The sequence below is a fragment of the Camelus bactrianus genome, chromosome 25, assembly GCF_048773025.1.
Source record: "Camelus bactrianus isolate YW-2024 breed Bactrian camel chromosome 25, ASM4877302v1, whole genome shotgun sequence".
Lineage (NCBI taxonomy): Eukaryota > Metazoa > Chordata > Mammalia > Artiodactyla > Camelidae > Camelus > Camelus bactrianus.
Genome location: NC_133563.1, coordinates 4,933,365 through 5,005,453, shown reverse-complemented (window position 1 = coordinate 5,005,453; position 72,089 = coordinate 4,933,365). Strand labels below are relative to the sequence as shown.

At 43.8% G+C, this 72,089-nt stretch overlaps 1 long non-coding RNA gene across 1 annotated transcript; it reads right to left on the bottom strand.

The window, feature by feature from the left end:
* Positions 1–27,244: 27,244 nt before the first annotated feature.
* LOC141575055 (uncharacterized) lies at positions 27,245–41,937 on the bottom strand. Its single transcript, XR_012502334.1, has 3 exons — positions 41,794–41,937; positions 32,094–32,322; positions 27,245–28,533 (listed from the first exon to the last, which is right to left on the bottom strand). It is a non-coding gene; the product is annotated as an uncharacterized LOC141575055 (long non-coding RNA).
* Between the last annotated feature and the right edge of the window lie 30,152 nt (positions 41,938–72,089).

Below are 72,089 nucleotides of genomic sequence, written 5' to 3'. Positions count from 1 at the left end.
CTGCACACAGGGCACTATTCTGGCCTGGAATACAACCCCTGGAACGAATCCCTGCAGAGGACAGGTGTGGGGAATATGAAGGCCACAGGATCTCTCGGCATTACAGCTGTGTATCTGGGTAGAAGACAAAATTCACAATTCTACCCCCAACCCCTGAGGATGCAAAGGTTTCCCCCAACCCCAGGCATTAAAGAGGGTTATTTCCAGCAGGTTTCAAGGTTTTTAACTTATGCTGTCTTAACGAAGAGGGCTTAAGACCTCCACTGCCACCTGTCCCTCCCTGACCCACAGACAAGACCCCCAGGAGGCTGACAGCTCCGCAGGGTTCCAGGACTTCGCTCCAAGCCCTGGTACTTTCAAGAACACCTTCCACTCTGGTTTATTTGTATTTGGAAAATGTGGCGGCATCAACCCATCACCCCCGCAAAAGAAAACACTTATAAAAGGAGAAGCTGGCCCCGAGGAGGACAGTGGAGGTGAGATTCAACTTGCACAGGGCGTGAACGGAAGAGTCACAATCGGCAGGAAGCAGACCGAAATAAAAAGGGATTCACACCTCCCACTCACCCAAGTTCAACTTGAAAGGAGATGGAAGTGGCCACAGCTGGGCTGGCACAGCTCTGCCCTGGCGCTGCCCTTGGCCCTGGCACCTACCCGGTTTGCTCTGTGTCTTGCTCAGGGTTTGGCTGGGTAGAGGGTGCCCCTGCACCACAGTCAACAAGGCACAAAACTGTTTTGTTCCCACCATGTATACTTTGAACCTGACTCCTCTGCTTGGAAAGAAAGAGAAAATGAGAGTACTGAAAGGGATCAGAGATGATCAAACTGAAAAACACACCCTTGCCAGGAGGCCATCCTAGACCACAGCCCCAGGCAAGCTGCCTGCCGACCTGTAGCTGCATGAGTGAGCCCCAGCAAGACCAGACTGCCCAGCTGATGGCCACACCACAGCATCATGGCTAGTTAAAATGTTACTGTCGTAAGTCATTACATTTGGGAGTGATTTGTTGAGCAGCACAAGGTAACTGACAGACTCTAATATGTCAGGAGAGTCTAATATGTCACTTTCCACCTGAAATATACACACACACACACACAAAATTACGCTTTGAAAAGCTCACCCGGAATTCTTGCTGCTATAAGCCCCTTACAACATGTTAGGTTGAAATTGTTCACTGAACCCTTAGACAAGTGTTAGATTATCTTGGTTCATTATGTAGGATAGGCTAAATGCTAAAATCAATACCCCCAATGCAAAGGTTCAACCCTACTGCTAATTTTTCATTCACATAATAATCCTGGGTGGTTCAAGATTTGGAACAGGAAGGTCGGCTCCATGCAGTTACTCAGGGACCCAAGCCGATGGCAGCTCTGTCGTCTCTGACATGACGCCTCCAAGGTCATCGTGGGCTTGCTGTTCCAGCTGGGCAGAAGGGGGAAAGCATGAAGGAGCAGACATGGAAGGTCACGGCTGGCTGGAAGTGGCTGACAGATTCACTCACATTCCATTGGCTGGAAGCCAGTCGCTTGGACACACATCACCGTGAGTCTGAGAAGGGAGAGAGAAGGACTCTCGGTGGCCAGCAGCAGTCTCTGCCATGCTTGCGTGGCAGGCAGCGTTTAGAAATTATGACCTTAGAGTTCGGGCTCTCAGACTGAACCAGGAATTCTGGGTTGATGGCATTCACAAGGGAGGGGAGAAAAGTTAGAAAACTAGGCAGGTTCACCACGGGCCCAGGGATCACAGTACCTCACACCTTGTCTTTTCCGGGGGAGGTGGGGCCAGGGAGGGGTGGTCAGACTTAGTTCCATACATGGGGTGACTCGAGAAGGAGGCTGGGGAGGAGCCTCTGAGAATCTGCTGACTGATCTGCAGGAAAGAAAGGCCACTGAGGCCAGGGCTGACTGTCATCGGGCTTCCATTCCGGCTAGGATCCTGGCCTGAACAGAGGGAAGGAAGTCCTCCAAACACTTGTGAACAGACCATTTCGGTTCTCTTTCCCAATGACTCAAGTTCAAAATGACTGGAAAGAGGAAACATGCCCTTAAGAGCAGCATATCCAGGATCTCGCCCAGTGGAGAGGACATTTTTAATATTAAGGGCCACTACCCTCAGGAACATAATCAGTTATGTTAAGAGACTTCCTCATAATTTGGGGTGTTTTTAAAAAGCTAATATATAATGTTGTATTTATTCAATTTTTAGATTAAGAACAAAAATACAAGTGGTTTATAATGAATATAGTTAGTAAAATATGTACTACAGCTTGACTTTAACACTAGATGAGATAAAGATACAGAGTAAATGTTTAGAAAGACATAAAATCAAAAGACAGAGACAAAAACAGGGACAAGGAGTAACGGAGGGAAACCAAATAAGAGAAACTTAGAAATATACTCAGAAAGCCCCCATGGACACACAAACACACTCACGTGGGCATACCCACTCTCAAGAATGGTGTAACAGATTCATTTTCTGACCTTGTAAGATAATGCCACCAAAGATGTTTAAAGTTCTTTTGTATTTTCCCAACTATAGGCATAAATGAAATTCTCGCTTTGTATCAGCCGAATAAGACTGATAGAATTAAATCATGGCAGGAAAAAAAAAAATGTAACACTGAAGTTAAATACCCTTTTTCTAGGTAGCACAGTAATTACTGCAAAGTGAAGGATTAATGTAGGAAGCACCAAGTATCCTGGAAAGGACATAGAAAGGAAAGATAAACACAGTGCAACTCGAAGAAAAAAAGAAACCATGAATTCAAAAGAAACAATTGTTCCTTCCTCTAGAATCCTCTTTGCTGGTTCGTTCAAAAGTGCACTCTTTCCTCCCTATTCCTTAATAAGACAGGCTAGCACTTCATTTAGGGTGGAGGTTTTTTTTCTCTTTTTGGTGCTGTTTTTTTAAATAAACGTATCTTGATTAACCTCTAAGTAGTAAACACTGTGTTAGGCACTGGAGCCATAGAATGACTGAAATATGGCTCCTTCTGTAAGGAACTTGTATTCCAGTGGGAGAGACAGGCATAGAAACAAGTCACATTGTAATGATTAGTGCAAAATAGAAGCATGCACAAGACACAGTGCTGCAATCCTGCAAGAGAATGGAAGCAGCCACAGCCCCATTAGAGTGTCGCCAGCCCCAAGGGTTCCCATAATACTTCCCTTCATCTGACCTGCCTAAGTGTCGTGTGACTCACAGGACACATTGCCCACCATGTTTGTTAAAGTCATCTAGTGCTGTGTAACAAATCATCCCAAACTTAGTGACAAAACCGCCACCACTGACTGGCTTACAATTCTGTAATCTGGGCTGGGCTCAGACATGTAGCATGTCTCTGTTCCATGAGTTCTTCAGGCTTAGTCATGCCTTTTCAGTCAGTCAGCAGATGGACTGAGGCTGGAGACCCCAAGATGGCTCCACTTACAGGCCTGGCAGCTCAGCTGAGACAGCTTGTGGTCCTTCGTCCACCACGGCTTCTCTCTCCACGTGGCCTCTCAGCCTCAAGGAGGCTCGCCTGAGCTTCTTTACACGACAGCAAAAGGAAAGTGAAAGCAGACACTGTCCCAGAGCTTGTGTGGTGTTACTTCCACTGAATTGTTTTGACCCAAGCAAGTCCGTAGGCTCAGATTTAACCATTTAAGACAATGTTTTTGTGACTAGAAGTTTTCATTATAATACAGCATACAAAATATTCTAACCCCCACTTCTAACATGTCAAAGTATTCTCTTAAACAGGCAAATATCCACCCCCTTAGATTTCTCACCCTTGGGTTAGGAAACATCTCTGATGATGGAATATTTTGAAAAATGTTCAAAAACCCTACTAAACAGCCTTTCTGCATAAAAGCATCACTGGCAGAAATTTAAAATAGAAAATGGCTAATCAAGATTTTGAAGATTCCTGTTCTAAGACTCTATCAGATACCACCTAGAGAGTACCTCCAGCCTCTCTAGCTCCACTTTCTGAGAAGTCATTTTGGGGACAGAAGAAGGTGGAATGTTTCCTCTTGCTCACAAATCACCTGTCTTTCTGCAGGGGCAGGAGGCGTCAAGATTTATTAAATAACAGGAAATGCCTATTAGGAAATCAGATTTCTGCCCCAATCCCATTCAGATTCACAGTGTTTATGGTGAGGCCCAGGTATTTAAATATTTAACAAGGACGGACACACACACACACACACACACACACACACACCAGGCAACTTGGTACAAATGGTTTGCAGGCCACCCTCTGAAAACCTTGCATTACAGCCACAGGGGTGCTACTGGCATTTAGGACACAATTCTCCTGTTGACTGTCCTATAAAGCTGTCAGTTTCAGGACTGAACAGAACACATTCTCTAGCTTCTTTTTTCGCAATAAGCAGAGAACATGGGATGCACCACCGGAAAGATTTACGAAGCCAGTTTGTGTGAATTACCAGTTCTTTCCAACTTTAATTCTCAACCACTCACAGTAGTATCTCTCTGCCTCCTTGAGGCAGATGTTGAAACTGAAGACATAATTCAATAGACTGAAATCACTAAATCACCTCTTAAGCACAGAATTCATGGGTCGTAACTTCCCCCCCAAAGAAAAATGCCCTCCAGATATAAAATTCATCTGAGTCCAGGGAGCTCTACCGTGAGCACTGTATGTCTAAGCACTTAACGGTGATGCCCAGGCAGGTAGCAAATTCAACCCTAACATCTGTTTCTGTGGTGCCTGATGAGCCCAGCCACTCAGGGAATGTCCTTGTCACAGAGAGCCAGCATCCGCTGGCCACTGAGGTGCACCACCACGCTACACACGGTGAGGGCTCTGCTCCGCAGACCGTCGTAAATACCTCCGTGGAAGAAATGGGAATTCTGTCAACTGTTGGGAAATCATTCCAAAATGCAGTGGACTTCGTTACATAAAATGTGGAAATAAGTACATTTAAGAGAAAAATAGACAAAAATTCTTTTTTATGCTCCATTAAGGGGAAAATGTTCCTTTTCTCCATTTTCTTGACTAATATCAATGACTCACTTGTCACAAGGCTGAAGCTGATGCCTTCCTTCCCTTGAGATTTTCAAGAGAAAAGTTAAAGAGGCAATAAAACCAACTTGGAAAGCGTATGAATGAAGTGCCAGGTAACCCCGGGGCAGAGTGACAAATCATACATGTTCCCTTTCAAACCTTTGATTCTAGGATTTTTCTGGATGTTCCAAAAAGACAGGCCCAAAGCTTGAAATAATATTCCTAAAAAAGAACAGCCTGAAAGTTTCTTCTTACTCCCTGACTATTCTGAAGGCAGCAGGAGTGAAATGACCATTCGTTCAAGGAGCATTTTTGAGCACCTTAATGGGGATGGGGTGATTAATAAGAATCGAACTAAAGGCTATCCATTTCTAAAGCATCCAGCTAGAACTATTGCAGTCTTGGGTCTGTCTTGGTTTCTCTTGTAAGTGTCCTAGTAATATGCTGCTTAATAAAAACCACCCAAAACTGCAGTGGCTTAAAACAAAAACAATCACTTATTTTGCTTATGAACCTGCTGTAATTGGGGGTCCAGCCTAGAGGAGAGGGCTCATCTCTGCTCCATGAGGCTTCAGCTGGGGAGGGTCACCAAGATCTACTTCCAAGAAGGTGCACCCACGTGCCTGGCAAGTTGATGACGGCTGTCAGCTGGGAGCTCAGCCCAGGCTGTCCTCTAGAGACCTCAGTTCTTCTCCACAGGGCACTCTCCATGGGCGACTCAGAGGTCTTCACAACGTGGCGGCTCTATTTCAAGAGTAAATGAATATTCCAAGAGGTCTGGGAGAAAGCTGCAGGATTTCTTGTGATCTAGCCTCAGAAGCCCAGAACTTCATCGTTACTGTATTCTGTCAGTCAGGTAAACCTGTCTAGACTATCCCAACTCAGCGAGTGGCCATTAGACTCCATCTCTCCAAGACAGCAGTGTCGAAGAATCCGGACTTCTCTGTGTTCTACCACAGAAAGATTAGGTCCCACAAATTTTTGCTCTATTTTTTTCTCATGGTTTTAATGAGAGCGTCTTTTTTGTTGTTGTTGTAGTCAGTTTACAACGTTTTGTCAATTTCTGGTGTACAGCATGATGTTTCAGTCATACATATACATACATATATTCCTTTTCATATTCTTTTTCATTATAGGTGACTACGAGGTACTGAATATAGTTCCCTGTGCTGTACAGTAGAAACTTGTTGTTTATCTATTTATATATAGTAGACTCTTTAGGGTCCTTACCGTAAGGTGGCCCACACTTGGCCAGGAGAAGGCCCTGTGTTTCTGGTTGAAGTTTCCTTCTCCAAAAAGCCAGACTTCTCAAATGATTTGTTCCCACTTAATGTCTCCCTCTTCCTCACTTTTTCAGCTGGGTTCAACCTCCACCAAGCCACCTAAAACCTACAAAAGCTTTCAGTGGCCTGCGCCATCAGCTGGACACTTTTCTGCCTTAGCGTTCAGACACTCTTAGCAGCCCTTGACACTGCAGAAGACTTCCACCTCCTCCTCACAGCACCCTCTTCTCTCTGCTTCTGAACTCCTCTCTCTCTCCATCCCACCTGGTCTCGGGCACCTGGGCTCGCTCAGTCCTCAGTCCACTCTTGGACTCCCGAGACCTGGAGGTCGGCCCTCTTCCTTCCTCACTTGGTGTGCCCTCCCCAGACAGCCCTACCCTCACAGGTAGCATTCATGAAGAAATCCCAGATTTACAGAAGCAGCCCAGACCTCTCTGAGCTGTGGACCTGTATGTAAATTATAGCAGTGACTAACACTTCCATGGCACTCACGCTGCGCCAGCCACCACTCTGAGTGTTTTACATATGCTACACTTATTTGGGCCTCACAGGAACCTCATAAGGTGGGTACCATTGTTTTGATGCCCATTTTACAGATGAAGAAACTTGCGTGGGGGGGGACACAGGAATGTTAAAAACCTTTCCCGAGGTCACATGGCTGCTAAGACACAGTCTGAGACCATGCTTTGACTCACCACACAATACTGCCTTTCAACTGATTTGCTTACTTGAAAAAAAAATCCCTATTTGAATGTCTTATAAAAATCTGGTCTTTCTCCAGTATTCTCTATTTTGGAGTATGTCACCACCACCCCAGCAGCCACTCTGCTGCTCCCTTACCGAGTGTCAAACAACCTCCAAATCCTCTCCTGTCCACCTCAAGGATGTCTCTGAAATCTGACTTCTCCTCTGCGCTGCTGCCACCTTAGACCAAGAGACAGTCATGTCTTGCCTGGGCTTTTGCAAGAGCTTTTAGGAAGTCCACCTGTGTGTACTGAGGCCTGTCTCCAGACTCTCCCACTGCAGACAGTGACTTTTTAGCACTCGATCTGGTCCTGTCACATCCTACTCACAGCTGCGCACTGTCCAAAACCTTTCCCAGGCCTACTCCCCAGGTCCACTCCAGCTCTCTCCTGCCCCGCACCTCCTCATTCGCTGCAGGGCGTGCTCCTAATCCTGCACAGGTCAACCTTCTTCCTCCCCTCAAGGCTGTTCCCTCCACCTGATTCTCACCTTCACTTACTTGCTCCCACTCCCTCCAACCTCACTCCATCCGATTCATTTTTGTTCACACTTGGGAACATCTTCCAGAGATCAGCTGAGCCTTCCTCTTCCTGTAACACACTTCCCAGGCACACAGCGCTTCTCCTTTGGAACTCTTTGCAGAACTGTCAGTAAATAGTTGATTTTGTTATAAACTCTTTAACATCTGTCTCCCTCACTAGACTATAAGCTCTGTGATGACAGAGGCACTTTCTGTCCTGATGGTCACTGTGGCCCCGGAACCCATCAGTGCAGGAGGAAGGCTCCAGTATGTTTTTCCAATGGATGGGGGAGCAGCTTAAATGCTTGATTAAGAAGTTGGCACCTGTTCAGTAGGTAATAAGGATCCATGACAGTACTTTAAGCAGAGGCATGGTGAGAGAAAAGTGCCACATTAGGAAATTAATCTGACAGCACTGTGGACAGTGAACTGCATTATACAGATGTGAAGTTAGCAGTGTGGACTGGGGCCTGGACTGGCAGAGCCATGTTGGAAACCAATCAGAATCAAGAAATGCTGCCAGGTAAACATCTGCTGGATGTGGTAACTCAAGTTACTGACCAGTTGGAAACAGGTCACTTTGATCCTGATCGTCAGCAGAGGGTGGCTCTCAGTTGGATGTCTCCAAGATGTCATCAGTGCCAATGGAAGAGTGGAATTTAGGGCCTAGAGGGAAGGAAAGGATTGTAGGAAAGGTGCTCAAATTCCTCTTTGCACCCTGAGAAAATGCAAGTAATAACAGTTACATTCTCTGTAAGTATGCAGGTAAATTAGGACAAGGGCAGACAAGTAAAATAATCATGTTTCCATCATTTATATGAAGAATCTAAAAAATGGTAACAATAATAATAAGGACACAAATGAACTAATTATTATTTTGATTTCTTGAATATGTGTAAGCACATCTGACTGTCCTTTATGATTGGATTACTGCATTCTGTTGTTTCTTATTTTACAGTTGGCTTTATTCCTTTGATAACCATGTAAGTTTAAAAAGCTAAAGATCTAATCTGTTCTTAGAACCAATAATTAGTACATATAGGAAAACTAAAAAAAAGTGCAGTATACTGTGTATATGTATTTACATGCCATATAATGTGTATGTGCAGTTGAACTGTAATAATTCCACATAATAAAACTGGAAAAAAAAATAAAAAATAATAATTACGTTTCAACAGAGGACACGTGCTCTCCCTACCTGGTGGCAACAGGACTCATCTGCTGCTGCTTAAAGCAGGTCGACCTAGAAAACCTTTCTGCTTTGGGCACGCTCTGTCCTCATCAACAGACAACCATTCCTTACATCTGACACTGAAGTTTTATAAACTTACATCTACCTCCTCTTATGACACAAAACTTCATAAAATAGGAGAAAAGTATTCCAAGTGTTCCCTGATAATAGACAAAGATAGGCATTATCAAATCATCTGGCTGTAGCTACAAATACATAATAATGTGTAAACTCACTAATTTCAGTGCTTATACCCTAAAGGCCCCTTATTTACTTTGAACACTATAAAGATTTCCATTATGCACACACAATAAGTGAATGGAAAGTCTGAACAGCCCCACAAATGCGATGCCTCCACACCTCCTAGGCTTTGAGGGCTACCCTCCCCCGGTGAGTACATTTGGAAGATTTACACTTCAATTTTCAGGAGTGGCTCAGCCCTAAGTGAGATAGATGTAAGGACCTAAAACGTCAGACTACATTTCTCAGTCCTGGCCTCTTGTACGGAACTTATCGACCATGGGAATAAAATGGCACTCAACACCACACTCTGCAAAAGTATTCTGGGTGCATCATATAATTTCTCAGCCAACAAAGTTTGCCTCAATCAAAATGCATTGAAAACCTCTTAAAAATGTAACACTCCGTGCAAATCTGCAAGTAAACTCTCGGCCCCTCCCCACTTCCCAGTGAGGCTGCAAATGAATGGAGAAGGCAAATCAGAACTGCACGTTAAAATGTGCCCCTATTACCCAATTGTAGAGCATTTACTTATCCAAGCCTCCATGTGGCGACCATCTTTCTATGTTTGTGTTAGTGTCCCTCTTATCTTAAAAATCATGATTTATCTGGACAAACTTTCAATAAGGTCACTGGTTATATCAACAAAAGAACAGTATCTGGTCTTGAAATAGAAGGGGAAAAACTCTGAGCAAAGTTCAATTAATGACACAGCAATGATCCACTCAACCCAAGAGGAAATGGCTTGAATGAAAACAAATGACTTGAATTTATAAAAAATAAACCATTTTTAAATTACACAAATGCAATTTCCCACTTTTATTTACTTTGGTCGTATTAGTTTTCTACTTACATATAAGCCAACCAGAGCCTGATGGCTGCTTTCATCATGGAAAGAGCAGCAGAAGAGGGCCAAGTTTCTTGGTACCTGTCACAACAGACAGCCATGTTTCTTGGATTCAGCCTGAGCAACCACTGGAGATGGCCATTTTACGTGACTTCTTACCTTGAAATGGCACTAATTTCACCTTGGCAACAAGCCTGTGAAAGCAGCACTACTGTGCCCACTTTACAGATAAGGAAACTGAGACTGGGAACGATCAAGTGGTCAGAAGGACTAAGTAATCAGCTAGCACAGGGGTGAGTCATCACATAAACTCAGGTCATTTGACTTTAGGTCCATTCCCCATATGCTGCTATCTAATAAGCATAGATCAAAGTGTCTGAAATTCCTGATACATGTCCAGGGATAAACCAAGACTCTTCAGATCCCATTTCAGTCTGACAATGGGACCTCTTCCAACCCAATGAGTAAAATCAAGCCTGAAATAGACAGCTCCACCCATACACCTTTAAAGAAGACACAAAAAGAAAGTATTTCAATTTCCTTCCATCAACCACTGAACACAGGCACCAAGTATTTTAATACTTGTAATTTTTTTTGAAAAAGTGTCATTTCCTCTCTTGACTTGCCTGCCATGGGTGACCACCTGCCCAACTAGCTATGGCCAGAACTAAGGGAATCAGTGGGTCCAGGGTCAGGTTGATACACCTGAGCTGCCTCACCTTGGTGACCATTCCCAGCACCCCACTGTTTGGCAGCACCACATTGGGCTCATAAAAATCCTACATCCAAACTTGTCCTGCCACACCATAGAGCCTCGTCCCTCAGTCATCACAGGTCTGGAACAAATGCTATCTACTGTTTATTTATTTACTTCTTTCATTCTACAAATATTGAGCAGGGGAGAACCAACTATGGCCAGGCACTGCAACAGGTTTGGGGAATAAGAGTTTACTTAGAGTGTGGAATTTAGAAAACAAGTGCTTTGAAATGTGTTAAGGGGCATGGTGGGGAAGAATGGTGTCTATGGAAGGGATGCCTAACACAGATTTAGGAGGTCAGAGAAGGTTTTCTGAAAGAAGGAAGGATGTTTAAACAAAAAGATTAAGGACAAGCGAGGGTTAGTCAAAGAAAGAGCTCACCATGTGCTGAGCATTTTCTATATTATTAAACCTTCTAAGGTTGTTATCTCTCTCTGATACATGGTGAAACTGAGGCTCCGAGGGATATCAGGAGACACAAGAGCCAGCTAGTCTCAGAATTCAAATCCAGCTCTGAGAACCCTGAAGCCCATGTTTCATTACTCTTTCACTTCTCTGCAAGCGAAACATCTTCCCCCAGGAGTACTACAGGAGCCCAGGAATACGCATCGGTACCAACCCAAGACCACCGCGCAGCATGCTGGCCTTCTTAGAGATGCGCAGCAACGGTCTCGGGGCCGCTGCCACTTGGGCTGCTATCTAAGGCGCCACAACGGTGGTGCTGGAGCAGAGCTGGGGCAGGATCTGGGGAGGCTCTGTTCAGAATGTGCCCTTCCTGAACCATGGAGGAGCCCTGGGTTTTGTAGCACACTGTACCATCAACCACTTGTGAGCATCTCCACGACTTTGTCTTTCAAAGCCATATATCCTTCTGTATCAGAATTGACGTCAGCTGTCTTCTTCCCTAAACTTGACACCCAGAGACACTGGGATGTTTTCACAAATCCCAACCACTCAACAGACGAGGATTTGAATCTAGTAGAGATACCCAGAAGAAAGTACCACAAGCGCTGATGGGTCATGGTAAGACCATGAAGAGTACGTGGATAAAACTGTAGTTCGGATTCCTACATTGGCTATACTGACTTAGTGAACACAGCCATCCGTGTGTGCAAATTCTGATGCATTTGTTCAAAGAACAGTCTTATCATCTACCCCTACACTTTCACCAGAGAATCTACCTTTGATGAAGGAAAATCTGGCAAGACTCCAGAGTTCTCATTCTGAAAATCAGTTTTCACTAGTAAGATGTAGACATTGCAGGCAATTTGCTAGACCTAAACGCTGATCCCAGTATCAGCCCCTATAAATCCTCAACGCCATCTTGCTCTGTCTTGCTGCTTTCTCTTTAATTGCAGATTATCCCAATATATCAGTGATTTGGGATTTCTGGTGAGTTACGTTCCAGGTAGTTGAGGAGCCTTTGACTATAGGTTATTTTATGTTCACTGTGACTTCCTAGGTGCTGGGTGCCACTTATGTCCTGCAGAAAACCTCCTCCCCAAAGCAACTGAACACAGTCACAAACACTGTCATTTCTCTGACAAGCCTTGCTTTGACCCAGGCATCAGCCATGGGATGGGAATCTTCCCCTGCAAGGTTGTCCTCACCATCAGAGGGATGACACAGTTCTCCAGTTTCCTCTCTCCTCTTTCCTTTCTCTTCTTTCACTCCACAGCTCCCCATAACCTCTGTATCGAGGTGTTCATCACAGAGAGAAGAGGTGTCCCTACAGTGGTGCCTTCTCTACAGGACTTCCCCGCCCTCCAAGTCAGTCCCCGTCCCATCCCTGTTCTGTTTTCCTCTAAGAGATCACCTCAGGTCTGCTGAAAGCAACTAAAAATGATTGAAATAGCAATAACTAATATGAGTAAAATGAATGTCAGTGAAGCATCAGTAGATTTAACCCCTCTAGAAGGTGCTTCTATTTTAAGAAAGACTTTATCACCCTAAAGGAATTGCTACCTGGGGAGACACGGTTGCATGGGGAGAGTCTGTCAGCACTCCTCTCTGTGCCAAAACTGCAGAAGAACCTTGATCAGCAATGTACCCTGAAACTTCTGGCCCACCCTTGGCTTTTGTCTTAACGATAACATTCACAGGACTGAATTTTCTCCCAGGTTTAGGCGAGAATTAGCTGTGTGCTCTCCCGAAACACAGAAGGAGTGATTAGAAGTTTGTCCTCTCATCATTCATTTATTCAACCTTTATTGAACATTTCTCATGCCAGGCAAAGAGGCCTTAAGCCTCCATAAAATGCATGACTTTGTATTCCATATAAAGAGGAAGGCATCTGTATAAATAAGGACAGTGCAGCAGGAAAGATGCTCTCCTTACCAGACAGACACACACGGGGGGGCCCGTGGGAGCAGATCTGCATGAGACTACTGTTCTCCCCATGCTGGCGGCAGGGAAGGAAATTCAGGCCGAGTGGACAGTGTGTGCAGACAGCTGGAGCGGGGAAGGGAAGGGCCAGGAGTTCTGTCTGAGTGGAGGGCACCCAACCCTTACCAACAAGCGTGCTCCTGATTCTCCTGCGGTTGGAAAAGGGGTCCTGGGAGCATGGCCAGATGGTCTGCCCGGCAGAGGCCAGTGAAGAATGAAACCAGTTGCCCAGACAACTGACAGAGCTGATGGACTGAATGTGGTATCAAAGTCAGGAGCAAAAGATGGCCTGGCTATGCAGGTTGGCTCTGACACTATTAGCTGTGGTTACTACAGACAATTTATTTAAATTCTCAGAACTCCAATTGCCTTAAATGGTGAGAAAATACACATCTCATAAAGTTGCCTTAAATATGCAATTATAGTGGTCATGTACGTGAAGCCTCCAGCACCCCAGGCAATCATCTCGCAGCACCCCAGGCAATCATCTCGCAGCACCCCCGAGTCCCCGGTTTCCTCTCCAGTCTCATCTCTCTCTCTCTCTCTCTTTCTCTCTCTCTCTCTCTCTCTCTCTCTCTCTCTCTCTCTCTCTGGAGAATCTAAGTAGAAATGGCTGTTTCCAATCGCAGTGGAATGAAGCAACTCCCAGCATTCAGGTTGGAGGGCTCAGAGAAGCAGTGGAGAAGTGGACACAGGGTGCATCTTATTTGAGAGACTAGGTCTATGTGTGCCCTAAATATATCCCAAGGCCACAGGCACATTTTTGGACTAATTTGTAATGATCCTGAACCTGGACTTTAGCCCCCATATCCACCCTTTTGCTGGTCTTCCAACTTTTTTTCTGTTAGCAATTTCTCGAGCCTTTATTAGCTAACATTCTTTTCTGCAGTGACACCTTGAGGGACAGCCAGCCAGCTAAAGGCAAAACCCAAGGATATGGCATAGTCACGGCTGGGGGCTGCAGTCAGGAAGTGAAGTGAGTGAGAAAGAGGAGGCTGCCGGGTGGGAGGACGCGGGTGGGCACAAGACAAGCTTCGCCCACACCTCATCCTTGCTGGGGATCGGCTCGGACCATTGTGCCAAGGTCCCCCAGACATGGAGGTGTTGCTTTAGTGAAGTCCCAGAACTGAAAAAGGACTTTCAAAATCCTCAGGTTCATCTTCTGCCCCCAGACCCAAGACTCCCTAAAAACTAGAGCAAAGATGGAAATACGTCTGGTTTTTGAAAAGACCTTCATTTCTTATGAGCCACCAAATGGATTTCTTTTTTTCATACTCTTTACTGCCTCCCTAAACTCAGGAAACACATGCATATTGACCTCAACCTGCTCTGAGTGACAAGCAGAGAAAACAAAGCAGAAAAGAGAAGGGGGGAAGTGGGTCCAATTAAATCAGTCAGATTTAATTGCCCACGTGGAGTGAAGCCGGACAAGGGCGATAGCAGAGGACAGCTGGAGCTGGGAAGATCTGCAGGCAGCAAGGGCTGAGTCTGGGGCCTGGGAATGCCCTGAGGATATTTAACCCATTTGTTTAATCCTTGGGCTTTGCTAACGTTAACACCAGTTTAACTCCCATGTTGAATACCAGCTGGACTGCTCTCACAGGAGACCAGAAACAAAGCAGGAGCCTCCATTCAGCCATTCATCCATCGGGCACCGACCGAGAGCCCCAGGTGTGTCCAGACCTTTGCCATGTTGACCTCCTCAGGAAATCAGTTGGACGCGTGGGGTTCATCGCCCTTGATAAGAGCAACCCTCCTACTCTGAGACGCCCCGTCCAGCCTGAGTGGGCACCCTATAGACTTGAGAAGTCACAACATTTTCCACGGCCTCTCCTTTCACTACTGCCATCAACACGGGGCTGGGCACCTGGGAGGTGCTTGATCAACTCTCTCCATTCGATCCATAATCTAGAAGAAGTTCCCTGACTTCAGGATTGCATTCAATCCACTAAAAGGAAACTTATTCAGAAAGGCCTATTTTATAGAGTAAATTTCAAAAGAACTGCCCACGTTCTCAGGGTAAGTAATCTGACATGACAAAGGCCACGTTCGGAGTGTCCTAAAACGCGTGCACTGTGGTACAGGACGTGAACAGGCTCCAAGCTCGCAATTGTTTTGTTTTAACCTTGGCAGCACTGGAGCTTGGCTCCCACATTCAAAGGGATGATGTATTTTCCCATATTTATTATTTGCACTGGACTACTGAGGAAAAAAGCGGGGCAGCAGGCCGGTGCGTCTCAGTGCTCCTGCCAGGAATAACAGAGAGGCCTTGCACCAGCGCCTCATTAGCTTATGGAAAACAGTTCCCTAAGGAAACTGCAGGGTGTAAATAAATTTAAAACATTTCAGCCTTTTGAGGCCTGCAGATGCCAAATTTGTAAAACAGTGGTGGCTCAAGAACGCTGTAACTTTCTGTTGCACATCTCATAAATTTAGCAGAAGTTCTATACTCTGTTAATAAGCAAAATAACATGATATCACAGACATGCTTTTTTTTTTACCGAAATATGCATTAGTTTGTTATTTAGAAGAAGCAAAAATTTAGTTGGTAGGTTAGATTCAGTCTAAAAGAACAGGAGAATTCTAGAGATACTCATGCACATACCTTCCAAACCCAGGGCCCTGTTTAAGGAAATGTCCTCTGCTGATGCTACACATGCCCAAGTACACGGCCGAAACTTGCTGAGTTTCACATATTATCCACGCTTCAAACACAGTATTCGAGAGCAATATAAACGAGGGAAATAGATGAGGTTTAAACCTAAACCTCTGACCGAGTATTTCTCTGTTAACTGTTAACAAGACACTCAAAGAAAGTGGTAGCTTGGAAGTCAAAGGCAACCTTTAGTCTAATCCCCAGGCTTTGTAAACAAGAACCCTGAGACCCAGAGAAACAAAGCAACTTGCCAGAGTCACACTGCAGGAGAGCGGCAGAGCTGGGAGCACCTGGGATCCTGTCTGTCCACTGCCCACAAGACCAAAAGGATCAGGGCTGCACCGCACTTAGCATCCTGCCTGGTACACTGGGAACACGACACACGTGGGCTCTGACGGGCACTGCTACCGTTGCCATCACCTCTGCTACCCCAGTGTGCTAAGTTGTACAGCTTGTTTTCAGCTCTTTGTCAACAACAATGACTTGAGAAGCTCAAACTAGGGTTAATTTCATCTCTCCTATCAGAATATTTTATTTTTTAATTAAAGTCTAGTTGATTTACACTGTTGTGTTAATTTCTGGCATACAGCACAGTGATTCAGTTATACATATACATATTCTTCTTCATATTCTAGAATGTTTTAAAGTATTAACTCAATGTCATTCATTAGGTGATCCTCCCCAATATTAATTCCTAGGTCCAAGAAACCCCATACACTCTTAGTTTCCCTTAATAATACATAACATAGTGTTTCCCACTGAATCATGATTTATTTATTCACAGAGTAGCAACAGACTAAATTTTATGAAGGCAGGAACCACATCTATTTTCCCATCATTGTAACCTCAAGTCCTATGTACAGCAGGTGCTCAATAAACATTTGATAGGCATGATGTTGGATGATGGGGACACAAAAGCAAATAAGGTCCCGGCTCCCTCTCCTTTCGAGGTTCACAGTCTGATGAGGCTAATTCTTCTTGAAGCTGTTTCACTTTTCAGCCCACACCATCCCTGTGTGTTACTGAGCGCATACATTTACCTCTTCACAATATAATCCAAATTCCTAACAATCCACAAAAAGTCCTCAAGCAAGATTTCATCCAAGATTTGTCATAAACAATAATGCACCACAAATACATCAGAGAAAGGTGATCCTTACAAGACAAGAAGACAACTGAGCCATAGAATAAAAGGAAGCTATGTAGCCAGGCTAACTCATAAAAAGGCTATATAATTTTTTAAAGAAGCAAGAGGAAATTAACCTAAATTTAATTCAAGTCAGGTAAAATGAGCCTCTCTAAAGAACTGAGTTCTGAAAAGCTACCTGATCTACACCAGAGTTGGATGGCACATGACTTAGAAGAGCAAAGGGCTCAGCACAGGGTTATGAACCAGAATATGCAAACTAATGCCAACAAATGACACTTCACAGGCCAGGGCCAGCCCCAAGGAGGGAGCAGCGGGCCAGCCTGAGGTCCACAATCAAGGTCCCAATTCTTGAGGGACTCTCGTGGGGTTTTAACAGTGCTTGTCAAATGTTAATGTAGATCAGAGTCCCCTGGAGGGCCTGTAAAACACAGGTACCTGGCCCCCCTCAGAGATTCTGGGGGAGAGCACGAGAGCCTGCATATCTAACAAGTTTCCAGGGGATGCTGAGGCTGCTGGTCCAGGAACCCCGAGTTCAGAGAACGCACCAAACACGTCCCCAGACACACGGACAGCAAGGAGTCAGTGTCAGTGACCTGCAGGGTGTGTACTACGTTTGCCTTTTTTTAATTCCCTGAGCCAGTCACAACCACATGTGCTTTACATCTGAGTGACTCGAGCCGAAAGAGAAGATGAAAGCGTTAAGAAGCCATTCTGGTTAATGGGACAGGAAAAAAAAAGCTCCTGAAATAAAGAAGAATCAGAACCAGAGTCTCATGGGTGGTGAGTAGAAGAACTTGACAAGAAAGGGGAAAGTCAAGAGGAGAAATTGCAGCACTGGAGCAGTGCCAGGAACTGGCGCTCCCACAGACTGTGACTTCAGACCCTGCAACAGCCCCGTTTATTGAGCACTTACTGTTGTTCCCGTCCCTGACCAAGGGGCTACACGTGTCCCGCTGTACCCGCACAACATCCCCTGAGCTAGTTACTGTCTCTCTTTTACAAACATGAAAACAAAGGCTCAGCAAGATGAAGTGCTATCACCCCGGCAGCGCTGGGGTCAGGACTCAAACTCAAGTCTGTCTGGCTCCCAGACTCAACTCTTCTCACCCTCCCAGTCTGCTTTCCTATTCTCCTTCTCTAAAGATGAAGCCTAAAGGAAGACGTATTGATAGAAACCACAAGTAGCAGCTAGAAAGAAGGAAGAGTGAGAATGAGAGGGAGTATGTACAGCGGCTCCGGCTTCAGCTTTGAGACTGGACAGACCTGCATTCAGCTGTGTGCTTCTCCACTAAGGAGCCATGTGGTCTCGGGCAAATCACATAACCTGATTTCAGCTTACTTATCTGTAGAATGGGGATATTAATATTTACCTTCCGGAGTTATTAGAAATAGTATAGATGCTTTTACATTAGAACTTCTAATTTTTATATCAGAACTTTAGATATTTTTCCTGTAGAACTAGTATATTTTTAGGACATTTCCTAGCAAATCGTAGTTGTTCAAAAATGAAGGTGGCAGCAGTGATGACGGTAGAGAAAAGACGACACCCTAGTAGCTGAGGAGCTAGAAAGAGACATTTAACAGCTTTAAATAAGTTTCTAGTCCCCAGGTTTGAATCAAGCCTACACCCAATACAAAGAGAGTCTGCCACTATCACTAACCACCATAGGTTGTGGAAAATGGAGAGGTATCTGAAGATTGGAAGTGAACCATTTCTGACCGTTAATTTTCAAAACTAGTATAAAATATATACTCCAGAAATTCTAGACTTTCAAGCTTAGGGTTGAACTTGTACTTACCCAGTACTGGGGCACAATGGAACATTCCTCCACTAATTTAGAGATAAAATAAACAAGGCTGCCCTCTGAGAGTTATCCAATAAAATCAAAATAAAATGCCAGAGCTGAAACCAGAATTAGTCAAAGTCACCTGGAAGAGACAGAGTGGCTCAAGGGCTCCCACAGATTTCACTGGAAACTAATGGAAAATATTTACAGGACTAAAGGAAGAACATAAAGGGAAGGTTGAATGAAATAAGACAGAAGAAAAAGGAACAGTGGGCAGTAGCTCTTCCTTACTAAGAAGAATTTGCTGTGGTCCAAGTACCTGAACCAAAAACTCCTTAGAGACGGGAACTGTTCTTATTCACCTTTGCATCTCCGGGAACCAGTACAGTGCCTGGCACAACCTCTCAACTCAGTATTTGAAAGCCCCACTGTATGTGTTCTGGGAAGCCAGCGCCATGATGACCGCCTTCACAAAGGATGTGCTGTTCCCTGTACTCTGCTTTGACGTGTCATGCAAAAACGTTCCCCTGGTTCTCCATGACCCATACCCTGAAGTCCCGAGTCCTTCTTAACCTGATATTCCAGCCCAATTCTATTTTCCTTTCCAGTTTGGTTTTCCATCCCTTTTCCTAAATCAGCTCTCTCCTCCTGCCAAACTGATCTACTCATGCCCCCCAACCACACAGCCTTTTATTCTCTGGACTCTGCATTTCCCTACATTATTTGCCCCAACCATAAATGCTCCCTCTGCTTTTCTGCACCTTCTGAGACCCTATCCCTAGAAACCTCCCCGAGCATCTCAGAAGAACTTTCCATCTCCTACTTTCAAACTCTTTGAGCTCTTGTTTCTCTACCCCTCATTCAGCATTCACCAAATACCACCCTGTGTTGCCGTTTGTGTTTTTTCAAATGACCGTGTCTTACCTACAAACCTCACATCTTATTCATCGCTGCATCCTGCCTTGGGCCTTGCACAGAGTTAGCACTTAATAAATATTTGTTGCTGCTGTTAATGATGAAAAACAAATGCTTTGGGAATTCTGAGGCATCTGACATGCCCACACCACCCACACTCTGTGTCATTTCTTCCACTGTAGGTAAACAATGTCCCTTCCGCCAGCAGTTTCCACCGGTCCCTCCCTGTGCCCTGAGTAAGTGGGGACAAAGGGAAGCACTTGTTATTTGTCTCAGACTGGTTGGGAATCTCCAGACTGTCAGAGGTTCACGGGCTTTTACATCCCAGTAGCTGTCTCTCTCAACCTGCTTCTGGTTGTCAATCAGCTATAAGATCTTAGTTCTAAAAAGTATTTAACATCCCTGGGCTTCTGGCTCTAAATGTCTCTGCCCTTTCAACATAGAACTGCCATTAAGAAAAATGAGATAACAGATCTCAAAATGCTCTGAAAAGTCTAAAGGTCTGTGCAACAAGGAAGTGTTCTGAGAAACCAACTTAGTCCTTTTAGACTTCCAGGCTCTCACTTACCTTGGAAGCTTGGTAACATAGCCCCTTAAAGAACTGTCCCCTTTTCTTAGAACCTAGGTTTTTTTGGGTTTTTTTTTTTTGTTTGTTTGTTTGTTTCATTTTAATCAGAGAAAGACTGAAGTGTCAGAGAGAAACTGGCTCAGAGGAACAGCTGGGCCTGAAGGTATTTTAAGAGTTCACTGGATGGTGTTCATTTTCTTCCGTGGCCTAATTCTGAGTTTAGACATGCTGAAAGGTGTTTCTTTTCTTCCAAATGCTTCAGAGAACAGCCCTGAGAAGACAACAGGGGTTGCTTAAACATGCAAGACATCTGAGAACAAAAAGCCAGGCAGACTTGGGAAACCTCAGTGCCTCCAGGTCCCTCCAGCTCCGCAGGCCAGGGTCAGGTGTGTGATCACACAGCGCCCATCAACTGGCTCAGAGGAGGCAAGAGAAAGGCCACCTCCTTAGAATCCCTGGCTGTTGTTTCTTCTACTAAGAGGTCGCTTCCACTCAGAGATGAGAACGCCCCAAAGACATAGTCCCTCTCCTCTGCAGGATCCTCCAGTTGAGGCACTGATGAACAGGCATGGACACGCTCAGCAACGTCACCCTCAGATACCCCTTGAGTGCTTACTGTGTGCCCAGCAGGGCCACACGTCTGGTCAAGGTCTGGGATTCCTATATACATCTGGGAGGGCCTGATGCTTGGCATACCACAGGTGACAATACTTCGGCCAAAATCTTAGAGCCTGATCTAGAGCAAGTCCCCTTGACAGAGGTTCTTCTTTAATATCTGTCTGTCCGTCCCTACTGTCACACACTGTTGACTGAATCAGGCCTTTCTTGAGAACAGAGATTGACAGGTGAACAGAAGACCATAAAAGCACATGATAAGTGGACAAGAAGGTACAGGAAACATAATAAGGCCTTTCCCTGAACATCATTGCAGGAAGCCTAAACAGCTGAATTTTCTTTTCTCATAGTTCTGGAGGCTGGAAGTCCAAGACCAAGGTGGCAGCATAGCTATTTTCTAGTGAGAGCTCTTTCCTGGGCTTGAGGAGAACAGGAGAGAAAGCAAACCCTCTGGTGTCTCTTCTTATAAGGACACTAATCTCACTGGGAGAGCCCCACCTTTGTGACCTCATCTAAACCTCCCAAAGGCCATCTCCAAACTGAAGATTCAGGGGGATGGTTAGGGCTTCAACATATGAATTTGGAGGAAATGCAAGCAATCTATAACAGAGCCCCAGAGAATGTCCAGCACAACCCTCCACACCACTAGAATAACCAGCAAGCCTGACTCTGCTACCTCCTCAAAAATAAAAGCCTTGGGTCTCCATGCAACCTGCGATTCCGTTGGTTTCCAAACCTTTAAGTGGCTCAAGAGTCGTGGACCCCAAATACGGGTCCTGAATCCCTGCCCTCAGCCTATTCCTTCATTTGTTTTATAGTCTTAGAGATTATAAGTATTATATGCAAACGTAAGGAAAACCATAAACTTTATTTTTACACAAACACCCAGAAATTACGTTAGATGAAAAGTAAAAGACTAAGGGGACAAAACCCGTTTCTGCCCCAGGGACTCAATCTGAATCTCTCCCCAGAGTGTGCTCTGACGCACAATCGTGATATTCAAAATCCTTACCAACCAACCAACCAGATGGCACTCAGCAAAGGACTGGGGAGGGTCCTCGAGACCTCCTACTGTGCCCAGACCATTTATCAACCAGGACAGAAGTCTTCCCACATTTAGCAGCTAACACAGCCGCACACCTGTGTACTGAGAACTTGCCCTGCTGCTACACAGTCTTAGCACTGAAAATCTCTCCCCCAGGACTCATGCTTGAGTTCAGAGGCTCCCACTCAGCACTTAACCCCTCAGCAGCAGCCCACCCTATTTGCCTCCTTGTCTTTTTTGAATGTTATGTGCTTATCACATTAAATGGGAAACTGCTTTGAGAACTCCACCCCACTGTTTCATCCATGACCCAGAGGGCACAATCTCGTGCTTTTGCACACAGTGGGTCACCAAGCAAAACGAAATAAAACCTACCCCAAGTTTTTGGAACCACCCGGATGATCTGGATATCTCTGCCTGACAGACATGTTATGGACTAAATGTTTGTGTCCCCCCAAAATTCATATGCTGAAGACCTAACCCTCAGTGTCGCTATATTTGGAGATGGGGCCTCTAAGAAGTAATTAAATGTAAATGAGGTTGTTAGGGTAGGGCCTGATCAGACAAGATTAGTATCCCCGTAGGAAGAGAAGCTTGATCCCTCAGTCTCTCTCCCCTCTTCTCTCTGCTACACAAACAGAGGCCACATGAGCACACAGCAAGATGCAGCCACCTGCAAGACGAAAGAAGAGGCCTCAGAATGAAACCTACTTGCCAACACCTTGACCTTGGACGTCCAGCCTCCAGAACTGTGAGAAATGAATTTCCGTTGTTCAAGCCACCCAGACTCTGGCACTTTGCTACGGCAGCTCAAGATGGCGATACAGCATGACATGCCCGTTGCTTCCATTAAGACAACCCTCTGAGGTTGGCATTATCATCTCCATGTAAAAGGTCTGAACATCGAGGCTTAGAGAGACCACTAATGTGTCTGCGATCACAGAGGCAGCAAGTCCAGCATCAGGCTCAGGTCTCCATTCAACAGACGGCAAAGCCCATGTTCTGAACCGCCAGGCGAGACTGCCAGGTAGAAGTGCCTCACCACAGAAATCCTCATCATCGTTGCCACAGTAACAGTAGCTAACGTACACGGAGAGCTTACATGCTGAGGTATCACGGTAAGCACTTCTCGTTTAAACTCAGTTCATTCTCGCAGCAGCCCTTTGAGGCAGATGCAAAACCATCCCTGGTTAAATAGCACCTAATAAAGAAGCCGAGGACATCCTGACTCCCTTCACGTCAGACTCCTATCAGTGTTCTGCTCTCCCTCATTTCTCCCTGCAGCCGCCTTCACCAAACATTCATGGTGAGTCATGTGCCATTTTGTTGGTCGGGTGTGACTTTCCAAATGGCCTTAAATTCCTTCTGGAACAGGGCAGAGTGCGCCCTGACTTTTCTTCTTCTAATCCACGAAACAGCAGGATGTCGGAGCCCCACTGGGCTCACAAGGACGATGTCTGGAAAAGAGCCAGACAAGATGCCTTCTGCTGGTGGTTTCTTATTTTCTGTCTATTCACACACAGCCCACGGTCTGGTACTGAGGGAAGCAAATCACATCCAGGCACACGCCGAGGAACAGGTCCAACCCCACGTCGCTGGCAGAGATGCAGCCCCCACCCTGCCCTCCTCACAGCTCTCAGCAGCCTGAGCCAGCACCCCGCTTCTCAGGCTCTGCTGAGTGGTGGACCGGTGAGCCACCATCCATCGTCCCTGGCCTCCTCCAGGATGTTAACAGAAGGTGCTGGGTTCTCTTCCACGAGGGGTCAGAAATGCAAGCCCTGCCTTCAAGGCTGACTCTCCCCCAAAGCTCCTCGAGCGGACCGCGTCTCCCCTGGACTCCCAGGCTTCCCGGGGAGGCTGCCTGCATCCCTCTGCGAGGCTCCAGGGGAAGAGTCTGACATCACAGCATGCCCCAAGTGTGAAGTAATGAGCGGGCCACGATCCAAGAAAATGTCCTTCTTCCCACTGGACCCCCCAGAGCAGCTACGTACCCTCTGAGAGAGGGTTTGTGAAGCTGAGAGCAGCGTATCCAGCCCCCTCACTGATCCCCGCTTGGGCACCCAGCAGGGTAAGACGGCCGCTCGGAACAGCAGCTCCACACCCGGGCGCTGTGGCTGCCGGGAGTGCGGGCGACGGGTCGGGGAAGTTCATGGATTTTTTTTAGAAAAGAGGATACTCTGGTTTCAGTGCTTGTTGTACCAACATAACCCATGGTGGTTTTCTTCACATGTGCAAAACTGAAATAATGGTATTGCTTCCCTTCTGACTAGTTACTTGTAAGCACCTGTGTGACTCCTCCGCAGTCCCCAAAGCATCTTCTGATAATGGATGGTCAGCCCCGTCCATGCCCAGGGGAGTCAGGACTCACCTGGTTTCAGAGGGGTCTGGAAAGACTCAGCTGACCCAGCTCTCTCCTCCCACAGGAGATGCCCACCATGCAGTCAGTCCTTTAGGTGGGAAGCCAACCAGAACAAATTTAGGAGCCAGAATTGGTCACCGATATCAAAAAAAGGCCTCAATAATTTTTTCTAACTGGTAACAACACCTGTATCAAGGATCTGAAGTTCACAGCCTGCCATTCTAATGTGCAGAACTGTTGCTTGTCTTATTTTTCTGTGTTTGAACTAAGTCTGCTCAAAAGCTCCCACTCCTGGGCCGAGTAGAAAAGAAATCCAGCTGCTAGTTCAGGCTACCCAGTCTCTTCCCATTAAAACAGTTTCACTGGGGTAGTCTCTCAAGTGCGAAGTCACTTTCGGGGCTGTTTCCTTCCTCCAGGGGGCACCCCTGCGACGCCTCCATCCTAGCGCGGCGAGTGAGTGTGAGGTGATGTGTTGCACCCTCGAAGCACAGAGAGAAGGCGTCCCCGTTACCCTCTGTTGAGCACTGTGATGTCTCCTGGTTCCTGGGCGTTGGCCTCTGTCAACTGCAAGCTCCTCTGAAGTTCAGCAACTGGGGACATAGGTGCTCTTTTCCCGGGGCCGAAACAGGGCCCAAGGACCCCCCACTGGCTGAATCAGCCCCACCTTGGCTCTTGGGTGACTCAGAGTGTCATCCACACCCTTCCTCTGATATAGGGACTGTCCACCTCAAAGCCCCTGAGCATGTTCACCTTGTCCCTTACCGTGATGACCCCAGGGGGACAGACTCACTGGTTCTCCATTGTCAGTTGTTTTCGGAGTGCCCACTAAAGGCACAGAATCCAACCACTTCTCACGGGTCCAGCCACATGGTCTACTGCCTGGATAACCGCTGTGGCTACTCAACAAGTCTCCTCCCGGCCTCCACTCTTGCCACCCACAGTCCAGTCTCAACACAGTAGCAGACTGACCCTTTCAAAACCAAATGCAGGTCCTATCACTCCTTTGCTCAAAACCCTCCAGGGGCTCTCATTTCAATCAGAATAAAAGCCAAAATGTGAGGCTGCACTCAGCTGACACCCGCTCCCTTTCTGACGTCACCCCTCCAGCTCTGGCCCTCGACATCCCTCCTCCTCCACTCATCACGCTGGCCACCTGGCTGAGTGCAGCTTAGGGCCGGAGGGAGAACGATGGAGACGGAAACAGCAGGTGGACTCAGAAAGGAAAAGGGTGTGGCCGGAAGGGTCACAAGGTGGGGGAAGGCAAGCTTTGACAAACACGGGGAGAGAGAACACCTCTGAGCTGGTCCCTCTGCCTCTGCCCCGCTTCCCCACATCCACCTGGCCAAATTCCTGTTCCCTCCATGCCTTTGTTCACCCTCCCCCTCTCCATGGGGCCTCTTCTGCGCATTTGATACCGCAAGCTGCTTCCTGCCACCTCAGCAGCATTTCCAGTTTTCCGTAGCAGCTCTTAGCTAACATGGTCTATGAGCTACTTATTTATCACGTCTGTGCGTCTCCTTACCTGACATCCCGAAGACCTAGATTCTATGCCTACCCCCAGACCCAGTGAATCAGAATCTTGGCGGGAGGCGGGGGGGTGCAAAACAGGCATATTTTAAAATCTCCCCAGGTGATTTTACTATGTAGCCAGGTTTAGAAAACATTGAGAAATAAAGAGCACATTTCCAAATAGTTAATCTAAAAAAAAAAAAAAACTCAAAATGTCTCAACAGCCTTATTCTCTCACCACAATGAAATGAACCTAAAAAATATTTTTTAAATCAACAGTAATACCCAGAGGGGGGAAAAAACCTTTGAAAGGTCTGTAAGAGAAAATATATACAATATATTTATAGAATCATCTAAATTGCGATGAAAATCTAAAAGGTAAATTAATACCATAAACTCCAGGTTCTGGTCCCTCTAGGGAGAGGACAGGGCTGTGACTAGGAAGGAATCCCAGGTCTGAGGGTCCCAGAGTGTTCTTTTTCTTGATCTGAGTTACACATTGGGTTTTCTTTATAACTAATTGTTAAACTAGACATGTACGTTTTAGGTACAATAAAAATCTTTTAAGAACATAATTTCAGGAGAAAGCTGTCCTCAAAAGTAAATGCATATTTTTCAATACATTTATCACCATGCTAGGGCGTGGGTTTGGGAGTTACATGGATCTGGGTGTGAGCTCCAGCTCTGACACTCCCAGCTGCACTCCCTCGGGCAAGTTACACAACCTGTCTGTCAAGTGGAGCGAATGCACGTATCCATCTCAGACGGTTGTTCAGAAGATGAAATGACAGTGACATCAGCAAAATGGCAGCATAGGGATTTCTAGCATTTGTCCCCCTGTTCCCAGAATCATCCATCTGAACAACTATCCACACACAAAAATATCAAAGATTCCAGGTGAGGATTATAGCACCTGGGTAGAGAACAGAAATGAAACAAAACACATTAAGGATGGTAGGGATGATAGATTCATGTTATCCCCATCCCCGTCCCCCAAGCCTGGGCTGCCTGGTGTGGAGAGAGACACCCTCTCCTTGGAGGAGAGTGAAGTGAGTTCCCAGCCCCAGGCCAACGCCTGCAGCCCCAGCTGGCTTTCTGCAGGCTCCTGCAGACCCAGGTCCCCCACTCACCCCAACTCCTGTGGCTCCAGCAGCCCCAGGCAACTCTAAGAAGCTTCCTTGGCTCCAGGCTCCCAGCCCACCCGGAGGCAGCCAACTCCCATGGCACCAGACTCCCAGCAGGCTCCTGCAGAGCCAGGGTCCTGGTACATTCCAGCATCATACAGCTCCTGCAGCCCTGGACAGCTCCTTTGTCCCCAAGCTCCCACTCAGCTCCCAACCAACCAAACAAGATAAAGAAGAGGGGAATTGAGGAACTGAAACATCTGGGAGGTCACAAGGGAGAGGAAAGGCAGTGAATGGGAGGGACCCAAGAAAAAGAGAAATAAGACCGACTATTCCCTTGGACACCTGTTGAATGAAAGGCACTATGGTAAATGATTTTATGCAAACTTATTTCATTTAATCCTTTCCCTCTGAGACACATATCATTAACTCCATTTTCAAAAGAGAAACTGATTGGTTCCAATAGGGTTGAGTGAACTTTCAGAAGGTCCACTCAGTCAACAAAACTTTAAAGTACCCGAGGAAAAGGCACAATGGAAAATATTAAGGTGCAGCACCCATACTGAATAGACACAGCTAATAACATCTGAGTTAGCAGATGAAATAATCAACATCTAATATCTGGTGCCAGGTATGCTCCTTCACACCAAGTTGCCTACCCCAGTTGCTGGTTTTCCTGGAACCAGCCCTAGCAAACATGACCCCATCGTGTGCATCTGCGTGGTTCCTCTGAAGAACAGCATTTAGCATTTAGCTGGTTTTCTCCCTTTACACCAGCCAGGTGGGAAACCAAAGGAGACCCAGCATGAGCAATGCCTTCTCTTGCTCTCTATCATTCCATCATGCACACAGCAAGATGAGTCCATCATCCCATCAGGCATATAGCAAGATGAGACAAAGTGGGGGGCGGAGGAGATTGGGGAGGACCACCTGGCAAAGGTGATGCTTCCTGCTTCCCTCCTCCAAATCCCTCTACACCCAGATCTGCCCAAAAGCCTCTAAGAACCATTTACCAGAAAACCCCACAAATAATGACCAACGTGATTCAAGTAAATTATTGGCTCTTTGAACTGACACTTACCATACTAAAGAAAACATTCAAAGACAACAGTGGATGTGTGCTTCCATGTTGCCCACCCACATGGAGGCTGGGAACAGGCCAATAGATAGAGAGGTCATTGTCATCAAGATTTACACTTACCCAGCAGGAGTGGAAGGGCTGCAAGAGTTATGTGACTCACTGAAGTTTGGGGTTAACTGATACATCATAGGAACATAAACCAGTGGTTTCTGCAGGTGACCGTTAAACACAGCATTCAATCTTCCTGGGTCTGGAAGCCATTCTTCAGATTGTCCATTAAATTCCTTTTTATTATCAGCAACTGGCCTTCTTTAAAAGATCCATGTGGCTAGTAGCCTTCTACTGTCAAGACAGGGAAAGTGGACTTTTTTCCTTTAAAAAAAGTTATGTTGAAGTCACTTATTTTAATACAAAAAAAAAAAAAAAAAACACAAAACCAAGTAAAGGAAATTCTTACTTGGAAGCCAGGACACAACATGCAATCACAAAATCAAGTTCTTTAAAATTGGGCCATGCTAACCATAGACTCCCACTGACTCAGCACTGATCTGTGCTCTGAAACGTGCACTGTGTCTCTTGCAGTTAGTTAGTGATGTATATGCCATGGGGAGAAAAGTGAAGATGACTGAGGAGTTTTTCTTAAGTTCAATCACTTTGCAAGGACCAGGATACAAATAAATGTCTTCCAAAACTTCCGAGGTATCCTACAAAGGAAGTAGACATTGGAAAATGAGAAAACAAAAACCCATTCTTATGAAAAATGCAGAGGAAATTTTTTGAATACCTACCTTTGTGAAACCCTCTTCCCTGGGGACTTACAGTGCCTGCAAATATCTGCACACACAGCCCACAACAGTGGCTGGCCAATCATCATTCCCAGTCACCTTTCTCTCTTGCTCACTCCCACTATAGAGGCTGAGAAAAACCAGATACTTGCTTTCCAAGCCTCTCTTGCAGCTAGAGTGGTCATGTGACCCACTTCTGTCTAGTGAGGAGCATAGGAATATCTGCTGGGAGGCATCTGAGAAGAAAGGGGCTCATTTTGCTCTCAAGTTGAGGGCTTGGTCATCTTGCAACCATAAGGTCAGAGCAAGAGAATTCCAGAGATTTTGTGCCAGGATCAGAATACTAGAAGTGCTCAACCAGTCTTGGAACTACCTGCCTCCAAATTTCTTATTAAGTAAACAATAAAGTATCTCCTGGTTAGGTCGCCACTTGTTGGCTTTCCTCTTACTTGCAGCCAAAAGCATCCTACAGAAAACAATGAGCAGCCTCTGTTCTCACTCCAAGCAGGATTTGGCACTTCAAAGCAGCCCCTAAAAGCAAATCCTGTTCTGCCCAGCATTAGCAATTAATGAATATTTTTGCTGAAAAATCTTAAGGAAATATGAAGAAGGAGGTTCAATCACACATTTACTCAGTGAAATTTAATAAAAATCCAGGATAAATCAATTTGTTTCCCTCCAAAGTCCCAGTTTACATCCCGTTGCCTTATTCCTCTCAACATTTGTCCCATGCAGATTTCACAGCCTGGCTATTTTCAGTCTTCCCAGCCTCCTGGAAATAACCAATTCCCAGCCCCCCTTTTCCATCTCTGGCAATTTAGCTCTCTTCTGGAATCTCCGATCATGAATTCCTACACCTAGAACTACTTGGTAAGCAAAAGGCGTAACTTAGGATCTGTCCTCTTTAGAAGACAGAGTCTACAGATAGTAAATAGCACGTAATCTTTCTTTTTCACAAATAGTTTGTTTCTTACTACATACATTCTCTGTCGCTGTCAGTTTGATTGAGTAACTGAGAAGGAAGGAGAGAAATGAAAGGAAAGGAAGAGAAAGGGGGAAGAAAAGAGAAGGAACAAGAAATAAAGGTAAGGCTTCCCCTCATTACTCACTTTTCTACCATTAACCCCCACCTTCCCCCGACCCCAAAAAGGCACTTCCTTCTATTTCTCCTTCTATCTTCTGCCTTTTGGATCTCCTTCCATCAGCTGCAGAAACTTCTGAAAGAACAACCTATACTCCCCATCTCCCTTTTCTTGCTTCCCATTCACATCCTCACCTGGTCTACAGTTTCAGCCCCCTGGCACGGCATTAGAACTGCTTGGGCAGAGTCTACAACATTTTGGTGCCAAGATGACCCATCCAAATAAAATCACGGTGCTGCCATGACAGGCTGGTGCTCTTTTGCTTTGATGTAGGTTCCCATTACAAGCTAGCATCATAAGGTATCTTTAGGCCACGGCTCAAATTAAAAGCCCACAGACTGAAGGACCAAAAATATTACCTTTTAATCCCCCATCACTGCCAAGGCACACACACTCTCCAGAGTCACTGCATCCACACAAGAAACTCTACCCAATTGTGATAATATCAGCTCAGGTCCAGAAGCCGGGTCACATCCACCCAGGACTCTTGTAGGTGGAAACCCATGCCAAAAATGATGGAAAGTGCAATCCATGAAACAGCAGTGGCAAGCAATGCTGGTGGTAAGCAAACAAGCAAATGGGCTTCAGGGTTTCCTGAGATACCTGCTGCTTTTCACCCCAGAGGTAAGGTAAGTACGCCCTGCAGAGGTGGCATCCAGCACTTTCTCGCCTAACTGCAGTTACAGGTGACAGTGCCATGATCTCCCCTGCAGTGCAAAAAAAAATAAACCCTGGGCTTCAAGAAGCTTTTGCCATTTTTTTTTAACATTCTTTCTAAAAGCATGAAAACTCTTCTTCAAGTTGAAGAGATTTCCTACCCACTAGGGTTAGGAAACACCCTAGAGTCTGGTTCTATCCTTCGAAAAACTCACTGGCTGCCTGTGGCCCGAGGAATGCATGAGGCTCCTGGGCGTCCTTCCCTGGGCTGCCATAGGGTGCTTCAGGATAGGGGCCTGGGATTTGGAACGTTCTCTTGTCTCTCGATTGCAAATGGCATGAAAGTGTAGACCACGTGGAAAGAAGGAGGAGGGAGGAGCTGCCAGGGCTACAAGGGCTGTCGTCTTGCTGCAGCACGATGGCTGAGCTGAGAGCTAAATGCCTTTTCCATCCCCCGAGGACCTGGCTTGATCGGGCAACACATTGCTGGCCTCATCTTAGCCCAGCCATCACTTTCGACTCAGTTTTTGTCAGGCATCAAGAGGCCAAGGGAAAGGCTAGAGGAGTAAATCAGGCATCTGTTGATTCAAGTGGTTTTTGTTCAACTTTTGTGTTTTTTTTTTTTCATCGCACTGTGCTCTTTCCCAGCCCTACTCGTAGAAGGAGCAGCTCTGCCAGACAACCTGGTAGCACCAGCTGCTTCAGGGGAGAGGCGCCTTACACAGGGCCCAGAAGAGGCCAATTACCTGCCTGCTTGTCTGAGTAGATTTCACTTGGCCAGGAGTTGCTAAAAGCAAACTGCCTTGGAGGGCGCGTAATGGCTTGAATTGATCTTATACACAAGTACGTAGGACAGGAATTCCTCAGAAGACACACCTTGAGTCAAATCACTGTGTCCACTACAGAGCTGTTTTTCCACCCATGTACTGGGGGAGAGGGGACCTGCTTTCTTGCCAATTAAAAAGAAAAAAAGAGTGCTAGGGATACAAAGCACTTATCCCCCAGCTAAAGCAGAAGTCTCATTATTTGCCTCGCTTTTATCACTGTCCCTCTCATTCCTCCACTGGCACAAATCAGGCCTCCAGAGCTTATTCAGGCCCGTTTTCCTGAGACAACACTGCCTCCTAGGAAGGTACTAGAAATTATTAGGTGGAGCTGGCTCCTGTCTTTCACACAGCTGAGTTAACCCCATTGCCAACTCGACCTTATAAGAATCATATTTCAGTAAAATTATCCAACCACGTGGTCTCCCCGTCTAGACCACAAGCTACATGAGGGCAGAGACTACGTCTTCCTCATGTTCTATGCTCAGCCTCTTTCTTGGCACATGAGTCACTCTACAAATCTTAGTTGAACTTAAGTTGGTCATTTTCTGGAATTAAATGGGTTGAGTTCTCATTTTTTATATTCAAAGCGAAGTCCCCACTATCAGTTTCTCTCCTGGCTTTAGAAACCTCGAAGCATTCAGGATTTCTCCAAAAAATTTTGTTTACGATTCCCTAAGCCAGCCCCGGTTTACTACTGTTATTTTTACCATTTAGCTTTTTTTTTTCCTCCTTTCATTTCAAAAGTATCTCAGTTTGAAGTATAAATTACATGGTCATCTGTGTTGGTCCGGCCCATTGAGAAGCAGACACCAAGATGGGATTACACAGGCAAGGGCTATATTAGGGGAAATACCTTTTAAGAGATGAAATGGAGAGGGAGCCAGGTAGAGCTGGGGGAGTGGTCAGATGCCAGGCAATTCTCGAGAGGGAGGGTCGAGTGGAGGCCTCCAAGACGGCCAGCAGTGTAAGGAAGGTTTGGCGATGCAGTCAGAAACTCCAGAGCCAAAGTTGGCCATCAGAGGATACACTTGTCTCCTAGGAATGGGCCTGCCTCAGTCTCTGTAGCACGCTCAGCCATAGGCCTGCAGGACACAATTGTAGAGATGGGTTTCAGAGCTAAGGTCCTTGGTCAGTTACGGTCTTGGGATTGGCAATCTGCAACCCGTGCGGTTGGTGCCTCCTTGAGTTGTACAAGGCACAGTCTGCCTGGAAGTATTTTGACCAAACACCCATAACCTCTGCCAGGCTCTGCAGAAGCCACCCTTAATAAACACACATTCCAAGTAAAAGGAATGCCCTTGCTCTGCCCAGCAGCTCCTGCTGTCCTCACACAGAGGGTTCCCAAGGACTCACAGAGCACATGACGCCCCACCTTCTCCGCACTTGCCAGGCAAGCAGGCTCACCAAGGGCAAAGGGTTCCTCACACCAAGGTCTGATAAAGAATCGTTCTGTTCGTCTCTTTGTTTTTAAAAAAAAAAAACACGGGGCTAGCAATGAGACGGTCTGGCAGGCAGGGTCCCTGCACTCTGGCCTGCCTTTATTACAGCACAGCAAGCAGACAAGGCTGTCAGGCAGGGACATTTCCCCCCACCCTCACCATGTCATGCACCTCCTCTGCCCTGGTAGTCAACCTACCACCAGATCATGCAACCTCCTTCTGAGACAAGGGAAGGCCTCAGAGAATTTGCTGGTGAGGCCTAAATTGATCCTGGGGTCTGGCTGGAAAAGTGCCCTAGCCCACCAAAATGTCCACTTTGCTATTCACTGAAAAGAGTGTACACATGGAAATGTAAGCGGCTTTTGGCAGGAAGAGCTCTCTGCAGGAGGCCCGTTTCGTCTTGTCTCTAACCTTAAACCGGGCCAGCCCCACGCTCAACTCATCTCCATACCCCGCACACCTTTCAAATCTTGTGATCACACAATACTTTGCCTAACATGTTGGTTCCTTCCTTCGATCAAAGAAGTAGAAATGGAGAACAAGTAATTAACTGATGACCAGTGACCAGACTACACTCTAGTGTCCATTTGAAATCAACATGAATATATTTCATGGGTCAAAACATCGGGAAAGGGGGCAGGGTGGGAATGAGTGGCTGGGTTCAGGCACACTTCCCAAGCTCATAACATCACCAAACACCAGATCTGCAGGCTGGCTGGCCTGAGTGACCTCCCCCAGGGCCACATGGAGCCCCTTGGCAGTGAGGCATCACCGCTCGGTGGTGAGATCATGCCTAGAAAGACTTCTGAAAATGTGAACTGCTGAGAGTCATCATTAATTATATATTAGAGGGCACTCAACCAGGAATGCTGGCACGCACAGCCAAAGGGAAACCTCAGTGGTCAGCAGCTGGAATAGAGGCTGCCTCGTGCTGTGACTGACATCAGCCATCTCCAGAAACGGGGGTGTGGCTCAGAGGACTGTCAGCCTCAGGGGCTTCAGGATCACAGCATCACAGTCTTGTGCTTAGAGAACATGGGGACTGCTGGGAGAGAGGCTCAGAGACACCACACCGAGCGTACAAATGAAAATGACAGTCCCTCCATTACGGAGTCCCAGAGAACCCAGGATTACCCTGCATTCTGAGGGCACATATGGAAGTCTTACCCTCAGAGAGCTCAAACTCCAGCCATAGATGTGGAGACAAAACGAGCCTGGTGTGTAAGTAACCACCACCACATGTGCAATAGACAAGTTCTCTAGGGGTCTGTGACACCCTTTGCTCTACAAGTGTTTCCTGAGCATTACGGGGCACGTCAGTTGTTGTGCTGGACACTGGAAACCCAGGAGGAGAAAAGTCAGGGATCCCTGAGCTCATGAAGCTCATATTCCAGCAGATACAAAACTTCTGATGGTTAATTTTGTATTGAATACACATTTGATAAACACTATGAAGGGGAATGAGAACAGTAATATCTGAGCAAAATAAATTCTTTTGGCTTAAAACAATAAGCAAGTCTGTGGACAAGTCAATAAGCTTCAGGTGGACACCAGGGAGGAGGATTACTGGGGGGAAAGGGAGCCTTGACCAGACAGAGACTGTCTCCCCAGGGCTGGAGTGACTCTGGCAGGGAATGATCCAACTGGAGAAGCTGATCCTGGAGAAGACAGCAGGGTGGGCTGGGCAGTGACTGATGGAAGAAAGGGGGCAGCCGCCAGGAAAGCCTGCTGGGGCTGAGTCTGAGAGGGTCACTCACTTCCAAGGCTGAGTGAAAGTGGTTAAGGTGTGACTGGCCTGTTGTGGAAACCACCCGGTTAACTATTCTCATCCTCCTTCATCTGGTCACCTGAGTCTCCCCACTATGTACCAGCCACAGTGCTGGATGCTAGGTTCATACTAAAAGAGCTAAAAGAGACATAATGTCTCCCACAGAGGAACGCCGTCTGATGGGGGAGCTAGACAAGCAAATAAGTCACGATGGGTGTGGCAAAGCTGCAGTGGGCAAGCACAGAATGCCAGCAGTACTCGTCTCCCCACTAACACATTACCCTGCTTGGCTGCAGTCCTACTCAACCAATTGTAGCTCCCTCACTTTACCTGCTGTGGATGCCATTCTTCCCATAACGCTTCACCCACACTGTTGCAGAGGCTGGGCGTTTCCTCTGCCTCCCCTCTTCCTCTGGTTAAGTCATACTCTCATTGCACGACTCTCCTATCCACATGTTCTGTCTCCTCCTTTGCTCACTCGTGGTGCACGTGACTTTCCCCTGCTAGAACACTTAACCCACTCTAAGGCAATTCTTGCCTTATGCATCCTTCTTCTCTACTAGACACAGGAAAGGACCCATCCATGTATCATGTGTGCTGTTTCCCAGTGCACTCATTCATCACAGTACTGAAGGTTTCTGAATGAATGAATGAACACACGAATGAAATGGGACAAAGAACGCAACTTCTAAGAGCTGAGAGAAACAAAACCAGAGGAACAAGGCATGAGGCTGATAATTCTGAACAAAGATAGGCAAAGATGACTGTGCCCTCTGGCAGGATTTTTTCCCCAATAATTTTCTCCTTTATTCTAGTTTTTTTTAAGCAAAGAACAGCATACATTTAATGTGTACAATGTGATGAGTTTGGACATACACAAACCACTGTGATTCCATCATCACAAGGTAACAGATACGTCCAGCACCTCCCAGAGAGAAGGCTGACGGAGCTGGGCCACTCTGCCCCAGGACTGGTCTTTTGAGCCACTCAGACGTTTAAAGTCAATAATATTATACCAATCAGTGATATTTACAGTTCCCAGGCGCATTCCACCTGATCAAAAATAAAAATATAAATACCCTTTGCATGCATAGGTATGCGTGACCTGCTTTTTAGCCTTTTAGTCACAAGGAAAAAAAAACACATTCGTTCACTCAGAACTACAGCACATAAGCCCCTGAAGCGCTCTACAGTGTAACATCTGGAATTCATCACTAAGGTTATACTAGTCAAGGAGCCTGCAATAGGGAGGTAGGATAAGCCTTAAAACAGACACAGACACGGAAGTGGGCTGAGGCAGGGTAGATTCCAAACTCATCTTCAACTTAGTTTTGCTCTTGGACAATTAGTTTGCAGGTCAAGTGGCATTTCCTAACAGAACTGAGATTGACAAAGTTGTTAACAACACACTGAATTAGAAGCCAAAGGCTGGGAGTGGTTGAAAGTCTTTGAGAAAAATTCAGATACCTCTCAACATATGGCTGTTTTTAGACTTGCAGGTGTTGCTTGGTTTGGTTTTTTAAGTGGTTCCTCCTCACCTGCAACCAGAATCTTACCACACTTTACTGCAGAATAATCAGGGTGGTGTTCTTAGAGCAGCCCAGCTCCTTGCCCTGTGCTATGTGAACTGTCCTCTGTCCCTCAGGAACTTGACAACCTCAATGAGCATGGAAGTTACAGGTCCTTCACCAGACTGCCCCGAGCTGAGCACTGTCCTTAGTAAGGAATTTGTAGCCCATGTGACAACGTAAGTCACCTTGACAGCCAGGGGGCTGTGACACCCACCCAGGAAAGGAAGTCTTCCCACTACAAAAGAGCTACCTGGGGACCAAGAGGCGGGCAGAGGAAGGCGGCAGAAGAGCCAAGAGCCACACAAGGGAGTCCCTGGGTCAGAGAATGAGAACCAAGAAGTGTGTGGGCTCTGGAGTCAGAGCTGCCTTTGAACCCCAGCCCTGTTTGGGGTTTTTTGTTTGGTTGATTGGTTTTCTGTTTGTTTCGAGCTGGGCTGCTTTAGCTCTCTGAGCCTTACTCTCCGCATTTTTAAAATGGTAATAGTAATAATAGTATCTATCTAATTAGACTGTTGGTGATACAAGTATTCAGTTATGTAAAATGCCGGAACAGAGCCAGGCACGCAGTAGACCTCAATAAGTGAGTCTTATTATGCATCTGGAAGAGTGTCCTATGCAGTAGCTGTCCAAACCACTGGTTGGGAGTCTTCAGTTACAGTCTCCTAGGGACAGGGAAACTGGGGACTTGTGATCTGGACTGTATACGGGCCTTCTAATTTTTTTTTTTTTTTTTTTTTTTTTGCTGTCATCTCCATTTGCTTTTATTTCCACTCTTCTCTTTTTTTAATTTCTTTTTTTTTACTGAAGTATAGTTGCTTTACACTGTTGAGTAGTTTCAGGTGTACAGCAAAGTGATTCAGTTACATATATATATATATATATATATATATATATATATATATATACACACATACACACAAATCTATTCTTTTTCAGATTCATTTCTATTATAGATTATTATGAGTTATTACTACAAGATATTACAGGATAGCTCCCTGTGCTATACAGAGGCCCATGTTGGTTATCTATTTTATATATAATAGTGTGCAGATGTTAAACTCAAACTCTTAATATATCCTTATCCCCACTTTCCCCTTTAGTAACCATTTGTTTTCCATGTCTGTGAGTCTATTTTAAACAAATTCATTTGTACCTTTTTTTTTTTTTAGATTCCACATATAGGCCACATCATATGATACTTGTCTCTCTGTCTGACTTACTTCACTTAGTATGATAATCTCTAGGTCCATCCATGTTGTTGCAAATGGCATTATTTCATTTCTTTTTATGGACAGCCCCCCAAATCTGAAGGCTTTGAATACTGGTCACAAATTCCCAAAATGTCAGAGCTAGAAGAGAAATTGTCTAGACTGACTACTTCTTCAAAATTTCTTTTAGGCCCAAAAGCTGTCCTTCAAACAAAAAGTTAATGCAGAAACTCAATACAAAACAGAGCAAAGTTAACCTGGTTGGAGTGAGAGCGGCAGGGATGGCAGAAACCACTTACCTGATACTGGCAGCCATCCCTGTGGGGATACCCTTGAAGCATGTCCACAAGACCCCCACGTCCCCAGGTAACACAGTTAGAAAACTAGGGTCTGGTACACCCTCCTATTTTATAAGTGGAGAAACTGAAGCCCCGAAAGGTTAAGTCCCTGCCCCAGTGGTATTCACAGATTGAACATAAAGCTGGATCTAGAACCTGTAAGACCCTTTGCCATGTGATGATGTTGGTCAGGCCAATGATACCCTAAAGAGGAGGAAAGAATAAATTTGTCTTTGGTGCTCCCTCACCTTCCCAGCACACACACCCCTTCCCCCATCATCCCCCAGTTACCCAGTGCCCTCATTCAATCTTTGACTGACAAATATGTCCCCTCCCCAACTAGCATAGCACTCCACCCCAGTCTGCCCTCCCCAAACGAGCCCTTCCTCCAAATCTTTTCAGTCTCTTCCTCTCTCTCAAAACTTATCTGCCCTCTCTTTTCCTCTCAAGACCCTGCTCCCTACGGATCTACATGCTGACAAACCAATCAGTAAAGAATAGTTTTAAATGCTTGCATATTACCCAAATAATTTCTGTGAGTATATTTTAACAAGAACCTTCTAATAATCCTTAAAAAGAAAACTATAAGAGGAAATTCATTAAATAAACAACAAGGACCTACTGTATAGCACAGGGAAATGTATTCAGTATCTTGTAATAACCTATAATGGAAAAGAATCTGAAAAAGAATATACATATGTGTGTATATGTATAATTGAATCACTTTGCTGTACACCTGAAACTAACACAACATTGTAAATCAACTATGCTTCAATAAGAAATAAATAAAAGTAAAAAATAATAAAAAATAAAAAAGAGGAGATTCATGTTGATGACTAGGAATTTTTAGGCTTACAACACTACGATCGCATTGATCACTTTGGCTACAGCTATGACTCACACCACGTTCCCATTTCTTACTCACCTCCAAGTCCAGACAATTTACTAGTATTATTAGTTATCATAAGAAGAGGGGACTTCTGTTAAGTCAGAGGTGAAAGACTAGAAGGGGAAGTGGAAGCTGAATCAAATACACCAAAAGGAAATCTGGCACAAGAGCCCCAACTGGACATTCCACAAACACGCTCCCTATCCACTGTCCTCATGTACCTGACATAACACTACACCTGAGCAGTGCAAAAATCATAAGCACTTTGATTGTACATAGTGCTGCAGAAATAACTGGCAGTCAGAAGACCCAGGTTCTAGTCCCAACTCTGCCATTAACTAGCTATATGGACTTGGAAGATTCTCATTACCTCTTTAAGCCCACATATCCTCAACTGTAAAATGGAGAGGGGGGTTATGATGCCTCAAAAGTCATTTCAGATATAATTTTCTATGATTCTGTCATCCTTCAAGGTGTTTCCCTTTGGGGAAATATGGTATGGACAGCTGGCCACCAAAAATGTGGGCTCCTCCCCCTACAATTTCCCCTCATCCGCTAAGAGGCAGCAGCCTGCCAGGGGCTGCTTCTCGCAGATGCCCCTGCATCTAGGTGACATCACGTGGCTACCTCTTCCCAACAGAATATAACGGAAAGTGATACATGTCACTCCAGGCAAGGTGACTGAGACACAGATGCCCCTTTTCCACACTCTCTCCCCCTATCTCTGGCTGGATGCAGAAAATTCTGACAGCCTAGAGGAGGCAGACCCACAAGACAGAGGAGCCTGCATCCTTGGGTCACCATATGGAGGAAGCCACATTGACCAGACATAACTCGTGCTCGACTATTACGTGCATGAGAAATAAACTTTAGGGCAAAGCCACTGAAATTTGGTGGTCTGTCTGTTACAAGCACCTAGCATTACCCTAACTACTATCAAAAAAAAAAAAAAATACAGAGCTCTGTAAGACTTAGACCTTCAATAAAATTTGAAAAATATTTATGGAAAGGGCTATGATAAGATCAGGGAAAATTGAACAATGAGAAAAATAGTCCCTCCCCAGGTTCAGTAGCCCATAGAGACACATATTTCTAGTAGAACATATTACTATGCTATGTTGCAAAATGGGGTAAATTCCATACGAAAGCAAAGATCTGTACAGAAGGGAGAAAGGGAGAATGAGTAAAGCCCACCCAACTCACCTCACTGAAGACTGTTCTGGAAAATATCCAAGTGAACCATAATTAGTTCCCAGATTGAGTTGAAATTATGTTTAAGTCCTGTCTCCGAATACTCATGGTGACCCACACTGCCCTCTGGTTAACACACATGGCCTGGGGGTGATGGCTGCTCCCCCCAGCACACCATGAGTCCCAGCACGCCCCGCGCTCACCCCGGGCACAAAGAACGTGACTTCCCCAGGGCTGCAATTCACCCTTTCCTAACTCTTTAATTTTCAGATGAAGGAACAAGATATGTCAGGCCCACCGACCACCCAGAGGGACTGAGGGGAAACACAATTACCATCTTGGGAAAGCTGTCTAAAAGGGCTGATCCTGAGGTATTTAAAATTTGCTAACACCTTTGAAAGGAGAACAGTTGGATATCAGGTGGTCACTAGCCACTGAAAGTTACTCTAAACTACTCAGGGGTTGAGGATATTGCCATTTATTACTTGGGGACTTGTCAGAGTATTACTTTCATTACACTAATAAATACTGTAAATGTCAAAATAAAAAATACTCTAAGTTCTGGAACTTGTCTTATCTAAATCTATATGGTCTGGAAATATTTAGCAAGGGAGCCCTGTAATACAAAACAGATACAGAAAGGGTCCCAAGGAAAGCCCTTGGGAAATGCCAAACTATTAATTACATGTTAAACTGAAACTCTCTTTAACAGCAATTGCCTCAACTGCAAAGAACAAAGCTGAACATACTCCAGGGAAGGAGGAGAGGGGTCCAAGTTCTCTGGCTCCTTCCAGTAAAGGCCCTTTAAAGGTAAAAAAAATTGTGATGGGTATTTGAATTTTGTTTAGATTGTGGAGAGAGGGGAGGAGAAGCTTGTGAATTTCTATTTCTCAAATTCTGTAATCATGAACCTAAACTAAACCTAAATAAAGATTAGTATGACAAAAACTCCCAACAAAAATTTGCCAGGGAGACTCTCGTGTCTGGCAAATCTGCCTAGAAGCCCTCTTCTCACATGGAATCCATGTCATTTTTCAAAATATTTTCATCTTAAATCCAAAAAGGAACAGAAAAGTAAAAGAATGTGCATTCAAAGGTGAATTTCACATACAAACACATGGATGGGTGGATCACTCTTCACAGTTATACACTTTGATGGAGAGTTTGTAACTATGTGACACGTGTTCTCTAAATTGTTTCACAGAAGAGATACTATATAATATTAAGCAGCAACACTGATGCCACAGACTGATTTGGTCACGTTCAGAACGCACAGGAATGTGACTAGCATACAGAGGGCATAGCCATTGGGCATGGACATTAAAAGAGCTCATCCTCCACATAAAAGCCCAGTAACTTACCTGCACCAACCCCGCTAAGCTCAGCTCAGCTCTGCACTCTTCCAAGAGCCATAACCACCCACAATGATGCATCCTTGGGCACTGGCGGAAATCCCATAATAGCTAACATGCTACAGCGGGCCTATAAAGTCTGTTTTTAAGTTTGTTTATCTTTATGTGCTGAATTCCCCCACAGCCTCCTTGATGAGGCCATTAAGTGCTCAGTTCCGAAGCTGGTGCAATCTCTGTTTTTCCTTTGACTTTTGCCATTCAAATCTGGGTCTCCACCCATGAGTCCCTGGTTGCCAGCTGGCTCTTGGGTACCTGCTTGGCAGAAACAGCTCACTCTTTTATTCCATGCTACCTGGCTTCTTCCTGCCACAAGGAGGTTTTCCCAAAGCGGACAGAAGGCATTTCACACAGGATGAGCAATTATTTGTGTTGTGTTTTGCCACCAAGTCTCCTTACTGCTCTCCCAGGCAGATCTGATGGAGTTCCTCTGAACAGCTGGGAAGGATGTGAAACTGAGGCAGTTGCTAGTCAGTTACTTCACTGGCTGCAGTCATGGCATTGATACATTTCATTTTGTGTTCATTTTTTTTAAATCTACTCATTTCTCCAAAAGGTGTTTCTGCCAGTTACACTTTTTAAAAACTGTAATAAAATATTAGTAATAAAACAAGAGTTCTTAATGTATAAGATATTGTTGAAAATGCTTTTCAGACCCTTCCAACTTGTTACATGTAAGTGAGTAGAATTCAAATGATGAATTGCCTCCATATTAAGATTAGTTACAAAATTAATCTTACCTTGAACCATATTTAAAATCTCAGTAGTAGATTCACAGCAGCAGGAATATAAAGCTTAGTCAGGTGGTGGTGAACTAGAAGCACTGTTCCTCCTACTAACACACACAAAGAAAACTCAGGTGAGAAAATGACAGGTTCACAGAGGTCAATTTATATCATGTATTCCAGAGCACTGGGCAAGGAGAAACTTCCCACCTGCACTGGCCCCACTGGCAGAGCCTCCGTCTACAGAGGCACCTCTCTGGGAAGCATGAATTGAACACTCTTAGGTCAGTTTCTTTCTCCAACCATGGCAAAAACCAAGGACTAAGTGATCAGTTCTGAGCTGAATGGTCAGTCCACTTTGCTCATTTCAACTCTTCTAGCACTAAAGTTGGTAGACACTTTTGCAATCAATTAATTGATCTGCGGTTCCAAGGGGAAATAAACAAATTGATATCAAAAGGATGATGAGGTACGTATAGGTACACCATACACAAAGTGAAAATGAACTTTAAGTTAAGCACTAAGAATCCAGACTTTATAAATCAGGTATACGAATACAAAGTAAAATAAGTATAAAGTGAATAAAGAGGATGTAAGTAAAATATTTAGAGCTTAAAAGTATATAAGTACACATACTTATGTAAGTAAATAAACAGCATAAAATAAATCGAGTATATAAGTAAAGCATATAAGCCTAAAGGTATGAGTTTATAAAAGAATATAAATACTATATATAGTATTATAAATACATATATTTATAAATAATACATTTATACTACTATATTACTACTATTTATACTATATATAGTATTTAATACAGACTATACATATACATATTTATAATACAATATATAAATTTATATCTAAGTATATATATAACATATATAAATCAAAACAGCAAATTCCTAAATATTTAGATGTTTTGGGATAATTGCTTCAACCCTTTGAGAAGGAAAAAAAATCTATTACAGACATCTACAAATGAACCAATCACCTGTCCACTTTACCTGTATGGACACAGTCAATACAGACAAAATAATTGGGAAGAGTTAGGCTACAGACAGTTTTCCTTATAAAGGGTTACTTTTGTTTGCACAATATTTATTTATTTATATTTATTCATTCATTTCTTGATTTGATATAACTAATGCTCCTTAGAGACTTGACATGAAATGAAATCTGTTTGTGATGTGGTTTTATACTTCACTCAACTTTTAAGCAGGAAAAAAATAATGAAAAACGTGTAGAAAGCAAGTGATGTGAAAAAGAAAAACAGCTAGACATTTCCGATTTGTGTGCTACATTTCGGGATAGTCACTAATTTTAGAAAAACAGATAGTATTCTGCTGAAATCCTCAGTTGTTTGCCTATTCATTTCTAAGAATAAAACACAGGAAAATACATTTCATCTCAGAGTATTCCTGGTGTTCATGATTTCTGAGTTTCAAATCAAACTTGAACCTTTTTGGGTTCAAGTTTGTTCTCTCCCAGTGATACACGGTTTCCTGTTTATAAGAAGAAAGAAAAGTCCTTAAAAAGCTTATAAAAAAACTCAAAAGACTTCTTGGACCCTGATTCCCTCTTGCAAAACAACATTTTGATGAGTTAAGTGTAAATAAATCCGAAACATACGATTAAGTTTCCATTAAAATGCACACGAGTTTAAAAATTATGAGGGAAAAAAATTCTGGGCAAAACAAGCCTTATGCTTTTGCTAACCCCACAGCACTTGAAAAGTGGTTGGGTGTGTCCCAGTCATTGCTGAGTTTGCCATCAGTAAGTGAATACACCTTTCCAAGTTTCTAATGTAACGCTCATTGTTTTAGTGTGCCATTCATCACCCCAGAGAGCGCCAGAGCTGGGCCACAGAAACAAGTGCCAACATGACCTTCATCCAGCCATCTGGTGTGCCCCCCTCAGCTTGCACCTTGGGGTCTAGGCCCTCCAGCGCCTCCCGAGGAAATGGGTCCAGGCCAGGATGTGCTAATCCCCAGAGCTACCCTAAGAGGTAGGGGCTATTCCCAACAGCTCAGAAAACGGAGGTGCGTCTGTGGCAGAGAAAGGAACAGGGGCCTCAGCCCTGCACACCCAGGAGGTATCTTGGGAGACCTCTGCCCACCATGAAGAACAGAACTGGGTTTTCAATGCATTAACTGAAGTGAAACGACCATTTTTTGTCATCTGCCCCTCGATTGTGCACTAGCCTAAACTCTCTCCTTGTTTTGCTTCAGCAAATATCGGCAGCGAGTCAGAGAAGTACTGTATGACCGTGGCTCTCATTTTCAAACTTCACGTGGGAAGTAAGCAAAAAGAGCTGGGTTCGGAAGCATGAGAGGCGTGTGCTCACTTCCCTAAGGTACCCGTTCCTTATGACACCCCCCACCGCCCACATCATGGAAAGAACCCTCAAAGGAGTCTCCAAAAATCAGTCAGTATCTCCAGGTGGTCTGTAAAATCTGAGAGTTACAAAGTTAGGAGGGGCCTTAGAGGAATGTCATCTTTAATCCACCCCCACTCTGTAGATGAGGAAGCTGAGGCTCAGAGAAGCTGAAGAGACCCGCAGACATCACACAGACAGGCGAATATACGTCTCCGAAGCCTGAGCCCAGAGCCACCTTCTCTGCCCCAGGCTGGCAGGTTGCCGCTAGCCCCTGGCCCCTTGGTGGTTTATCTTTTAAAGAGTCACAGAGGGATGTCACCTCACACCGGTGAGGATGGCTATTACAGAAAAGATAAGAGAGAACAAATTTCGGGGAGGATGTGGAGAAAAGGGAATCCTGTTCACTGCTGGGGGGAATGTGACGTGGTATAACCATAAGGGAAAACAGTACGGAGGTTCCTAAGGAAATTAGAGTACTCCACTGAAGTCTCTTGAGAGATGACTAAATTAATATAATATTGCTAGACCCTAAATCAGTTCAAATTCAAAGAAAGAGTTCTGGTTAAACAGGGAGTATTGACAACAGGAGTTTATCACCTCTTCCTACTAAAACCCAAATAAATTATAGCAAAGGAACTTTTTTTAAAAAATCTATTAACCCATAAAGACAATGGGGAGATGTCAGCAGGCAAAACATTTACACTAATTTTGGAAAGATGGAGTCAAGGAAGGATGCACAACTCAGCAAAGCAGGAGAAATTATAAAAATTATGATTTGAGAGTCTACAGAGGTCAGGGTACCAAGGAAAGTGCCATCACTCTGCTGCACAGAACCTTTGACAGGGCCACACTTGGATGTGCAAGCCCCACAGGAGGCAGCTGTGAAGTCCTGCCTTCGCAATCCACGTCTGGGCACACTAGAAGACAGGACATCTCTCTCTCTCTCCAGGTAGGTCCTTTCTCCTGTTCTGCCCAGACAAGGACTGACCTGGCCCGGGCTCCTTCCAGACACCACAGCCTTGTTCTCCGCAGAAATCAAGCTACAGAGGCTCCAGACTCAGTGACACCAAGCACAAAGGAAAGCAGAGAGGTGTGGGGGACTAAAAATGGGGGAAGAAATGTAAAAATAGAACTACAATATGACCCAGCAATCCCAGTTCAGGGTATATACCCAAAGGAAATGAAATCAGTTCTTTGAAGAGGTATCTGTACCCACATGTTCACTGCAGCATAATTTACAGTTGCTAAGACATGGAAATAACCTAAGTATCCATCAGTGGCCAAATGGATAAAGAAAATGTGAGATAGATATAGATAGATAGACAGACAGACAGACAGACAGACATATACATGTGTACATATATACACAATGGAATAGTATTCAGCCATATAAAAGGAGGAAATCCCATCATTTTCAACAACATGAATGAAGCTGGGGGTCATTTAAGTGAAAGAAGCCAGACAGAGAAAGAAAAATATTGCACAGTATCACTTATATGTGGAATCTAAAAAAAAAAATGTCAAACTCTTAGAAATAGTAGAATGGTAGCTACCAGGGGCTAGAGGGTAGAGAAAATGGGGAGAAGTTAATTAAAGGATACAAACGTTCACTTATAAGATGAATAAGTTCTGCAGATCTAACATACGTCCTGTGAACATAACTAATACTGTATTGTATGCTTGAAATTTGCCAAGAGAATAGATCTTAAGTGTTCTCAATACACACAGACTCAAAAGGCAACTATGTGAGGTCATGAATGTGTTAATTAACTTGATTGTGACTACGTATATCTAATTGTGTACATGTATATCAATAATTATGTCATACACTTTAAATATGTACAATTATATTTGTCAGTTATACTTCAATAAAGCCAGAGAAAGGAGGAGTGACAAGACAGGAGCTTGCAGCTAGACAGGAGAACTGAGCTAAATGGTGGTGCAGTCAGCTTCTGATCATCTGCAGCAAGGAAGAGGGCAAAAGCCTGGACAACTCATAGCAGGTAGCGATTCAAATGGAGATGCTATTTGCCTGGGAAAGACACAGTGTGGCTTGTCAGCCATGACAGCAAATCTCTTTCAAAATTAAATTCAATGTCACGGGCAGAGACTGGTATTCATTAACGCATGGGTGAGACACAGGGCCCTGAACCATGCTGAGTGTCCCTGAAGAATGAAATCAGTGGCAGAGAAACCACACCAAAGTTTTAAAAATGAGTATAAAGAGAGAGAGAGAGAGAGAGAGAGAGAGTGTGTGTGTGTGTGTGTGTGTGTGTGTGTGTGTTTTCGCATGCACACAGGCATGTGCATGACTTAGGAAGTGACAAGAGAGAAGGTAGCCCCTCTTTCCTGCTCTGAGGAGCCCTCTGGAGTTCCATCTGGAGTCAAGACTCTAGAATGGAGCCCAAGGTGTTGATGTGGCAAAATCTACAATGGCTAAGATCCCGCCGAGGTTTATGTGATTCTCTACTTGGAAGTCAGCACCCTTGATAAACTGCATTTACCTTATTATAGAACTATCTGCAACACTGGCTGTAAGTTTAGGTAAAATGGGTCACTACCATTTACAAAGGATCTAGAAAAACCCACAGATCAAAAATACCTCCCTCCTTCTCCCTGATCTAATGCCTGGAATGTCACTCAGTGCATTTCAGTTGTCTATGGCTGCATAGCAAACCATCCTGAAAACTAGTGGCTTAAATAAACCACAATCGCTTTATTAGCTCTCACAACCCTGGGCCAAGCTGGGCAGGTCTTTTCATCCACATGATGCTGACGGGGCTGCAGTTATCTGGAGCCCAATTGGGCTGAACCATCGATGCACGTGGCTGGCAGGTGAGGCTACCTTTTGTGGCCTCTCCATGTGGTTCGGGCTTCTTATCTCATGGCAACTGAATGAACATTCCAAGAGGGGGGATATAGGAGCTGCCAATCCCCTGGAAGTCTGGGCCCAGAACAGGCAAAGGGCCACTTCCACTGTGTTCTATTAATTGTATAGCTATTGGCCTGGTCCAGATTCAAGGGGATAGAGGAACAAACCCTCCCTCAGTCAGGGAAATGACAAAGAATTTATGGCCATCTTGAATCCACCACAGAGCCTAATTCCTTTTCCTCCGTATTTTTATCACACATATAAAGCAGATAGCCACAGCAGTTGAAATATGTTAGCTTTGCACAAAACCATGATCGCAGCTCAGGGTCAATGTAGATTGGATCCTTTCCTGAGAGGTCCTCCCATGGGAGGAAGAGTATAATACATCAAAAGCATGCCCCAGTGCTTCACCACTTTCTATATTCATGCCTTTGGACACGTCATTTGACAACGTCTTCCACTCTGACTCTGGGCTCATCCAAGTGATTTGCTGTGCCAATGGGATGTTAGCGATGTGATGCAAGAAGATTTGAAAAGTGCTTCACATTTGAGTTTGCCCTCCCTCTTCCACCTCTGCCAGCATCATAAGAACATGCCTGGTCTCACTTGCCAGAAGATGAGACACCCAGCAAAGCCAATTGCCCCAGCTGAGGCCCTCTTAGACCATTGAACGGGTAGCTGTCCCCACCCAAGATAGGTGAACAAGCCCAGCCAAGATCAGCAGAACCCTCTAGCTAATCCTCAGGTGACTCCAGAATGAGTAAATGTTAATTATGTCACTGAAGTTGTATAGTTGTTTGTTACTCGGCAGTATTGTGGCAATAGGTAACAGATACGGAAAGAATGTGGGACCAGAGATGTCCGAGAGTAGTCAAGGTTATCAAGAAAGAAAAAAGGAGCCAGAAATCAGACTTGACGCACTTTCCATTTTTGCCCAGACTGTTGCCATGTACAATTATTAAATATCTAATAGACTGAACTATAAATATTTCACAGCAGTGATTCATTTGCAGCAGGGAATTATTTGGCACCAAGAGAATGGGACTTATAAACAGCTTGTGATGACAACAGGAAAGTGCAAAGAAAGAGCTCCATTTGGTTTTGCTGAAATCAGTCACATCCATGGGCACTTGGGGCTGGATGCAGCTCAGCAGAGCCCAGAGCAAAATGACAAATGGGGCCACTGGGTGCATGTACACTGGAGGGAAACCTGGCCTTTGGCTACAGTTCATTAGCGAGATTGAGGTTTCTCCTTGAAAATCTGGGCAGCAGCCTTGAGAATCCTTCCAGGGACTTAGTCCTAAGTTTAACAGGCAGATGTAAAGGTTCCTTTTGTCTGAGGTTGGGTGTTTTGCTAGGTTTTAGCCATTGAGCTTATTTATTTTCTTTGCCATAAATTACAAGCATAATGTGTGTGTATAATATATGTGTATAAGTATATAACTATATACACATCTGTGTGTCTGAATATATATCTATCTCAAGCCATATGAGTATACTGAGGTAAATCCTATAGGAGCTATAATAAATAATGGGAAATGCATGGAGCCCTTAAAAAAATGGTAATAATCCATGATTCACATTGTCTGTCACAGCCACACAGAAATTATAGCCTCCTTGCAGGTGCAGTTTTACAGATATGGCTATCTTTTCTTTCCAGAAAACAGCCTACGTTATCATGATGATTGTAAATTGTCTTATTATGTAACATACTGCTCTGAGCTTATGCAATCCAGTTTTAACAAGAAGTTCTCAGCACTGGATGGCTTTTTTCCATTGTGGATATACCCCTAAAATGTGTAACCACTATAATGTATAAGCAAAACTACAGTTAGCCATAAATTTAAGGATAATAAAATAAATTGAATTCTCATAGTAGCATTAAATTATTGCATTTTAGTCCCCTCTCTTTCATTTAAAATCTGCAATTAAAGAAAGTATGTATGCAGTCATATAAATGAACAATGGTTAGGCAACCAATAACAGAAGAGATTTGCATTCATTTTCCCAGATATGACAGGTGTGTTTTATGTGATACGTGGTGCTACAAGGTCACACAGACAAATATGAACATGAAAATGAGTGTAAAACATCTAAGGACACAAATTATTAACAGAACATACAGATGCTTCTATATTTTTCAAGTATCTAATACTACTACAGAGTGTCCAGAATATATACACAACCATACGATGTATCCAGTTTGATTCAAGCTCTTTTTTTGAACTAACTAGAAGACAGCAACCAAAACATCTTCAAGGGCAAGAAAGTATTTTTGTGGGTAGATCCCTCCACACACAAACAGACAAATGTAGTCAGTTGCTCAGTCTCCCTGAGCTTTAAGTAAGCTGTCTGAGGTTGGATTAGAGGAGGGGAAAGAGTTGGGGAAAATGGGAAGATGGGTCACTTCCAAGGATCCAGCCAGCTTCACAGCTCTTAGTTGCCCTCCTGGAGGGCCGTGCTCTCTAAGCAGACAGACAGCAAGTGTGGAAGCCGAGAACAGAGAGGAGGGAAGAAACTGATAAAAAGAGACTGATGGTTTTTATGATACTCAATTATCTATTTCCAATGACATTCTCTTTTGGTACTGAAAGAATACTGAGTCCATGGAAAGACTTCTTTTCTTTCTTTTTTTTTTTTCTTTCATAGCTTCAAAACTCTTTGAGACAATAATTCATATAAAAATATATATCATTCGAAAACCAGATCATTTCCAAACAAAACACAAGTTTACAAGATCAAATAATCATTTGTGATCCTTGACTGGTACTTATTTTTTAAAGGAAAGAACTGAAAAGCTGTTTGCTTCTAAAGGAGAAATGAATAGACCAGACTCACCTTCCATGCAAGGGAACATTCATTCCAATATTTAGTTTTAAATTCAGTTCTAAAATGTATCATCTTCTTAGATACAAGAAAAACCCTTTGATCCCACATCCCTTCCTCCAGTCCTCCCTTCTGGTGCGCACTGGGTGACAGTGACTCCTTTTTCCTCAGAAATTCGAGAACAAGAACATTAGGATCATGCCAGAGAATCACAATAATCGCCATTTACTGAGCACTTAGAAGGAGCCAGGCACTGTGCTTAAGTGGAGTGGACCACCGTCTCACCCAAATCTCCCCGACACCACTCCTCGGTTTGTGCTGTCTCCCATTCAATGCGTGGGAAACTGAGGCTTAGTAAGCCTCCTGAATCATGAAGGGCATTCATGTGTCTTAGGGTGGGGGTGCCTTGAACACCACCAGCCAGCTAGGAAGTGGCAGAGCTAGGACTAAAATGCACGTCTTTTTCCATCCAGCCACATACCCCTCCTTTACACCAAGGCTGCTCCCAGAAGACCTTCCAAGGGTGGGAATGGGCCAACAAACACCTAGGGGGCAAAAGAATCCCACTAGCCAGCCTTCCCTGGAAAGATTGAAGGACCATCTCCTCATCCTCCAAACTCTCCTCCCTTCCCATCTCCTCCTGCCAACCTTATCACACCAGCCAGCATCACAGAAACCTGCCAGAGCTGCCATCCTCATTTCCAGGTGAGTTCAGGTCCCGCCCCACTGTAGGAGAATGGGACCTTTTGTCTGTGTGCCACCCGAAGATGCCACATATGTGCTCAGCATCATCCTGCTGTTGTTACAGTATTTCCAACTTTTCCCAAGCATTTAGGGTTTGGTTTGGACAAACCTGAAAGACATTTTGCCCTGTGATTTTTCCCATAATTTTAAACATAAATGTATTTTATGAGAAATCTAATCCGTATGTTTCTGATTAATTTGTAAGAGCCATTTGATGTCCAAGGGCCTTTTAAGTTTTTATAAGCCATTTTAAGACTTTCCCTTAGAGATGTTTTGCCAACAGAAAATGAGCTTAGATCCCCACAGTTCAAGTTCAGTCCCAATCTCAACAAGCACAGGACTGTCTGCTGAAACTAGACTGCTCACTGCTCTAAGAGTTGATCATCCACACTTGCCCCGGGGACTCATCACTTCCACCTTTGCTCAAGGCCCTCACTGAGACGCTGCTTATCTCATAAGTGGAATGATGGTTAAGTGTCATTGCCAAATACATATCTCATAATTTACACCCAGCTACCAGAGAGACTCTGACAGCTCAACTGTATAGTTGATTCAGTAGAGCATTAAGATGAATCCCTGCAGAAAAGCTAAAGATTTTCCTTAATATATAGGATTATTTCTGTGTTAACAATCTGGCTTCTACTCCCAGCTCTATGACTTACTAGCTGTGTGACTCTGAACAAGTCACTTACCATCTTGAGACACAATTCCTTTCACAATAAAATAGAAATTATAATTTAATTTAAATAATTTAACTTAATTTAAAATGGACATTATAATTGTAAGGATAGAAGGCATGTCAGGCACTTAGCCATTTAGTAGAGCAGTGATTCCTAAATTTTAGTCTTTAGGCAGACAGACAGCATGATAAAGTCGTGCAGACACACAGACAGATACACAGAATGAATGTGATATACGGAGAAATCATCTGAGGAACGTGTTTGAAATGCAAATTTCTGGGACACACTCCCAAAGTCAGCTTCCAGTAGAGCATGGATGGGGCCCAGGAATCTGCATTTTGACAAGCTTCTTGGGTAATACAAGTGGCCTGAGGGCCACGCTTTGAGAAACAATGACTTATGGAATGTGAGGTAAGGAGAGATGATGAAATGTAATAAGGATTGTGATAAGATGATGATACTATCAACTATACTGCAATTTTAAAAAGGAAAAAAAATAAAATAAATAAAATAAATGCTTTAAAATTTTAAAAGGTTATGATACCAATAATGAGGAGAAGGTGTTGCCAAGTCCAACAAAGGAAGATTATGAAACACTTTAGGAAAAGCGATGCACTGCAGTTTCTGAATGCCTGCTTCATCGTTTGCATTTCTCAGAGGAAAAACACAAGCATGCACATAAACGTAAATTCATGGAGGTATTCTAGCTAAAATTCAGAATGGGTTCAATCAACCTCACGCCAAAGATTGTTACATTTTTAGTTATAATGCAACCTATCAGAGAAAATTATTTTATTATGAATAGAGAATGTTGAATTTTAAATTATAAATCAACTTTTCAAATTCAGCCTTAATTAAAAGTTCAAATGAGAGGACATAGATTTTTAATAACAGGAAAGCTGAGAAATTGAGAAACTCTAAATTATTGACTCAGGACTTTGAGAATACCAACACACTTACAGGCAACAGGGGAAAGAAAAATACCTTCACAAGATTTCTGGAAAACACTACAGATTCGTGGCAATACGGTAGTACCAACCACATGAGAACAAGCCAAGAATATGTATAGCCAGTCACCATAACTTGCATCCTGGTAAAGACTCAAAGGCAGGCAGAGGAGTGGGGAAACTTCATAGTGAAAGGGGGCGTCAAGTATGCCCTGTCTGGAGGCTGCTGCCATGGGAAAGCTGTAGACAGGCTAACTAGCACTCGGGCATCCTAGGTGATTGGTTAGGGGACGCATCTGCCTTTCTCCCATTGGTCTTAAGTTGGAAGCAGGGGAAAAACCTAGGGAAGCTGCCACTTACTAATCAAGTCCTGACCATTTGGGGCCAACTGTTAAGGGGATTATTGTTTGGCTTCCTAGATTGTTACTAAAAATAGCAGTCTGACTTCCTCCAAATCTGATGGATAACACACTGGCTTCCTAGACTGGTTATTATTTTAAAAACAAAAAGATTGCTTTCCTGGGCAGGTTGCTGCAGGTTGTGTATCAATTTTATTTTATATATAGTCTGGCCACTATCCATTTGTATAGTCAGTTTCTCAGATATAAATTTTAGCCTGAATGGGGGTGAAGATCTTACCATTTCAGATTTATATGTGTTTTATACCTGGCCATTGTAAAATGAAATACTTCTTAGAAATTCTACCACGAATTCTAGCTGATTATAATGGTTTTATATCACCTTTAACAATGGGACTATTGTATTTACTTACCTGTGATAAAAAAATATATTTAGCCATTGGTTATAGGAAAATTATAGCACAGCACTGTCTAATATACTTATTGTTCTGACTTAAATTATATTGTTATATTAATTCAATCAGTCTGAAAACTATTCAGATCTTGAAGATGGGAAACATGTTTGTTCTTTTATCAGCCACAGTGTAAGTAAAAATATGCAGTGACTTCAGCAGAAACCTTTAAAAACACAACACCATTCAACTTCTTCCTTACAACAGAGAACTACTTCAAGAGCAGATTTAACCTTCTCTAACTGGAAACATTTAAACAATAGAGGTTTTACCATTTTTGTAAGTAATCTATAAAGTTACTACTTTCCTATGTGATCTAAAAGGAGCACCTGGAGGTGTCAGAAATCGGTGGCTGACTCTAAACTCTTCCAGGTAAAGAGTCATGGCCAGACCCAATGGAAAATCTGTGATCAGACTTAGGGTATATGGTGCCCCAAATCCTTCTCAGCCACAGAGAACAAACCACGGGGGTGGACTCGGCTTAAGACCTGAGTCGCGGGCTGGGAGAACCGAGGGGCTATTAAGGCAGGCAGGCAGGAGATCCAGGCATGGAGCTCAAAGGCAATACCAAGTTCAGGAGACCTCAAGCAGCAGCTTGCACTGAGTAGTCCACTCATACAGGTGGAGCCCAGCAGGGAACTCCAGCAGCAGTAAAAGCTGGAGCTCAGTCAGGCGAGCAGGTGCCAATCAGAATATCTGTCCATGGCTGCAGGACAGATTTGAGTCAAGACCCCAGTTCCAGAGAGCAAGTCTCAAAAGAGGAAGACCAGGTACCAGGCCCTGCAGTTGTGGGCCTGAGCCTGTGGCCAAGAAAACCCAGATAAAATTAGAGAGTAGGAGTTATATCTGGCAGGGTTCAGCTGAAGGAAACAAAACCATTCTAGCTATTTCAGGAAAAAGGGATTCAACACGGGAAACTTTTGCCTGGAATCTCACTGGAAAGCTGGAGGAGCAGCCTTGAGGCTGAGACTCCAGGAATGACTCCAGGCAAAACACTGCCAAATTAGCCTGCCAGAGGAGCACCTCCCTCTGCCAACAGTGAAGAAGATGTGGAATCAAGGAGCTCTACCACCTCCACCCCAGGCTCTTAACCCCACAAAGCTAGCAAGTAAGCAGTGGAATGCCGCTCCAGTCAGTACAATCAGTTCAGAACTACTGCAAGTCACCTCTTGACCTTCATACCGAGAGGTCAGGTGATAGGACCAATGCTACAGAAAAAGCCAACATCTCCTCCATCCTGATTTCCAATAGAAAATAGCCAAGCAGTGTTCCAAATATCATGCAAGTGTGTCTAACTGGTGGACATGGAGTCTCATTTAGAACCCCAGCAGGCTTCCTCGCCTCTGCCATGCAGAAAGGCAGACTGGAATAAGGGATAAGCAAGTGCTGAGTGTGAAATCTCTAGGCCAAGAATCAGTCCTATGGAATGGGAAAAAAACAGCTATTCCTCAGAGTTAACAAGCATCTAGTGGTCATTCCCAGAGTAGGCCAGGGATGTTTCATAAACAGCGCGACTCAAGAAGCAGTATGGAGTCCAGCAGTCGTCCTGCTTAGAGAGACAGCTACTGTTTCCTCAGCATCTGTGGGTCAGACACTTTACATACAGGTTCTGAAAATTAATCCTATACACAGAATATTACCTCCATTTCATAGGGAAGGAAAGTGAATTCTGATTTGAGCAAGTTTTACAGACATACAACTAGTAAGTGATAAAGTAAACACTGGAGGCTGGACTCTAAACCCAAAGTGCCTCCTACTGCAGCACACTGACTCTCAGTGTCAACCAAGCCCTGGGTTCCCAAGTCTGGAAGGAGAATTTAATTCTAAGTCCTTCCAAGTGTTGGCATCACAGCTGTTAATAAGTCTTGTCCTGGATCAAGAACGAGTCTGGAAGTGGGGTTGCCAGAGACTTCAGATAAAGAGGCACCTGATGAGACAGGAAAACGTAGGTCAAAAGCTGGTGTTATAAGTCCCAGGGAGGAACTAAAAGAGTAATAAATGTGTGTTAAGTAAAAACTTGAAATTATTTAAAATATACTTATAGAGTGAAGGGTTCTAGAGAACTTTGGGATAGGACCTCACATTTACTGTAGTTTATTCCTACACAGCACTGATTCCGTGTTCTGCTATTATCTGCCTTCACCCTTGTCTTTAAGCCAAGAGGCCAATGCTCCTAAAAACTATGTCACATTCCACAGCCCTGTTTACGGCAATTGCTTGGAGGGCTTTTTTCTCCTCGCCCTGCATCCTATTTGGCCTCCTTTGTTCTTAAGACAGCAATGCCACTTATCCTCTGGGTTTCCTCTTGCCAATCACTTGAGATAATTATCCCTCCTGAGCTTCAGCCCCCTGCATCCAGGCTCCCCTCAACAAGGAACCATCAGCAGTGGCCCGAGGACAAACAAGAATAGTCAAACAAAGCCGAAATATTAGGTTCCGCCCTAATTTAAAACCATGTAAAACAGCTGAACAGCATATAAAATTCTGATAATCAGATACCAGAGATCTTGTAATGGAACCAGGACATTTTTTTGAAAAGCAATGAAGAAAGCGGTAAAAGACAAATGCTGTCCATGAAGATTTCACTGGTCACGAATTCAAAGAGGCCATGACCAAAATACATAAAACCATGAGCCACATGGATAAGAGATGAACAAATCCTGCTGAGTCCTGTGGTTGTTGAGCTTGGGGCTAAACTTGAACTACTGGAAATGTGTTTACCAAATACTGAAACATAAGGACTCAAGACCACTTTTTAAAATTTGAGAAACTTAATTTAGGAAATAAGAGGAAATAATTATTTCACAAAGTAAAGAATTAGACTTGTGGAACTCATTACACCAAGAAAGTAGTAGAAATGGGGAATATGAATTTAAGCCCCAAAGGATTTGGAAAAATTTATGAATGACCAAGCCAGAAATAGCTACTAAGAAAGCCTAGGTTATAACTAAGTTTTAAGATTGCCATCCAGCCTTCTGTGGGGAGGGACTCTGAACAGGGTGGAGCTTGGGGCCTGCATGAGGGATGTCCAAGCCTGGTGATAGCCCTACAGTAGACAGAAGATCAGCTACATTCCGAGAGATTCAGTAAATAAATGTATTAAAGATAATGGGAATCAGATTTATTACAAATGGAGAGAGAACGTAGGTACAAATTTGGAAAGGGAAAAGCTAGAATGAACCCTGTGGTGTTTGATTGGAATTGAAGGTACCAGTGTAAATTATTTTTAGATAGAGATGAATATATAAGTACAAATGTAAGTGCAGGCATATGTGTTTATACACACATATATTTCCTAGCTCCGTCTTCTGAGAGGGCCTGGGTACAGTCAGTCACATCTTGGTAACAATGAGCACACCTACTGTTCAGATGTGGATTTCTAAGTACCACTCTCCACTAAAAGAAATGAGGGCTCCTTGGAGAAATGGTTGAGTCTAAGACTAGGGCAGGGAAATAACAAGATGAACCTGGAAGATCGGTCGTGTGGGGTAGGTAAGGAAGTGCTCAAAAATGACGGGGGTATGTCAAAAAGTCACACAAGTCAGTTTGAAAGGCCTCCCTCTAATCAAGTCTGGGACAATTTGAGCATTAAAATAAATAATGATAGTAATGTATTACGACCCACTGAATAAACTGGAAGCCAGAAGTCCACACTCATAAACAAATGAAAAACAAAAAACAGAGAGAAAAGAAAGATTTTTCCTTATGGTCAAATGTCAACTAATAAATACAGAAAGAACGCTGGAACAACAAAATCACCATTTGGCAGCCACAACAGTGATAATTGAGGCAAGAAACATTCTAAAACTAGTGGGTGAAAGGGGGATGAGGAATGGGTTTTACAGCCTTAAAGTATCTGTCCACAAAATATTTATTAATTGCAAAGGGGTGGGGGGGAAGGAAATTTACAGTGGAGAAACCTGGTAGGCGCCATCTTCACCAAATGATCAAACTTAATGCCACCAGTAATGGAGCAAGTCAACACCGAGCGCAGCATGTTGGTACTATACAAAGAACACAGACTCACTTCTGTGATATTCCAGCCGAAAATACATAAACTGGGTCTAGTCACAAGGAAACACTGAACAGACCAAATTGAGTGATATTTTACAAAATGACTGGCTTATAATCTTTAAAAATATAAAGATCATGAAAGTCATGGAAAGACTGAGGAAGTTCTCAGACTGAAGGAGACTAGAGAGGCATGACAACTAAGAGCAGCACACACTTCAGACCTGGACCTTTCTGCTGTCGAGAGCATTACTGGGACTACTGGCAAAACCTGGAGGGGGTCAGTGGGGGAAGGATGAAGGATATATGGAAATTCTTTGTACTACTCCTTTTGTAAGTTTAAAATAGTCTCAAAATGAAATATTTTAATAAAAGCTTCTTAAATTCTTTTTAAATATCTACAGATTTTTTTAAAAATCTAAAACACAGTCAGAAGCTAAATGACAACTGAGGGTTAGGGCAAAGAGAGGAGACTGACACTAGGGAGGAACACAAACGCTCCCAAGCACATTACTAAGGACCATCCCTTTGCACAGGAATACTGTGTATGAAGAACTACAATTCTAACGCAGTATGGCTGTTGTCCCAAACTTCAAACAGACCATCCTCATTGAAACACAGGGCTCTAAAATTACAAGCATCACTATACCTACAATCATCTTCAAAAGCTATGGAATTCAGTCTTATCAATTCGCTATCACGTTACTGATAGTCAATCATATACAACATCTCCATAATTTATGCCTCAGGACTTTAACCTATGGGATAATAATAGAAGTTATTTTAAAAAGGAAAAGGGAAAGGAAGTGAGATTTACATCATTGAAGTTTGCAAAAATAGGTATACAGGACCCAGTTTATGTGCCACTCCAGATTTACTTGTCCCCACACCCTTCTCCCAGGCCAACAGCCACCATGGCATCATCTCCTAACACAGCACTGAAGGCTGTCTCAGCCTCCCCTGGAGTGAGGACAAGGCTTTAACGAAGCCACCACTATGTACTCTGCAGAGGCATCACAGGGGTCTAGTGCCCAGATCCAGCCAACTGTGTTATTAGGCTGATCCCGTACTATGTTATGAAGTATGGGATCAGCCTAAGCCGGCAGCTGCCCAAGAGAGGACAGGTGACACAGTCTCTAAGCTCCGTGACATTAACGCTTCATGGGTAAGCCTTGAATAGTGGGAAACGACTCCAGACGATTCCAAAATGTGGTGGTTCCGCACAGTCTTTCTGGAAGACACAGTCCTCACCTGGTCCTGAGATGCTCCCTCTCACAAGCCTGTGATCAGCTCAGTAATGCACCTTCCAGCATTTGCCTTCCTCTATCTGTCTCATTTCCTTTTTTGCCTCACTCTTGCTGCCCTAGGGTTGCACCTCCTGATAAATCCTTAGGATATAAACTTCAACTCCGGCTCTATTGTGTAGAAAACTTGTATTGAGATAATTTTTTTTTTAAGTTAGACGGGTTTCTTTGAAGGACTTCTACAAGCCTTTGACATATTCATGTGCATTGTGAGTCTCCAAGAATGGCATATCGTGTGCTTTAACTGAATTATATTTTAACGTAGAACCCTGTTATTGGAGACCATCTTGCGGTAATAGTGTTCCCTGGAGTAAAAATTCGGGGAAAGCCAGTGTTGTAGACTTCCATTATAGAGTAACTTATTATTACATGAATTCGAATGCGCCACAAATGTAAACTTGTTTTCCAAAATATAACAGAATGAAATGCGTAAATAACACCATTATTCTTTAATGTAGGTTGTAAAATCAATAATAAAAAACAAGGCCTCTCTAGAGGATCAGAGGATGTGAAAATACTTCATAAATTACAATTATGTAATTATAACATATAAATTCTTACATGTGTCAGACAAAAATCGAAACCTTTACCCATCACCCTGAGGTGGGCATTATTATTACACCCATTATACAGATGAGGGAACTGAAGCATAGAGAAGTTTGTAACTTCCCAAAATGAAACAACTAGAGAGTAGTGAGTCCAGAATCTGAACCCACAGCCTGCATTCTAACCACTATATCATCTTTACATTATGATTAGTTCATACGTTGCATTCCCCTTAACAAAAACACAAGACATAAGGGTTTTTTTTGTTCCTGCTCAACTCAATATGGTATGAATAAATCAGGCTTTTGAAATAATCCCAAAGCTTTGGAAGGAGAGTCTTCCTTTGATTCCGAAAATTGTTTCCACTCATATCTTTCACTAGTTCTGCCTTTAGAGCAAACTGGCACCAAAGAGGGGCAGCCCTATTTGCAGGATTTGAGCTTCTCTAGGTCATACCCTGCCATGTGGCTTCCTGTCGGCTGAGACTCTCTCCTGCTCAGCTGGGATCTGCTGGTAAACCCCATACCTACTGTACACCTGGATGTGCTTACCAGATGAGTAGGTGAGGGGACGGGGGAAGAGAAAGGGACAGTGAGGAAAAGGTCTGGAAATGGAGGGGGTCCATTTAATCCAACAGAAAGTGGAGCAAAAATCCTAGGCAGATGAAGCTAAAAAGATCAGGATGAGATCAGGAACGTCTCCAATGAGGGAGGTGTGTGATTTAAGGTAATCAGAGAGCAAGCATGTTTTAGTAGGAAGGACAAAAGAGAAGGGAGTGAGGGTCAGTCCCTCTGGAAATTAAATGCCTCTGCCTCTGCCCTTTAACAGCAACAATGTTTCACCACCTGTAAGAATCCTAAGTACACAGCAGGAGAAAAACCAGGGCACAGTGCAGAGTCTCTGCCCACTCATTTCTTTCTCTCATTTTTTAGCCCTAGTATGACTTTCTGTAATGTAGAAATGTTGCACTGAAGAGGGGTAGAAACTGCAAAACTGACCAAGTAGAAAAATCTCTGGAGGACTTGTGGAGAATTAATCCAACCCTATCAGGCTCATCACTGTAATAATCACTGTACTAATCACTGTACTGTATTAATAAATCATATAACATACACACACACACACACACACACACAATTTCATAAGATGATTATACCACTCTAACTATAATATAAAGGATAGCTGTAAGTAAAGTAATTTATAATGAAATAATTTGTGTTTCAGTATGTCAGTGCAGGACAGCATAGCAGAAAACACAAGTTGTCTGGTGTATGCCTTTGCTCTTTATGAATATTTGCTTTTGAGAAAAGATCAGAAGCCATTCTGCATGGGAAAAACAGGAAAATGAAAGAAGGTACTGGTGCATACTAAAATTTATTGTAACATACACTTGCCTCTTAACTTCATATCTGAAACCAGTAATAAGGAAACAGAGGGCCTTGAAGATCAAGACGTTTGAAAGGTGAATGGGAAACACAGGGGAAGGGGGAAAGGTGTGCTGCAGGATACGCGGGGCATGCTGCAGCCTCGGGCTCTGCTCACTACACACTAATGGAGCTTTGCAGTAACACCTCTGCAGATTTCAAAAATGCCCCCAGGGAGAACCACTGACCTAAGAGTCTTCACCCGTATCCTCCTGAATTTCAGTGTACCTCCACTTTGGCCATTATGGAAGTTGAGTTCACTGGCAAGATTTCTGAATTCTCTTTTTTGGAGGGGGGCAGGTGGTAAGGTGCTGTTTTAACGAAGTCTGTACAACAAATACAAACTGAAAAGCTGGTGATTATATATTAGCTACTGCATGATCATTCATAAAACCAAAACACTCAGGTAAATAGTATCATTCACTTACTGAACCATAAAAGATAAGAGTTTCTGCCCCCAAAATCCAAATCTTGCACATTCTGCTTCAAATAAGTGGGCAACTACAAATCTTTCATATCACTGACACCCTGCAACTTGGACCTTTCAAGCAAAGATTGGGAAATTCAAAATCTTAAGAGTCAGAATTCTCTTGTGGGAGAAATCTTAGAATGGGAAAAGAAACAAATATCTGGAGCTATTTTTGTGCCCCAGCCTCTAAGTAGGCCGCTTTACGCATAACTAAACAGGTTACTTTGTTTAGTCCTTCTACAACCCTATAAAGTGGGCAGTATAGCACTGTCACCTTATGAATGAACCTGAGGCTTACTAAGGTTAAGTAATTTGCCCAAGTCAAACAGCTAGTTCATGGCAGAGCCAGGTTCCAGGTTCCCATCTAGGTCAGACTCCAAAGCCAGTGTCAACACCAACCATCACACTGCCACCAAGGAACGGAAGGGAAGCCACTGTGGAAAACAGTATGGAGATTCCTCAAAAACTTAAAAATAGAAATACTGTATGATCTAGCACCACTTCTGGGAAATGAAAAATGGAATCTCAAAGAGACACCTGCACCCCCATGTTCATTGCAGCATTATTCACAATATCCAAGGTCTGGAAACAACCTAAGTGTTTGTCAATGGATAAATGGATAAAGAAAATGTGTGTGTGTGTGTGTGTGTGTGTGTGTGTGTGTGTGTGTGTGTGTGTGTGTGTGTGTTTCCTTCTTGAGAAAGAAGGGAATCCTGCCATTTGCAACAATATGGATGGACCTTGAGGGCATTATGCTAAGTGAAATAAGCCAGATAGAGAAAGACAAATACCGTATGATATCACTTATTATGTGGAATCTGAAAAAGCCGAATGCATAGAAACAGAGAGTAGACTGGTGGTTTCCGGAGGGCTGGAGGCTGGGAGATGGGGGAGGAGTAGAGATATTGGTCAAAGGGTACCAACTTTCAGCTATAAAATGAATAAGTTCCAGAGATCTAATATACAACGGTGATTACAGTTAATAATCCATACTATACACTTGGAAGTTGCAAAAAGAGGAGATCTTAAATATTCTCACCACAAAAAAGAAATGGTGATTGTATGACGTGATGCAGCTGTTAGCTAACACTACTGGTGGTAATCATTTGCAATGTATAAGTGTATCAAATCAATATGTTATACATCTTTAACTTATACAGTGTTATATGTCATTTATATCTCAATAAAGCTGGGGGAAAAATCAATTAAAAAAAGAAATCAAAGGGAAGAGAGGCCGGCATTTTTTATACCCTACCTACACGACATCTCTGGACTCGTGTTTTTCCCGACCATCATCCTCACAACCCGGAGAGAAGTAGACATTGTCACTGCCGAGATGAGCAAACGAGCCCAGAAAGATGAACACCTGATCAGGATCACATAGCCAGGGTGCATCAAAGGTGAGATTTAAACTCAAATCGTGTGCTTTTTACCACATCGTGCTGCTCAGCCTTTCACGAAAGAAGTGTGTCACATCCAGGGTCAACGACCAGCTAAAAGGTATTTTCAGGCCCTGGACTGAACCCACGACAGAGTTTAGAACAAAGAGCTACAGTTATTTCTTAGAAAATTTGTTAGATCATCTAAGACGACAAAACCGTTTTATTATTCTCAAATAAAAAGACTGCTGTTTGCACAAGACTCTATTATTTAAACAGGCTCTTTGGCTCAGAGGTCTACAGACAGTCGTTTGGTTCACCTTTCAGCAATATCCTGATATTAAACAGTAAGGAATGCGGTAAGACTTTCAAACAGTGCATGGAAGGTTTGAGTCAAATTGTTCCCTTTCTCAAGGTCTGGATGATCTTGATTTTCCTGCAGTTTCTTGTCGTCTTTTTGCAGCGTGGAGAATCTGATTCTTGGTGAGCTTCTGGTCGTTAATTCCTTTGGTGTTTAGCACACCCCTACTACCCACAGACTCTATGGCTAACGTAAAACACATGCACCTGGTTGCATGCTTTCCTGTCCAAAGCCATGTCAGGGAGACAAGATATAAAAGTTAAACAGGTTGGGACCCTCATACACAGCTGGTAAGAATGTGAGTACAACCACCTTGGAAAAAGTTTGTTTAGCAGTGCGTGCCACCTAGCAGCCCCACTCCTGAACAGATCTCCAGCAGAAACGAATGGTCTTGAACACTAAAAGACTTGTGTAAGAATGCTGCTAGCCCAATACTGGGAACAACCAAAATATTCACTAACAGTGGGACAAGTAGAGCTATAACATATTCACACAGTAGGATACAACACAGCAACGAAAAAAGAAAAAATTAGTAATACTCTCAGCAACATGGAGAAATATCACAGACAGACTGCTGAGGGGAAGAGGCTCACACAAAGACGACGTTCTACATGATTCCATACACCTGAAGTTCAAAATTAGCCTGAAATGGTTATAGGATGATAAAGTTTAAACAGTGGCTGCCTTCAGAAAACTATGACCAGTGGGCACAAGGGAATTTTCTGGAGCGCTGGAAATGATGCAGGTGGTTATTACATGGTTATATACACATGTGGAAATGGAATGAAATTTAACCAATACGAAATTTAAGGGATATGCACATGACTCTGTGTAAGTTATACTGTGATTTCTAAAATGTAGTTCGATAGCTATGTAAGATTTAGCTAAGAGATACCACAGGCAGAGTAAGATGAGCTGCAAAGAATGTTGTACAAGGAAACTCTGTGAATGCAGGTGACAGGGAGAGCGCTCTGTGGCGTGGGTGGGCTTGGAGGCCTCCATCTAAAAGGTGACCTTGAGCTATGTCTACGATGATAGGTACTCTTTGGGCTGGCAGAAACAGTCCCTCTGGTTTAATTCCCACAAACCACTGAAGATTCATTGGCCCCACTCTAGGATTCCTCCTTGGAATCTGGGCTCTTTAAATACGGAAGCCTTGAAAGTCTACAAGATCTTCTGAACCAACTGCCTACTACTGTTTCTCAGACTTTAGTGTGCAACTCAGTCCTGGGATTGACGGATGGGGAAGATTTCAATGTACTGATTCCCAGGTTCCCAGATCTGTGACTTGATGAGTCCAGCTGGGATGGAGTCTGGGACTCTGGACATTTTTAAATGCTATCTCCTATATGTAAAAAAAAAAAAAAAAAAAAAAAAGAAATTAAAAAAAAGAAGCACTGGGCATACTTTGAGAAACATTTTGTGACTGTTGCAAATTGGCCCCAAAGCCACTTTGACCCAATTCTAAAAACTCCTTATCAGTTCTGATCTTTAGCGAAACCAGTGAACTACAATTTATCCACATGACGGTCTAATCAGAAGAAACAACACTCCCAGCTGACTGTGCTGCCAAGGGGAAAGAAGAGACCAATATCTCTGATTGAAAGTTATGGTTGGAATAGCTTAAGGAGCGTTCCGTTACTGCACGTGTAAAAGCAGACACAGGCTTGTAGGCTCCTTCAAGGAAGCTGTCCCTCTCACCCCCTTGTCATCACCCCCTGGCAGCACCCACCAAACTCTGCATAAAAGATGTGACTCACATAAGACTTATTTTTAGGACTATTTCCTAAACTGCCAAACACACCTGTTCTGTATCTCATTGCTACTCTGTTCTCCACCTACCCCACTCTGACCTTTCTGCTCATATTCTTATCAAAACACTTCAATACGAAACATCTTCCTGGCATTCCTGGCTTTGTCAGTGGCCCTTATCCCTGCTTTGTTTTTTCCCTCCTCTCCGCCTGGGTGTATTCACAACACTCAAGGTTCAACATACGACCTATTTACTCCCATAAGCTGCTCCATCTGGCTGGTCCTGAGTGGAACCCCAATCTAGGTAGATTCATTTGCATTTATAGAAAATATTCTTAAAGCTTTATGGACCCCAAGTACATGGCTAAAGTGAACACACACGCAAACACACACACATGCAGGAGAAAGCATCAGTACCCTTCAGTTAGTCTCACTTTTATTCCTTTGCTAAATATTTTAATTTCACTGTTAAGTGTCCTTTTCCAAGGCATTCATCAAGGGTCTGTATATTCGTGGCTAATGCCAACTGCTGTATAAGAAGCCAAAACAGATACAACCTTGAACCTCTTAAGATCTTACAATATAGAACAGTCAGCATCCAGGGGAACGAACCTCAAAGGGCATCAGGCACAGGCCTGGATTTATGCAAAATGTACAACCGTGTGCTATCATACCTTACTTTTTAAATTAAAACACTGTCAACCAGTTCTATTAGACAAGTATGAGAAGAGCCATTAAGAAGATAGCCAAAGAGCTGTTGTCCCTTCACTTCCTTCAGAGAGATAAGAAGCTGTTACAAGAGCTCAGAAACACAGGTGTTAATCAGTAAAGCATTTCCAGTATGGGTCAGCCATGTGGCCAGCTCAGTTAGTTCCCTGTGGAGAGGAGGGGAGCTCGTGGCTGGGGCAAGTTCACCTGCAGAACGGCACTCAGCCAAAAAGATCAACTCCTCTCTCACTGAGTCAAGAAAGGATTCCTGGACAAGGCATTTTAAGAACAGTTTCCTGCAGAAATACCTTCTAGCTAGGAAATATTATAGGAAAGCTCCTCACTTTACTAAATTTGAACTATTTTAGCCACTCTACAGATAAAATAATAAGCACAGTTGACCCCTGAACAACGAAGGGGAGGCGGTTAAGAGCCCTGACTCTTTGCACAGCCTAAAATCTATGTATATTTGGCCCTTTGTATATGCAGTTCATCTGTATCTGCGGTTTCCACGAACAGGTGGTGGTGAAGCGCTGAACTATTTACTATTGAAAAAAATCCACCTATACGTGGACCTGTGCGATTCAAACGCACGTTGTTCAAGGGTCAACTGTAATCATAAATGTATGATTGAATGCTTTCTTAACCAAAATATATATATATGACTGCCATAAAGTAAGCAGGAAATGAGTCTCTGTGCCTGAAGAACACATATCCAATTGTGCATGAGGAGCTTGAGTCCTGTGTCAGGTGGAGACAGTAACACAAATCTAAAGTGAGGAACGTGGTGCAAGGCTGAGCTCGATGGGGACTAGCTGCCTTTAACAAGGAGGAGGCGCCTTGGCTGGAGACTCACGTACAGGCAAGGCAGCAGCATAGGCACCAGGAGACCAGCAACGGCCCCTCTCTGACCTGATCAGGCAGCAGTCCAGGCACTGTGCTGGGCTCCCTCGGCTGGACACACTGAGCACTGCGTGCTCCCCTGGGGCTTCTGGAGAGCAGGGCAGCTGGAAGTCCCTCCAGAAGAGCTGCAGGGTTGCACAGGGATGCGACAGAAAAGCAGAATTTGGAGGTCTGGATTTTTCTTATTCTTTTTTGTCCCAGTGTACAGCAGAATCATTAACCTGATTTCCAGCAGGCTTCTCCTGACCTACTTGTAGGATCAAGCCGACATGCAAAGAAGAGTAAGAAGGCTCAGGAACCAAAAATATTCATCCAGGCCGAAAGTAAATGAGGCCACTGTCAAGTAGCAACATTCACCAAGAGGAAAAAGTTTGATGAGACATATGCTATACTCATTTGGGCAACAATTTAGCAAATATCAAAGTCAAAATCCTTAACCAGGCATTCTGGGGAGACAGAGAGGCTCTGTAAAAGACAGTTCCTTGACAGCCCTCCTTGAGTTTGCAATCTAAGAGCAGATAGACGAAATTTACAAACCTGTCTATGTAAATGTAGCTGCTGAAAGAATATAAAATAAAAAGAGATACATTATCGCTAATCTTTTTGTCTATAGATTAGTTTGCATCTTTGAGTTTTGATATAAATGGAATCACATAGCATGAACTTTTTTGGTCTGGCCTCTCTGACTCCACATAATGATTTTGAGATTCATCCATATTGTTGCAGGTATAAGTACTTCATTCCTTTTAATTGCTCAATATTCTACTGTACGGGTGAAAAATTGTTTATCTATTCACCTCTCAAAAGACATCTGGGTGGTTTCCAGTTTTTGGCTTTTAGAAATAAAGATCCTATCTTGTGGTAGCTCAAAGCGGGAAAAAAAAAATGTGACAATGAATGTATATATGTTCATGTATAACTCAAAAGTTGTGCTCTACGCTGGAATCTGACACAACATTGTAAAATGGCTATAACTCAATAAAAAAAAGTTAAAAAAAGAAAGAAAGCATGAAAGTGGGAAAAAAAGAAATAAAGATCCTACGAAAAACAGAGATATATTAATATTGTATCACAAACACTGAGAGGCCTGTTAAAGCACCCCCTCAAAGTGAAGTCGATTCTGTCTAGAAAGACTTGACAGGAGAGGTCAAATTCACTGAACTGAAGAGAGAAAGAAACTGGGGAGAATGCAAAAGCTGCGCCAACAGGAGGGTGGACACGTGCTGAGCTGGAAAGGAAAGGGTGGGGCAAGGTGCAAAAGAAGAGGCAGCTAGGGACCAAGAGGCAGGAGTTACAAGTAGGAAGGCATGGAACTGGGGTCCTGAGCACTGTTCTAAGAGAGGAAAGGGGTTCCAAATAACACTCGGGAAAGCCGGTTCTCACTGCTGAGAGAGGACCTGTTAGAATGCGGGAGCCTGGGCCAGCCAGGAAGGCAGTTTGCAAGTTGGGGTGTTGAGGCTTCACTCCAACGGTGCCTGGTCCCCTGTGAAAGGTACTCAAGGTCCCCAGGCAGCACTTCCCTACCTTCGTTCCCGCCACATCCTTCCCCCGTTCAAGGATCTATAGGAGCTTCAGTTGTCTTTCCCATGAGCTAGAACTCCTCTTGCCCACTCCCCAGGTACGAGACTTCATCTCCCGCTCCACCCTGTAGAGGCCCCTCCCTTCCAGGCAGGAAAATCCCTCCCGAGCTCGTCTTGCTCACTGTCACTCCTTAGAGTCGCGTGAACCTGAGTTTTACTATTAACTCCAACATGTACTCTTTGTGTGACTTCCTCAGTCTAAGGTTCCTCCTCTGAAATAAAGACATAAAACCTCCTACCACGCTGTAAATTAATAGAGAGGTTCAATTTTTAAAGATACCCAGTAAATGACTTTACACAATTCCCAGAACATACGACTGTCCAACAGTGAGTTTTCTTACCCACCTGGGTTTTCCATTCACAACTCGTCTCAGTCATCTTCCAGCCTAGAATTCTCACCTCCCACCATCTGCTCCACATGATCCATGTAGAGCCTACACTCTCGTGTCAGGAACACGCGCTGGCAAAGCCTACCCTGTCCGCCTTTCGGTTTCCACCTACTTTGTACGACCCACTGTCTAGACCAACTACAAACATGTGCCCTTAATTTCTAAATATTTTCTTCATCACACCATTCCTTCAGCCCTCATCCCAGCACCCAGGAATGTACACACAGTGAATTCCCAATAACTGCTCAGGTGGTTTTAGCTGGTAGGGGTAGGAAGAATCGGTGAAAACGATGCGGGATGGTAGCAACTACCTGTTAGGCTGACTCAAAAAAAAGGGGGATTTAGACATTTTAATAAATGATCTATACTTGGGTAACCATTAGTCATGCTCGCCCAAGCAACTCAAGAGTAAGTAAAATAGCCCTTCTGCTAAATTACAAGAGTAAAGAACTATTAGGATAATTACCCCATAACAAATGCCAGAAATAAGCGGCTGCCTCGACTTGGTTTTATAGATGCTTTGCAAACTGTATACTCTAAATTTGCAAAAGAAAAAAAAAAGGCATTAATATTGCTCAGATTTTACTAATCCACGAATCCCTGGGAAGAAAGCCCTAGTTTTATCCTGTAATGGCAACTGGCCACTTTTTCCGTGGACATAAAAGAAATTCAATTTCTCTGGACACTTTTTTCCTCTGCTACCAGTGAGCTCCAGGGACTGGTAAACTCCTAAAGGAAAATCATAAAAAACCATAATCCAGAGAAAACAAAATCCAGCTAGTTAAACTATCACCAATAAGAAGCATAAACAGGAACAATTTTCAATTGCTTGGAATCAAAATCTCGATTTTAAAAGGTTTCAAAACAAGAGTTTACTGTTTCCCAGACATCTGCACTTGAAAACACACACACACACACACACACACACACACACACACAAAAACGGTTCTGGAAAGTGCTGTGGTTTCCTTCGTACTGAGTGACTTCCAGGTGTTAGGGGAATACTGGGGCAGAACAAAACATGAAATGAGCATGAACCAACAGTCTTTTAGGGCAATATTTATATTCACCTTTTTGGTTGGTAACTCCTTACATATACATGTGGCACGAAGGGCTGCTTGTTTGAGAAAAGCCTTATCCTGGGGACAGTTTTAGGCAGATTTCACCTCTGATAAGTTCCATGCAGACTTCTAGTGCAGAGACCCTTGGGGGCAGGGCTTGGCTTAATACTATTTGCCATTGTCCTGTCTGGAGCGGCAGGCAGAGTAAGAGCCTTTGATCGTGAGTGCCACAGTTTTAGGAGCAGAACTGCCAGGCAGCTGTGTATGTTCTCCAGACTGTGGAACAAGCCATAAAAAGAAAAAAGCCAGAAGAAAATTGCCAACTTCTTGCAACATGGAGCCATAACTTTAAGAGCCAAGCTGGTCATTTTTCCACCCAGTCAGCCCCAAGTTGGCATCTGACATCAGTGTGGAGAATGACATCAGAGAGTCCCCAGTCACCTGCTTGACTGACAGGCTGGCTTAAGAAATGCCAGGGAAGCCAGAGATGCAAGAGAAGAGGGAGAATTAATGCTGTTCAAGAGATCCTCATTTTTTATTAAATAGGCTACTATTTCAACCATGGATAAAGCCAGTCTTGCAGAACAAGATGCAAAACGAAAACAAATTTCATTTTGGAGTTTGGATTTCAGAAGGAAAAAGTAAAAATGGCAAATTTAGGTTTGCGTGTTTCAGCTAAAGCTTCTAATTTGCAAGCAAAACAAACTTGACCTTGGCTGGTATTATGGACTGAATGTCTGTGCCCCTCTAAAATCCCCGTGAAGTCCTAACCCCCAGCATGGCTGTATGTGACGAAGGGAAGTAACTGAGGTTAAGAGGTTATAAGGGTGGAACCCTGATCTAAAAGGATTAGTGTCCTTATAAGAAGAGACCAGAGATCAAGCTCACTCACTCTCTCCCAGCATGTGTGCACACAGGAAAGATGACGTGAGGCCAAAGCCACCTTCTGCAAGGCAGGAAGAAAATTCCCACCGGAAACCGAACCCCGCCAGAACCTTGATCTTGAACTCACAGCCTCCAGAACTGTGAGAAAATAAGTTTCTGTTGTTTAAGCCAAACAGTCTGTGGTATTTTGGCCTCAGGCAAGTAATGAATTTTCTGGGCCTTAATTTCCTCACCTGTTCAGTGAGGCCTGGGTTCAACGACCTACAAGGTGACTTCCAGCTCAGAGAGGATGTCATTCAACATTCTTGGTGTGCTGAGGGAACTGAATGGTATGGAATTAGTCAGAGAAGTTTTCTTGAAAGGGGGGAAGTTTGCAACCTGTTTTTCACCCACCTTGCTCTCAGCACGAATGATTCCTGAGCTCCGTCCCTGACTTCTCTCTTATTCTTCTGCGTGTTCTGTATGCACAACTTCATCCGTACCTGTGACAACAGACACCAGCTGCATAGTTCCTCATCTTTTTTCAGATAAGTCCTTAAGCATACTTCTGTTTTTTTGTATATATATATTATTTTTTATTGAAGTATAGTCAATTTACAATGTTGTGTCAATATCTGGTGTACAGCATAATGCTTCAGTCATACATGAACATATATATATTCATTTTCATATTCTTTATCTTTAATGGAGATTCCTTCCCCAAGTTCCAGATCCATTTATCAACCACCATCTAGTAAGATAACATGTTCCCAAATGCCTCAGTTCATACCAGATTCACAGCTGAACTCACCAGATCCCCATCCACAACCTTGCCCTTCCCCTAGTTCAGTGAATGGTGACACCATCTACCCAGGCACCTGGAAATCATCGAAGTTTCCTCCTCACATAATTGGTGTTCAAGTCCTGTCATTCCAACTCCAACATATCTCACAAGTCCAGCGCCTCATTTTCATTCCCACTGCCATATCCCAGCATTAAGCACTTAGTCTCTCTCCTCTCCCTCGCCCTCCCTCTTCTCTTTCCTGATGACCCTCTCGCCTTGGTCACCCATTCCAAAAACACAAGAGTAACATTTCTGACATAATCATGATCCACCCCCACCCACTCAATATTCTTCATAAGTTGTCAAACACTGATGAATTAAGAGCTGAACTCCTTTGCATGGCAAACACCAGGCATAGTATTCATGACATAGACTATGGTACCTGCCTCCATTACAGCTTGCATCACACTGCCCTGTGCTGTAACAACTGCCCGTGTCATCTGTATATGCCCAGGGTAACACAATGCCTGAACAGAGGGGCTCAAGAAACCACCGATTACCTAAGTGGATGAATGAATCAATACCTCAAATCACCTCTTTTCACAAAAATTTCCCCTTTATACAATATTTTATTATTTTTATTGTATCTTTAACCATACCATGTTAAAATTTAAAAAGTAAAGATATAGTCGGTTTTCTTTTATCTTAGAATTTTAAATTAGTAAGATCTAAAGTGAGCATCACATTCAGTGGTTCTCAACCCTGGATGCACATTAGAATCACCTGAAGAGATTTTTTTAAGCTGGCTCCAATCCAAACTAATGAAATTAAAAAATCAGCCTTTGTATTTACCCTGGCTTTCTGATTGCTTTCATTGGAAAAAGGGGGGGGAAATAAAAGAGCCAACATTCATTACAGAGCTCCACATCATGCTTGATGTAGAAAATTTTATACGTGGTATTTTATATATTCTTTAAAAAATCTGTGAAGTAAAACACTCTTTTCACTTATGAGGCACCTGAAACTCAGAGATGAAGTTACTTGAACGGGTTACCCAATTAGCATGTGGTGGGTGTAGGACTCAAATTCAAAAGTGTCTCCAAATAACACGTGCTTTCCTCTGTCTGATAAGCCCCTGTGCAGGCGGTGTAAAACCTAGCAGGATAGGGTGGAATGGGAGGAGGAAAAGAATAACCCTTATTGACATTGGATTTGAACGTGGGAACAACCCACAGTCACCCTGACTCAAGTGCAAACTGCTCATCTAGACACACTGGTTTGGAGTTCTTTTTAAATGTGACCATTCAGCCAATACCTAAGTAATCGTTGTTCCAGGCAAGAATTGTAGAAAGGTGCTGGGAAGGCTAATTTTATGTGTCAACTTGACTGTACTATGAGGTGTCAGATTAAACATCATCTCTGGGGCACCTGTGCCGTGTTTGAGGATGAAATCAGCATGTGATGGGTGAACTCAGTAGAGCAGATGTTCTTCTCCAGTGTGGGTGGGTGTCAGGCA